The 72089-nt window shown below is 41.8% G+C and overlaps 2 protein-coding genes across 9 annotated transcripts in view; one reads left to right on the top strand and one right to left on the bottom strand.

The window, feature by feature from the left end:
• The window catches only part of LOC125711309 (protein IWS1 homolog A), a 9774-nt gene extending 6939 nt beyond the window's left edge, over positions 1 to 2835 (bottom strand). For 3 of the 4 annotated variants that reach the window (XM_048980099.1, XM_048980101.1, XM_048980100.1), the window contains exons 1-6: positions 2452 to 2835; positions 2092 to 2180; positions 1405 to 1894; positions 869 to 928; positions 548 to 749; positions 273 to 330 (exon numbers count right to left, since the gene is read on the bottom strand). In XM_048980099.1, coding sequence (XP_048836056.1) covers positions 273 to 330; positions 548 to 749; positions 869 to 928; positions 1405 to 1894; positions 2092 to 2180; positions 2452 to 2491 — 939 coding nt within the window. In that variant the 5' untranslated portion in view covers positions 2492 to 2835. Of the gene's footprint in view, positions 1 to 272; positions 331 to 547; positions 750 to 868; positions 929 to 1404; positions 1895 to 2091; positions 2181 to 2451 lie in introns of those variants that run through there. The other variant, XM_048980102.1, reaches the window with a different exon arrangement.
• A 45916-nt stretch (positions 2836 to 48751) lies between these two features.
• LOC125711315 (integrin-linked kinase-associated serine/threonine phosphatase) lies at positions 48752 to 71555 on the top strand. 5 transcript variants are annotated; one of them, XM_048980115.1, is made up of 10 exons: positions 48752 to 49067; positions 49463 to 49524; positions 49665 to 49782; positions 57502 to 57608; positions 57853 to 57946; positions 58163 to 58250; positions 59133 to 59266; positions 70321 to 70440; positions 70736 to 70817; positions 71193 to 71555. In XM_048980115.1, exons 3-10 carry the CDS (start codon positions 49718 to 49720, stop codon positions 71331 to 71333), a joined length of 831 nt encoding a protein of 276 aa, XP_048836072.1. In that variant the 5' UTR covers positions 48752 to 49067; positions 49463 to 49524; positions 49665 to 49717; the 3' UTR covers positions 71334 to 71555. The 5 variants fall into 5 exon arrangements, with proteins under 5 accessions (XP_048836072.1, XP_048836069.1, XP_048836070.1 ...); XM_048980112.1 differs by having other exon boundaries at positions 49463 to 49570; XM_048980113.1 differs by having other exon boundaries at positions 49463 to 49576; positions 70770 to 70817.
• Positions 71556 to 72089: the final 534 nt, after the last annotated feature.

The raw sequence follows: 72089 nt of genomic DNA, 5'->3' as shown, positions 1-72089 counted from the left end.
GTGCCACCATAAGGTTGGATTTACCACCAGACAGACATATTCGGGTTGTGGCTTTCATCCTTGTCCCTTAATTAGTATGCACACATTCTCCCTTTTATTTTGTGTACTTCACCAACTGACATACAGTCATTTGCTTGCTCAGAGTGTGCACTGTGCAATGGACCAGTATTGCATCCAGGGTGGACAATGCCCGTAACTGTACCTAATTACAACCTGCCCTGGATGAGTGGCTCTAAAAGATTGATGGATATAAAACAAATGAGCACAAATACCGTAAACTCTTCTTCCTCCTCATCCCCCGACTCTCCAAAGATATCTGCAATCATCTTCCTGTGAAAATGCAAAATCCAATGTGTGGACTTGATAGTAAAATGCATGGTTTATACACAAGTAAACCCATCCGTATTTGCTAAACAACAACTGAAAGACCACAATTCTGTGAAATCTGTTTTAGTATATATTTTTTTCCTTTTAAACATTATCCAATTACAAAATTATACATTTTAATTGCTATAAAATGAATAACACAGGACAAACACTGACTTACTCTTCCTCATCAACCGAGTCACTGTCAGAGCCAAACAAGTTTTTCTGGTCTTTTTTTCCAAATTCAGTTCTCTTTCCATCCTCATCTTCCTCACTATCAGATCCCAGCTCCTGCAGTTTGGCTGCCATAGATTTTTCAGATGACTGCAAACCTCCATCACTGGCTGAGATTTCACCATCCAACAGTAGGCTTTCCTTCTCCACTAAAACATGAAAAAAACCCAAAGAGCAAGGATTTAGACCAAATCTTGTGAGGAAAAGAACACTAATCTTTGTAGGTGGAAAACAAAATGTGCTATTCCATGCATGCCAACAAACTCACTTGGCTTTTTCTCATGCTCTTCATCCTCGCTGTCAGAAAGAATAGCTTTCTTTCTTTTCACTAAAAAGAAAATATGGCATTCAATGTGACCCAGCACATGGATATTTAGATTGTAAGATTTGTGTGTTACATTTACAGACAGTGATTTTTAAAGCACCTCGCAGGACACTAATATTGAAGATCGGAATGACTATCACATACCAAGGTAAAACTAAGGTGTGCTACTGTGTAAAGTGCATAACTATGGCTGGCAAGAGAACTATTTAATACATCTAGATGAGATCAACAAGATTTTGTTGTTTGTGTTTTTTTTATACTTTTAATTTGTTGCTGACTAAAATACCTTTAATACCCATGTTGCTTTATAATTTTAAGTCTTGTACAAGCAAAAAAATTAACAAAAAAGGGATATACTTACATCCACGAGTAACAAATGTCTAATTTAACACAAAATGCTTAAAATGGATGTATTTATATTAAGTTAACCATAAGCACAGACAGACTACAGACACTAAGTTTGTACAGAGTCTAACTACCTGGTTTTTCTTTCCTGTCATCACTTTCTTCCAACTGCTCCAGCTCGTTATTCTCCTTTTGGTTCCTCCCTGTAGGCTGCTTCAGAATTTCATCGTCCTCACTATCGGACTCTATGATGGCCTTACGTTTACCTTTGCCTCTCCCAACCATCCTGTCATCAGATCCAATCTCAATATTCTGTTTTCTAGCCTCAGTTTCAGAGTCAGTGTCCCCAGACTGGCCTCTCTGGACTGACATTTGCTCCTCGGCATCATTGTCATTAACATGCTGCTTTGACTCATTGTGTTCAGAGCTCCCCCTTGTTTTCAGGAGGTCCACCTCATTTCTGTCACTGGCAGTAGGTCTGGAAACACCCTGTTCCAAGTGACTGTCATGTAGACCATTCTCAGAGTCGCTGTCGCCCTGCCCGAGATCATATTCATTTTGCATAATGTGCTCATCATTAAATTGGTTATCATGGGCTTCTTCTTCTGCCTCACAATCTTCATCCTATTGAAGGGGTAAAAGTTTACATTGTTTAACATTAAAGGCATATACCGACTAAGGTATTTCTAAGCTAATTCAGGATCTTAAAATTGTCAATCGATTCCAATTAATAACACTTTATCGGAACACAAACTGGGAAAATTCGCATAATGTATATACGTGTAATAATATATTACAATCCATAAGGAGAAAGACACCACCTCGAAACGACGTACGACACTGTTCACGTCATCTTCGTCGAGGGATTCGGGCGCGAGCTCGTCCTGTACAGGGGTGCCGCCGCCATCATCTGCAAACACATGGCGGTGACGAACATGCGCTCTGCTAGAATAATACTGTTACGATCACCATTATCACCATGCTAGATAGCCACACTTGCTAAGCACTATACTTTTGATTTCTGGTTGTCAAAGCAACACACATCGTGAACAAATACTAATACTAATACTAAATAATACGTACATAATCATTTATCCAACTACCCAATGCAGTTATTTTGTTTTACGTAAAACCACGTTATTTTTAATAATAAAATTAGCCTGAAACACCCATTATACTACCTGAACGGGCTCCGGAAAAGAATTCCTCTTCTCCATCCATCCGGTCTTTCAGCTTTGTGAAGCTTTGTGAAGTTTAAGGTACCCGCGTTGCTGGAACGTGGCTGAATAATATTACAATATAGGTTGTAATCTCTAACAACCCTGAAAACCACAAAACAACGACCAGCTGATTCACTGGTAACCAAAACAATGCAGAGGTCGTGAGAGCCAGGCCTCTTAAGGCTAGAGAAGAAAAAAGTTCAAACCGTTAAAATTAAAAACTAAAATAAAAAACGGTGTGTAAAATAAATAAGCTCGAATATTTTAAATTATAAGCGAATTGCACGACAACATCATTATTTCCGATGTAATGTCCGCATTCACAAAATGGCAACTAAGTTCCTTCTACGCATGTGTGACTTTTACGCGCTTTCCTATGACGTGATACTCATCGTGTCGCGCATCAGCAACGCAACACTTTTTTAAATTTATGTAAAATGAGTATTATATTTTCTACCAAAAGTTTCTGGAATAAATATTTCAAAGGAAAAACGGTAACCTTCGTCTTAAAAACATGAACAAAAACTTGGAATATGCATCCACGCCACTTCGTATGAAATCCTACACTAGTTGCTAAAATAATAGAAACACTTCCAGTTTCCAGTTTGTTATCACGTATTACAAATTATAATTTGGTACATTCATGTGGGTTTGGGAGTTATTATATTTTGGCACTTAAGGAATGTAAGTGAGAACCCCCACCTCAAATCCTTGTCCAGATACTTGGCAGCAGTGTTTCCAACTTAGTAATTTTTTGCTAAATTTAGCAATTTTTCAGACTATCCTGGCAACTTTTCTTTCAAAAATAATTCACTCAAATGCTCAAAAATAAATGCATTTTGTACTGTGGTTCGTAAGGACAAACGCGCTCATAAAGAAAGCCGCGCTGAAAATACGCAACGCTACACACGAAAGGGAAATACGCTGCGAAAGTGTGGCCCACTGCAAGTACAAATCGCTTTGGACATTCTAAAAGGCACACAAATGCGAAAAAAAACCATAGGAAGTGATAGAAAACAAAACGAGCGTGAAGACAAGAAGTGGAGGGAAAGGTAACAGAATTCACAGCAGATGGACTTGACGGTGGACAGGATACTTCGAGTTTGGGATTATTTTAATTTTTTTACAGATGTATTGTCCTTTCTGTGGACATGTCCTGCCGGACTGACCTTCATTTTGTAGTTTGTGTGGCAGGGATGTCAGATTTGTAACTTTTTATAATAATCAATTTTTTTGTAAATAGATTTTACATTGTCTGGTGCAATTAATGACAGTGATGGAGCTAGACTTTTATTTAAATGGTGGCCAAAGGGTGAGCAAGGGTTTCTCAGAGGGGTCTATATAAATATGCTAAATGAAGGAAAAAAATATTTTTCTCGTACACACTCATAATAAACAATGAGTTTGTAAATGTTTGTTGAACAAACATTTACAAACTCATAAATACCAAGCCTAATCTAATCTCGGACCGAACATAAACTCAAACTGGATTAACCCCAGACTAAATCATGACCAAACAAGAACTGGATTAACCCCATACAATTGCACCAATGACCAAACAAGAGCAGTGTACGTGTAAATTTAAAGCTCAGAACCCAGATAGGACTAAAAACAAATTCTAAAAAAATAAATAAGTGAATAAAACTGCATCTAAATTGTAAACAGCAAGATTTATGAATGCCAGCAGAACTGACCTGCATTCCCCTGGTGGTATTTGCAAAAGTTTTCTTTTTATTTCATGTAGCTAGCTATTACTAAATTAAAACAGATTAATTAAATTAATGAATCCAGGCAGCTAATTAAGCCCTCACATTGCAGTATAGTGAAGTTTATTCAAAGCTTTAATGTGACATGCATAGTCTGCTTACATGCAGTAGAAAACTAATTATTGGTTCTCCACATATACACTTGCCACACAGACTTCAAGCAAGGGGTAGCTTTGGTAAAATAATAAAACAACACTATAATTCAGCATGTGCACTAAAACACATACGGGACCTCGATAAATGTAAAAAAAATAATCAGACACAGCTGGGCTAGATCGGGGAAGCACACGTGGATAATCAGGGGGCGTGGAACACACGAGGATCGGACGAGCCGGGCATGACAGGTATATTTTGTCACTCAGCAATTACAATATATGTCATACACTTGTAATGTAATAGGATTCATTCAGTTTACCTTTTCCAAAATATTTCAGAAAAATTTTTAAATGTGTTGGACTGTGCACTTCCAGTTAGCATGGGGGAGCTGAGGCAGTTTGAGATGCATTTAACTTCAAAGTCATGTGAGAACAGTCCTCTGCAGGCTCTCTTCCAGGAACTATAGAGGGGTTTCACACAAACAAAGACATGGGAATCATGTGTGGAGACCTATATCAGACTGAAGACAATGGCTGATTTGTAGCAACTTTTATTGCCAATGACCACAACCTTCAACATTCTATTGCTGCTTATTATATCACTTCTCTGTATCTACATCAAGTTAAATTGAATAAAATAAAGTCTAATGTAATCCAGAAATTACAATTTTGCTTTTATTTACTCAAACATTACAAACAACAAACAAACAAATTTATTTTTGTATAGCGAGTTTTCACATTACATTGTCTCAAAGTGCTTTACAGCATCCCTGCCCAAAGCCCGCAGTGAGTAAGCCAGAGGCAACAGTGGCAAGGAAAAACTCCCTAGAAGGAAGAAACCTTGGGATGTACCAGACTCAAAGGGGGAGCCCATTCTCCTGAGACCGGCAAGGAAAGTAAAATCGGAGAGATGGCTAAGTGGCAAGGCACACAGGCTAAGTCATAAAATATGAGTCACACCTGGGGAGCAGAGAGGTGATGACAAGCCGGTGTTGGCGCTCCTTCAGATCGCCGGGCAAACAATAGTAAGCCAGCCGGGCATACATGGAGGATGATACAGGCAGAAGGACGAGCTGGACAGAAGGACGTCATGCATAGTAGAGATGTCACATGTTACAGGGTGTGCAGGATATCTTAATAAATTGTGGTCTCCAATTAAGATAGCATACCCCAGGAGGGGTAGGGGAAAAATGCAATTAGTCAAAGTAGAGGAGACAATAGGCAGTGTTAGCAGTTAGGTGAGTGCAATACGTAAGTGCAATGTATAAGCTCCAGAAGATATAGCTATGGCAGCATACGTAGGAGGGAGTGACAAGTAGGAATGCAGGTATGGGGAGTCCCTGAAATGTCAGCACTCCAATTCCACAAGGGATTGTGAAGCTAGAGTAACAGTTTATCCAAAGCCAGTGGCACCGATCCCCACCCAGCTCTACACCTCACACTACAGATCTAACTGGGGATGAACAATTAGCTAAAGCTAAGACTAGAGTCCCTATAGGCTAGACTGAATAAGTGTGTTAGTAGAGTCGAAAGTCAGGTGAGTTCAGGATTCCAAAATCCATATCTGCTTTAAACTTGAAAACATAAATATGATCAATTAATTGTCAATGGATTGTGTTTGTACAAGTTTTCCTAACTGGGAAACAGGAAGTGTGTTCAAAAAGTAGAGTGGGTGGTGGTTCAAATCTAGATGGTGGCAGTGTATTTAAACCAGTAGCAAACATCAGGATGTCTTGAAGAGACAACCCAGTTCTTTGACATGAAATATAGAAGAGAATACATATAGAGACAAAAGTCTTTCATATATTGAAAGGCAAGCTATGATCAATAACATAAAAAATATCTATTACCATTTATTCAAATAAACCTTCAGTGTCTATCAGGTAGTCTCTCCTAATACCCAGAACTCTACTTTCCTCTCGGCATCTTGAAGTGCCTTCTTCACTGAGGATCACTGCTAAGCTATTTTCCAGTATTTCTAATCTGAGTTTTTCAGCAGTCGAGCACATAAAGGACGTAAATCAAGAAGATTGCTGCTCCAGTGCGTGAATGACGTCCAGTGTTGTTAGTCCATCTCTGAATAAAAAAGAAAGTTCAGGCCAATGAGCCTGAGAAATTAAATTACATTTACATTTGAGAGTCAGTTTTGAATATCAAATGATGAATAGGTAATGAATTGTGATGCATTTTCGTATCAGTATTAAAATATTTCTAAAACATTATGTCATCTCATAGTATGCCTACTAAGCATTTTTTATTTTATTTTGAAAAAATTGTTCAGGGTTATATTTGGCACCATGTGGCACAGTAAATTTTGAAGTATAAGGTTTCACTCATTTCTTATGTACACAGTCTATGAAAACACCAGAATCTAATCATAAAAGTATAAATAATGCATGCCGTTAGTTTTCAGTCCTCACTCAAGACAAATGTTAAATGAATGCATGATTTCCACTTCTACTTATGAGTAGGCACTAGTGAGAAAAATATTAAGAGGTAAACAGGAAAGAAGTGTTGTCTCAAGTTTCAAAGAAACAAAGTTTCAAAAAAGCTGTTATGAGAATTTTGTGTAAAGAGATTTGTAAATAAACCTACTTCAAGGAGGAATGTTCTTATGGTCTCACCAATTACATCTTCCATAGTGACTTCAATATCAGTCAGCCTGATATTGCTGATACAGGGTCTTGGAGAGGAAATGAGGCCCTGGAAAACTGAATTATGAAAGATGCAATTGTCCTCCCAGCTATAAAATACTCGTCACTGTGTGAGGCTGGTTACAGTTTTGCTCAATTACTAATGCTTTTATCAGCTTGAAATTCTTACATAATTACATACAAGTGTCTAATTACCACAGTGGAGGGGTAGGTGCACAGGCAATGTCAATGCTTTTCAATGCATTCACACTCAATTAACTATATAAAGTTACAAAGTTAAATAGTGTGGAAATTACTCTTATGTAGATTCAGTACCCACACTGTTGAATGTGATGAACTTGCTTTCCTGTGGACAATCAAAGATTCTCTGGGTTCTGAGGCAGTTCATTAAAAGTGTCATGAAGTCTCATTTTGGACCAGCTTCACGTGAGCCACCAGTGGATTGTTGCCTTTTTTCCCTCCAGCGCTAAGCTGTGCTGCAAAAATATCTTCACGTTTTTCTGGTCATTCTCACCCTGATGTTTCTTTGAAAAAAATCATTAAAAAAACTAGACAACAGAGCTCTCTGATAAAAATATAAAAATACCTGTCATGCCCTGCTCAGCTGATCCTTCCATGTGCCACGCCCCCTCACTACCTCGTGTTGTTAATTAGTCCTGTGTATTCAAGTCCGCATTAAAGTATGTTTCCCCAGTCCGGTCATTAACGTGGTGTGACATCTGTCCTTTGTGTGTGCCTAATGCTCCTGATTTGTCTGCTTTATAATAAACCCCATGCTCACCCGATTGCTTTGGATCCTGTGCTGCTTCCCTGCTTCGTGTGCATGGCAATACCAGTCAAGTGATTTTTAATGTAAAAAAATACATATTAAACATTGAATTAATTATTTTATAAAGTATGCAACTGTGGTGCTGGCCGACAAACGGGAGCAGAGATCCAGGTATGCGTGCAAAACTGTGCTTTAATGGGAGCACGAGAGTGAAGGTACAAACAGGGAGTAGCAAGTGGGATAGTCGATAGTCAAGAGCAGGGATCTGAAGCCAGGAGACCTGTCCGACGGGCAAACACAGGACATGAATACACGGGGGAATGGGAACAGGACTTACCGGTCTCAGCGGGGAAGACTGGTCAGGTTTGGGAGCAGTTCTGGGGAAAGGAGAGGGAACGGGTAAGGTGTACACACAAGGTAGACAGATATGGTAAGGGAGAGCGGGCAGACAAAGGACAAAAGAATGCTTGGTACGGCTCAAATGCATTGGCTCAATACTTCGCGATGTTCTCTAGTTATTTGGTGCCTTAAGACTGTTCGCCCATAGCTTGTGATGCGGAGCACCTGGTGGGCTCCGCCTGTATGGGCGTGACAGCAACTTACTTGAATAAATTTCCATTCTGGAATTTTATAACCTACTCATAGGGAGCCTGAGAAACCAGGAAAGAGAAAAGAAGAGGATTGAATTTGATTAGATTTGATTAGATTTTTTTAAAATCCTGCCTCTGCCCACTCCCACCCCCTTGCTCCCGCTGAATTTCTGATCATTACCGCCGGCTCCCGCTGTCTGTCTCTGTCACTCCCGCAATATTTGTATCCAACCCCGCCCCCACCCGCAGAACCATTAAGAGGCAGTTTATCATTTGAAAGTGTTGTGTTTAGTAACTGTTAACTTGGAAGGAAGGTGTTATATTATTCAGTACAGCAGTGATACTGGAGTTTGTTCACTGTGAAATGCAGTTATTGCTGACCAGCAAAATAAAGATATAATTTTGGGAGAAAAAACATTGTTCTCTTTGCGCACAAAACATGTACCGAAACCGAACCAAAACCGTGGCCCAAAAACCGAGGTACAGACCGTACAATGGGATACCTGTACCATTGCACCGCTAATATACACACACACTTTGAATCACCTAGTTGTTGTTAGTACCTTCTGTCTCCCAATAGTCAGCAGTAACTTATTCATTAATATCTCAAGTTATTTATCTATGTAAAAGTTGTTTTAAATGACTACATATCAGCATGAAATGAAAAAGTCTTTGACCTGTGACACATCAGAGATAGGCTCATGTGATGAAGATGAGGCACCAGTTGGTCGTGCTAAGAGAAAACGTACACCCATGTAAGAGAAAATCATGTTTATATTATTTGTTTCATTGAAGTGGATGTAATGTGAACATACTGTGAAGTGTCTCTCTCGCTCTCTTAGCCACCATTATGGAGATAAAGATAACAGTGACAGTGAGCCTGTTTCAAAGAAAATGACCAGAATCCCTGAATGTTCAACTCCATCACTACACCCTTATCAGTTGTCTGCATCCCCGTTATCATCACAATGGTAAATGTATTGACATATCATTTAAAGTTATTCTTGATCTCTGATTGTGCAAATCAGTTGTTCAGCTATTAAGCTGGTGATTTTTAATAAAATTCTTAAGTACCAAATGTCACTGATATAATAGTTGGAAAGATGTATGTCACACATACCTTGTGTTTTATGCTTTATGCTTTGTTTAGCAACCAACCCCTTGCAGGGCTATCCTCCTTTGCGGAGTTTTTGTAATAAATTAAAAAATGTTATGTGTTCTCTGGATAAGATTGAGATTCATAAATATAAAAAAATAAACTGTTTTGAAGACGAGAAATGTGTGGGGATTTATTTGGGCCATGTTAAGCTCAAATGTAGCTGAAAAAAATAATCAACAATCACAGACCAGGGCCAGAAGAGTCCCAGATGTAAAGTTTGAGTCACAGATCTGGGCCAGATCCACTCCACATGTCATAGCATTAATAACTGTATTGGGCCAGTTTTGGCCAAGGTCTGTTCCTGATCCCCAATCCAAACTCGTGCTGGTATTAGGCCGTTGGAAAGAAAGACCCTGGCGCATACTTGTTTAGTGGATCTGCACAAAATTCTATCCAATATCTGGCCCAGATTTCGCACAGTTACCTTATTTCCATTATGCCACAAGTTAATATGGAGTCCCTGAAGTGACCTGTGCAAAATATTTAAATTACCTTACTTTCACCTGCGCACAAGATAATTTCGTTTGCACACGTGAAAGTAAGATCATTTTAAATCATTTACCTTCAGGGGCTCCGTATTAACTTGTGCGCACCTGATTTAAAAAAATCACCTTATGGGACTTTAGGGGCTCCGTAAGTTAATTATCTTCTTTATACAAGTTAATTATTTTGTAGGAACAAGATATCTTTGTGCACACAAGTTAATTTACTGTATATGTATATGTGTCTCTAAGGACTTAAGATACCCAGAGACACCATATAATGGACAGAATTCAACTAATCGATTTTATTTTCATATTGGAATGTCATGCAATGAAATTCTTGCTGCTCTTGTAGGGGGCGCCAAGTGTCAAGCACTCATTTTCATGCACAAAATACATTCTGTGCGATAAAAAAGCATGATAAAATCAATCATTTTGTGCATAAAATGCATTTCGTGGTGCCTTTTGTGACTCAGCAAAAGATGAAATGTACATTCCACAAAAGCATTGCGTGATTCCACAAAATGAATTTTGTCCAGGAAATGTATCATTCATGATGTAGCATGTCGAGAGGAGCCCCTCCTGATCCTTAATCCGTCTGTGTTTATGCTCGATGTGTCCGCCACCGTTTTGCACGAGCATGCGCCCAATGTCTCCACCGTTTTCCTGGGTACACGCTTGGCACTGAAAGGAATTTTTTGGTTTACCTAATTAAAAAACTTTAATATTTCTGACAATGGACATCTTGAAAAGAAGACAGATTACGGATTTAGTCAGCATTTTTTCATGTTTCTACAATAAGATTTCAGCAAGTTATGAACTGAAATACACGAGAAAGATACACAGCATCGTCGACGATGCCGTCGACTCCAGAGGGCCTACTTGGGCCCATTGAATTATTACAATAGATTTTTATGGAATCTGACAATGCAGTAGGCATTCAGTCCTCTGATGTGGTAGAGCATTGTGATGACAAAAAGAGCCTCATATTGTCTTGTGACACTTCACCTTATGGGATTGGGGCAGTGCTGTCCCATAGGATGCCAAGTGGACAAGAAAGACCCCTCAGTTTTATGTCAAAATTACTCATAGCTGGGCAAGAAGGGCTTATCTGCTATTTTTAGCATACAGCAGGAAATTTACTATTTGTACAGATCATAAATGTCATGCCCGGCTCGTCCGTTCCTCGTGTGTGCCATGCCCCCTGATTATCCATGTGTGTTTCCCTGATCTTGCCCAGCTATGTCCGATTATTTTCACCCAGTCTTGTCTATTTCAGTCCATGTCTTGCCTTAGTTTTGGTAAGGACCATGGGAGTGCTGATGCCCTGAGCTGCTTGCCCCTGCCACTTGTTCCATGTCATGACCTGCTCGTTCGAAACCTCTTGTGGCCACTCCCCCCTCGTTAATATCATGTGAATTCCCCGTAATTTACCAGCTGTTTCGAATTGCCTTCATTAGTTCTATGTATTTAAGTCCACGTCAGAGTATGTTTGCCTAGTTCTGTCATTGTATTGTTCTGGTAATTTTGTCTCGTATGCCTCTTCGTGTCCCAATCAAAACCCTTTTTCCCTTCAAAGCCCTAATCTCCTTCTCCTGCTTCCCCGGTCCATGCCCGACAAGTTATAACATTCCATCTTCCCCAGAGGCCGAAGAGACAGTGTTTATGGTGGAGACAGTGCCATTGGTGTCCACAGAGGGGATACATGCAGGTGAGAGAGAGCAGATCATGAAAGGGTGGTCATTGGAACGGGAAAATTCCACTGAAATAAGAAATAAAATGAGTATGCAGGACGGTTATGTTTTCCTGGGGGTGTAATCACCCCTCCTGAAGGGTGCTTTTTAGCTATGGGATTAACCCACAGTACACTACAGGTCTTTCACCTGCTGAAATGCTTCAGGGTAGTAAATTGAGGTCTATACTGGATATTGTACTACTCAGCTTGCAGAGGAAAGTGCTGTGCAAACAGAAACAACATCACGACAATCAGTGGCGGGGGAGGAGTTTCACTGAAAGTGATAGGGTGATGACTAGGAATTTCAGTCATGGTCCAAATTGGCTTCCTTGTGACATTTCAGAAACGACTGGGTCATTGTCATACAAGGTCAGGCTGGGAAATGGTCAATCGGTGTGCCGCATGTGGACCAAAGTGTCGGGAGACAAGAGGTTGCATCAGTCAAAGACCTTGCAGGGAGTGTATCAATGGGGATCTCTGAACTAGCCATGACTGAGTTGGGTGTCCCAAAAATGAGGGACGCTGTAGAGGAGACAAGATTGAAGAACCCAGAGATTTTGTTGAAGGGCCAAAGCAATGAAGCGGTGACAGAGGTGCCTGGTGTTCAGTGTTCCCATAGGACGGTTAAATCGCCTTGCCCAGTTGATGGGGCCCTTCGGCCCTGGACCTGCTTTCCTCGGTGGGGGGGTTGCAGGCGGGGCTGGGGGTTCGCTGCCTGTCCCCCCTCTGCAGGCCTCCTTGTACGGGGGTTGGTGCCCCCTTAGTCCCTCGCGGGGTCCCTATCGGGTTGGGCGGGTGGTTGTCTCGGGGACGTATGGCCATGGGACTTTGTGCCTTGGGGGCCGCGGAGTGGCCTCGGTTGCCTGGTTCCCCCTGCCTTTGCCTTGGGCTCTGGGGGGGGGGCACTTTCACGTTCCCCGATGACATCAAATGCCAGCACATCCAATGACAAATCAGTTCACATCTACACTTGCACATACAAGAATGGGCGCATAAGAAGTTGAGCGATCAGTATCATTATTATTTGTAGGGTCACAGGTTTGTGTCTGCTACATATACACTCACCGGCCACTTTATTAGGTACACCTTGCTAGTACTGGGTTGGACCCCCTTTTGCCTTCAGAACTGCCTTAATCCTTCATGGCATAGATTCAACAATGTACTGGGAACATTCCTCAGAGATATTGGTCCATATTGACATGATAGCATCACGCCGTTCCTGCAAATTTGTTGGTTGCACATCCATGATGCGAATCTGCCGTTCCACCACATCCCAAAGATGCTCTATTGGATTGAGATCTGGTGACTGTGGAGGCCATTTGAGTACAGTGAACTCATTGTCATGTTCAAGAAACCAGTATGAGATGATTCAAGCTTTATGACATGGTGCATTATCCTGCTGGAAGTAGCCATCAAAAGATGGGTACAATGTGGTCATAAAGAGATGGACATGGTCAGCAACAATACTCAGGTAGGCTGTGGCATTGCAACGATGATCAATTAGTACTAAGAGGCCCAAAGTGTGCCAAGAAACTGTCCCCCACACCATTACAACACCACCAGCAGCCTGAACCGTTGATACAAGGCAGGATGGATCCATGCTTTCATGTTGTTGACACCAAATTCTGACCCTACCATCCGAATGTCAAAGCAGAAATCGAGACTCATCAGACCAGGCAACATTTTCCCAATCTTCTATTGTCCAATTTCGGTGAGCCTGTGCGAATTGTAACCTCTGTTTCCTGTTCTTTGCTGACAGGAGTGGCACCCGGTGTGGTCTTCTGCTGCTGTAGCCCATCTGCCTCAAGGTTCGACGTGTTGTGTGTTTGGAGATGCTCTTCTGCATACCTTGGTTGTAACGAGTGGTTATTTGAGTTACTGTTGCCTTTCTATCAGCGCTATCAGGCCATTCTCCTCTGACTTCTGGCATCAACAAGGCATTTTCGCCCACAAAACTGCCATTCACTGGATGTTTTCCCTTTTTTGGACCATTCTCTGTAAACCCTAGAGATGGTTGTGTGTGACAATCCCAGAAGATCATCAGTTTCTGCAATACTCAGACCAGCCCGTTTGGCATCAACAACCATGCCATGTTCAAAGACACTTAAATCACCTTTCTTCCCCATTCTGAAGCTCGGTTTGAACTGCAGCAGTTTGTCTTGACCATGTCAACATGCCTAAATGCATTGAGTTGCCACCATGTGATTGGCTGATCAGTAATTTGCGTCAACGAGCAGTTGGACAGGTGTGCCTAATAAAATGGCCGGTGCGTGTATATAATACCTATTTGTAACATTATTATTATTAGTGTTGTTGTTGATATTGTTGCTGTTATAATTTTTGTTGTTTGATATCCTTGTAATGAGTGTTATGTTTTTTATGGTTGTTTGTATTCTGTATTCCCCTACAATTTCTTTTCTCCATCCCATCTTTATTACTATTCTTATTATTATTGTTTATATTTATTTTTTTTTCACCACCATGGTGATTAATGTCTGTTATTGTTATGATTGTTGTGTCAGTGTCCCCCTCTCCCCCCTGCCTTTTATTTATTTATTTTTCAAATCATGGTACTAGGACGAGTGAGTATGGAGCGGCCACACTCTTTACAATGTGCCTTACATTTAATGTAAAACAAAGTTGTCCTCCGAAGACTTCGAATTAGGTTAACTAGCTCATGTGTGGGCACATGGGTGTAAACAATTAATTTTTGGAAAAGAGCACTACATCAGCAGGGGGCGCTAATGTGTATTTTAAGTGTTGTAAGCTGCTGGCCTTTTTCCTGTGCTATCGTTGGGAATTATTTGCCTTAGTTGTCTGTCCTAGGTAATGGTGATACAATAAAAGAGTTGTTGTTCAAGAGTAGTTGTGCATTTGGTTTCCTTACCTCCAGTTATTACACAACATACATTTCATCCAGGAGATTTCCTATCACTCATGAAATACATTTTGTGAACGAAATGACTTTTCTGTCCACAAAATGCAAAGTGCTGATATAAATTATGTGCACAAAATTAAACATTCCTTTTAATTTCTATGCACAAAAGAAAGTGAAGTCTTTATGCTTTGATGGACAAAATATAACTGGTATTTGTCTCTCTATGGATAAAACACAGCAAGGCATTACTTGATTTCATTATTAAATAATGCTATTTGTGGCACAGGATGTATTTTGTGCATGAAAATGGCTCCCCTCTGGTCATGTAAGAACAGGCATTATTTTCTTTTAACAAGACAATACAATAAAGCCAATTTGGTTCAATAATATCAAAAGCAGACAAAATACAGAACTCATCCCTCACATACATCAATTGGAACTCTTACAAAACATATGAAGCATAACCATGTATATGCATATGTAAGCTTACATAAATATCCATACATTATTATAATACATTTGTAATTAAAACACATTTAAGAATTATATATGTAATTAACCCCGCGACCCAGTAGGATAAGCAGTTTGGAAAATGGATGGATGGATGGATGGATGGATATGTAATTAATACATACTTCACTTCAATATGAACAATATACAAATCCACAATTCAGCTTTAATTCTGTAAGGAAAAGTAGTAAAAATGCCCCAAGGTTCTTGGTTGATCATTTGAATACAGACAATGTTAGGAATTTATGAGCATGGGGGAAGCCAGGGAGAGAATGGGGGTTCCAGTTGGCACCACTAGGGTGATAAGGAAGGCAGTTGAATTACAATGATCATAAAAGTCTCCACCCTGTCCTGTCCCGTCCCTGTCTCAGGATCCTCACACTCTTTATACAGTCATTGACAAAAGTCTTGTCACATAAGGACATAGTAACATAAAAAAGCATATAACTTTATACCTAATCAATCAATTGTTACAATAAATGGATCAATTTAATGCCAAGGGCTTTCAGATTAATAACAAAATGAAACAGTCAGAAAAATTCCTGATGTTCACAGCATGTTAAAGTCTATAACATCTGTTTTTGCAAGGACGAAAGTCTTGTTGTGTCTTTTAATGATTCAACCAATCACAGATTAGAAGTTCACTTGTGACAAATACTGTAATGAACATAATCCCAGGTGTGTATAAAAAGAACCCCAGCACACCAGACCGTCATTTGAAGTGCAACCTGACTTCTGACAACATGCCAAAGATTCAACCCCAGACCAAAGTGCTGATCATCAAACACTTGAAGACCAAGTCTGTGGCTGAGGTGGCAGACATCATTAATGTATCCAAACATCTAGTGTCGAGGATAAAAAAAGCATGAAGAAACTGGTGATGTTCATGACAAGCCCAGGTCAGGCAGACCCCGTAAGTCAGTCCAGGGCCAACCCTTTTTCAACTGCAGCAGAGCTACATCAGAACTGGTCACCAGAAACCGCTGTGTCTACAAGAACAGTTTCTCGAATTCTCGCATGCAGTGGTCTCCATGGCCGAATTAGTGCTCAGAAACCAGCATTAACAAGGACACAACAAAAAAAGCATGTTGAATTTGCCAAGGCCCACAGCTTGCAGCAAGTATGGACAGTGGCGAAGTGGCAGAAGGTTGATTCTGATGAATCATCCATTGAACTGCATACTAAATGTTGCAAATACTGTTGGAACCTGCATGAACCCACGATTCACCCAGAAAATAGTCAATTTTGGTGGAGGAAAAATCATGTTTTGGGGCTACATCTAGTATGGTGGTGTAAGGAAAAGTAGTAAAGATGCCCCAAGGTTCTTGGTTGATCATTTGAATACAGACAATAATAGGAATTTATGATCATGGGGGAAGCCAGGGAGAGAATGGGGGTTCCAGTTGGCACCACTAGGGTGATAAGGATAAGATAAGGTGATAAGAATTTCATTACAATGATCATAAAAGTCTCCACCCTGTCCTGTCCCGTCCCTGTCTCAGGATCCTCACACTCCAGGGGGTCACTCTTTATATGTAAATTCACTCACAACACCTACACACAACACCTTGGTGGGGAGGGCTTTTTGGGGTATAAAGGGGGGTGAAGAACTGTCTTCAATTCGTATCTGAGCTGCCTTTCAGTACCCGGTGTGTCTCTCTACACTGTATTACATTGTATTATTTTTACTGTTCAATAAACCATCATTTTGCTGAAACTGCGGAGACTCTGCAAGTGGATTTCCTACATCTTATTGGCGAGCCAGCCAGGAGAAGGGGCTAACAACTGGAAGTCATCTGGGAACTTTTTTTTGGCTGATATCTTCCTCAAGAAGAGAGAAGATTTCTTCACCTAAGAGAGAAGACTGACCAGAAAACATTCCAGACGTGCCACCTTCTTCTGCGAACCGAAGGACCCAGAAAGAATCACGCTTGTGAGTATAACTGGTTGGCGATATCAGGCGTCCGCTGAGACGAACAGTAAAGTAATATAGGAAATAGGGAGTAATTCAAGACTTAGGCATGAGAATTCTCCTGGTTTGACCTGTTTATTAGTAATAGAGGGTAAACAGGAGGTGTGTTTGTAGAGGAACTGGGCTTTGGTAAGGAAGCACCAGCAGGGTTCCCCACATTGTAACCCTGTGTCCTTGAGGTAAACCACCGCTGTAGGTATATTGTGTGAGTTTATACTGTGAGAGTTTAAATTTATACTCAGAACCTACAATTATGGAGTGGGCCATCGAATATGTTGCAAAGCATTGCAAGGAGGGATCATATGGATCTCTCACAAATAAGTTAGACCCTCTAGAGTGGCTAGAGGAGGCATGCAGGGAGAGGAACATGAAATGTTCCAAGAAAAAGCAGAGGCATGCTAACGTGTTACAGGCCTTGCTGGAAGGACAGCAAGAAATTAAGGGCAGACTGGCAAGTTCGCAGTCTGAGTGTACTCAGCATAGGAGTACAATCGGTGAATTGAGGGACAGAATAGTGAGTCTCGAACAGGAGAACTCTGCTAGTCGAGCAGAGCGTCGGTTAGCTGCAGAAAATAGCATTGAGCTGAGGCAACTGGTAGCCTCTCTTAGGCAGGGCCTGGAAGCAGCTAAGGAAGCTAATGCATTCCTCCAAAAGGAACTGGAGAAGTGTCAGAATGCTTATGAGGCACTTTGGTCCAGAAGCATTAAAAACCCAGAAGTGCATAAAAAGCGTGCTGGGGATGAGGATACTGTTCTAAAGAGCAAGTTAGAACGGGTCAAGGAACATGTTGCAGCCTTGGGCATTAGTCTGCCGGTGGATTCTGATAGTGATAGTGACACTTCAGATGAGGGGGCTAATGTGAGCCCAGTTAAAGTCGCACCATTTCGTGTGAGAGAGCGCAGGACACGCAGAAGGGCAGCTGCTGAGGTTGACGGGCAGCCTGCCACTGCACAGTATGAATACCAGGAGATCCATGAGCATATTCCACTATCTACATCTGAGCTGGGTAATTTATGCAGAAATGTAGGTAAATGGGATGGTGCGTCTGATCCTCGCCCATATTTGTCTGAATTAGAGAGACAAGCCAGGGCAAATGGTCTAGACAATCAAGACTGCTGCCAAATAATACAGTTAACTATACCAGCAGACCTAGTGGAGTCACTCCCAGATAATCTCAGAATGGCTGTTGATGGTGAATGGGCAACTGTTCAGCAGAGAGAGACAGCACTGCTGAACCTGATTGGCAATCCACAGCCTAATTGGGGGCGGATCCAGGACACTAAGCCAGAGAAGGGTGAAAACCCTATGGCCTATATGAATCGTCTGTTTAATTGTTATGCTAGAAATTCTGGAATTCCACAACCACAGCGGAATGATCCCGCATTCCTGGCATTAGTAATGCAGCAGTATTTTTCTATAATAAATGATGCCACAAAGCTAGCGTTGAATCAGAAACAGAAAGAAGGTAACTTGACCTTTGCAGATATTGGAAGTCTGCTTAGCAGCTGGTATGAGACAACGCATAGCAGTCCAAGTCATAAGAGAAAGGTATCAGCTGTAGTCACCAATGAGGGTAGGCGTAAGACCACTAGTAAGGATGCTTGCCACCACTGTGGTAAGGTAGGACATTTCAAGAGAGGTTGTTGGTCAAAGGGTGGCGCCTCAGCAGGATATGGGCCTAAACCAAGAGTGCAGGGAGCAGAGAGATCCAGGGATAAGCTGGAATCAACCCCATCAGCACCGACTATGACATATGAGGATATGAATAGACTGCTAAATGACATTAAACAACTGATGGCTCAGGGTGATGCTCAGACTGACTCAAGTGTCAAGTCCAAGGAGAATGTGTATTTGAAACAATAGGGGTGTCTGGCCTCTATTAGAAAGGTGGGTGATTTGAAATCTGATAGATTTGGCAGACCTAGTGTTGAAGTTGCAGTTAGAGGCCACTGTGACAAATGGTTAGTAGACACAGGAGCTGCAATCACCCTCACTCATTTGGATTTTCCCACCACTGGTAAAACAACAGAATTAATTGGGGTTGGTAGTGGAGTGCTGATAGTAAAACAGTCTGTTCCCATACAAGCACAGATTGGTAGTGATCCAATTGTAATGAAAGTTTGGATGTCAAAGACGCACGAGGAATCCATTCTTGGGGCCGATGTGATGAAAGACAACAATTACATTGTTGATCTGGCTAACGAAACACTTTGGAAAGGTGAGGGAGATACAGATTATGTTGTCATCCCAGACAGGCACGCAGTTGCTACTGTAAAGGGTGTTTTGACATATGACTTGCCAGACCTTTTGAGAACAGACAACCAGAAACTAGCAGAGATATTGCAGCAACACGAAGGTGTGTGGGCCAGACATAAACATGACTGTGGGAGAGTCAAAAACATGGAAGTGCACGTTCAAGGGGATGACCCCCCAGCGCAAAGACAGTATAAATATCCTAGAGATGCAGAAACAGACATCGCTCGTGTTATTGATTCGCTGCTCGAACAAGGTGTCCTAAGGACATGTGTATCCACAGTCAACTCACCTGTGTGGCCTGTAAGGAAGCCTGATGGTTCATGGAGGCTGACTATTGATTACAGACAGATAAATGCTTCAACACCTTCCGCGGCTGCGGTGGTGGCAAGGACCCCAAACATAATGGCTAGTTTACAAAGCACATCAAAAATATACTCCACTCTGGATGTGTCCAATGGATTCTGGTCAATTCCAGTGCATCCTGACAGCCAGTATAAATTTGCTTTTACCTTTCGAGAAAAGCAGTACACATGGGTTGTTTTACCACAGGGTTTCCACAACTCACCAACACTGTTTCACCAGTGTATGGCTGACATATTAAAGGATGTGAGAAAACCGGAGCAGGTTGTTCAATATGTAGATGACTTGTTGATCCAGACAGAAACTGAGGTGGAGCATTTTGAGCTTCTGGAGGAAGTATTAGACATCGTGAAAAAAGCAGGGCTGAAACTGAACCCAAAAAAGGCCCAGTTATTTGTGTCGGAAGTGAAATTCTTTGGTGTCCAAATAACTGAGGGGGGTCGAACACCAGACCCACAGAAGGTAGCAGTGGTGCAGAAGTTGCCAAGGCCACACACGGTAACAGCATTAAGGTCATTCCTGGGCATTGTACGTTTTTGCAGAGACTTCATAGAGGGTTTTGCAGAAATAGCCGCCCCATTATATGACCATCTAAAAGGAAAGAGAAGTAAGACAGAGGACCTAGAATGGACCCCAAAAGACCAAGAGTCTTTTGAAACACTGAAAAAGGCCTTAATGACAGCCCCCGCCCTTAGAAACCCAGACAGTGAGAAGCCTTTTGCAATTCAGGTGGCAGCTACTGAACAGGCGTTATCAGCCGTTCTGCTCCAGGAAGTACACTACCAACAGAGGCCAGTTGGGTACTTTTCCAGAATGCTGACACCAGTGGAGAGAGGGTTTGACAGGTGTACCAAACATTTATTAGGAGTACACTGGGCATTAGAGGTCACAGAGCACATAGTGGGATTCAATGAGTTAGAACTCCAAACCCCACACACACCAATCAAGCTACTGCTCCAAGGCCAGATCAAAGGGGTATCATCACAAAGGGTTGGTAGATGGTTAACTGAGATTAACAGCCGGCCCATCAGAGTGAAATATTCACATTCCCATCTACCAAACTCACTCATGTACGATGGAGAGCCACATGACTGTGGGGAAGTAAGAAACACAAATCCAAAGGGAATTTTTAGACTTTCTGGAAAAACTGATGACATACAGTTGTATGTTGATGGTTCCAGGTACTGGGAGGATGGCCAGTACTGGACAGGCTGTGCCATTTGGGCACCTGAACTAGGGGAGGAGACATTAATTAAATGCCCTCCAAGTGATTCAGCGCAGAAGGCTGAGGTCACGGCTGTACTAACAGCAGTTGAAAAGTATCGGGGGCCAATACATGTCCATTCAGACAGTGCTTTTGTAGTGCATGCTCTAACTGAGTATCTTGCATTATGGCAACAGAGAGGGTTCTGCACTGCAGATGGAAAGCCAATAGTGCATCACAATAGCCTGCAACAGATCTGGGAGATAGCTGCTCAGGAACCAGATAGAATTTGCATTACAAAGGTGAAGGCCCATCAGGCTCCAGGGAAAACTCCCCAGGGAGACAACAACAATTATGTTGATCAATTAGCAAAGAAGGCTGCTAAACATGGGGACCCCTGTGCAGAGGAGCCACTTACTAAGATGGCTGGGGTTGCTAAGCCAGGGACTCCTGTAGACTTAGTCACATTGCAGAAAAAGCACCTTGAAATTGAAGTAGTGCAAAAAGCATTGATTGAAGGAACTGTTTTGCCTCCAGCCTATGAAAAAGAACGAGAGTGCCTAGCCAATAGAGAGGGGCTTCTCATCCACAGCAAGCCGACTGAACGATGGGTTACCCCCAGTTCCCTGAGAAAGCAGATTGTGGAATATATGCATAAGGTCAGTGGGCACGCAGCTGCAAGGAAAGTGTTAGAAATGGTGCAGGGTTCCCACTGGTGGCCAGGGATCAGGCAAACTATAGAGGAAGTTTGTGATCGATGCATAATCTGTGCACAGATGGACCCCAGCCCATATAAGCGTAAGGCCTTGTTGGGACAGCCCTTGGTAGTCGAAGGACCATGGGTAAACCTTCAAATTGATTATATGGGACCGTTGCCACCTGCCAAAGGGGGGTACCACTACCTGCTAGTTATTGTAGATACTTTTAGCAAATGGATTGAGGCATTCCCAATCAAGAAATGCACAGCTGCAGCCACGGCCCGAGTATTATGGGAACAGGTATTTTCAAGATGGGGATTTCCACACAGATTGGAAAGTGACCGAGGCACACACTTCACAGGCCAAATTATAAAAGATCTTTGTGAAATTCTGGGAATCATACAAAAGTGGCACATACCCTACCACCCTCAGTCATCTGGACTGGTGGAGAGAATGAACAGGACTCTGAAGACAGTCTTGAAAAAGGCTGTCCTAGATGCTGGGCAGGACTGGTGTCGTCAGTTACCAGGAATCCTAATGGCCATAAGGGCCACCAGCAGTAAGAGTACTGGCATTAGCCCTCATGAACTGATGACAGGCAGGAAGATGCCCTTGTTGCATCCCAACATGGGAGATGTGCCGAAACCAATTCTAGATCGAGTGCAACATGACCAGTTTCTGAAAAATGTCCAGAGGACTCTGGAAGACAAACTACTGTTTGCAGCGCACAATATGGGAGTAGCCCACCAGGGAAATAAGAAACGATGGGATGATGCTGTAAAACCCAGCATCCACAAATTTGAAATAGGGGAGCAGGTATTGGTCAAAAATTACCTCCAGAAAGGGCCTTGGGATGCAAATTGGACAGGACCACATGAAATTGTGGACACCTGTGGGGAGGGCAATCTCAAGCTTAGACTGAAAGGGAGGAAAGAACCAGTATACAGATGGTTCCATGCTGACCAATGCAAATTGTATAAAAATCCAAGATGTTAACCCGACATAAGAATAAATGCTGCACTTGATGTTTTTCAGGTTTCCATCGCATCAAGCCATGACACAGCGGAGAAACGATCAAGGGAGGCTCATCCGGTCCTTCCTACTCATGGTATGCTTTGCACTTGCGGACTGCAGCGACACAGCAAGCAGATGTATGGTGCATGACAATGGAACAGCATACCTCCACTACAATGACTACAACGTGACATGCCATGTAAACTCCACATGTTCAAAGACTTCCCTTGGACAAGAACAATGCCACTGCTCTGCAGGACTCATGGGAAACGGAGTTAGTAGTTGTGAGGACATTGATGAGTGCAGAGGAAGTACGCCACCTTGTGGTCTTAGCCAAATCTGCATCAATACAATTGGGAACTTTAAGTGTAATTGTAAGCTGGGGTGGGGAATGAATCGGGAACAAAGGTGCGAGGAACGGTGTCCCAGGATGTGGCCCATGCCAGTCAACGGAATAATCACTGTTCCTACACCCTACACATATATAAACAATGTACAATGGGAATTTGTAACGGTTGTAATGGATCTGAACGATTTGAACACACAACTAATTGACGCCTGCAAAGACGAGCCTAGCATTAGCAAACCATTTGATGACATAATGCAGAAAGAATGGGAGGAATTAGGACTCAGAGGGATGGCTGAGAAGCGAAAAAAACTTGGGGATCTGGGAGGTATGTTCGGATTAGGGAATTCCTTGTACAACAGTCATCAGGTGGGATTGCTGAAAAGCTATATTACAGACGTAAAAACAAAGTTAGGAGGGTTTCTTCAGGACCATATTCATTTTGCTAGTGAAACAGATGAAATCATGGTAAAGTATATGCAAGCACATATATCACTGAATGCTGAGGTTGTGGCAGAACTCCTTAAGCTGTCTCAACGGCAATTCTGTTTGGCAGCAGCCAGCCATATGCGAACAATGGTACAGGATTTTGTTACTGATTTAATTGCCAACAGGTTTCCAAGACACTTCATCAAGGAGGGAGACATGCAAAACGCATGGAGGAATTGTGAGTCAGGCAGAAGGGAAGGTTTCGGGACAAATCTCACCATGTGTGCTGAAACTGATGTTAATTGGTATAACTCCAAACTAGCCCGAGACATTCTGAGTGAGCTACGTGATACAGAATGCCATCAACATAAATTCCAAAAGGAAATGTTCTTCTTGAGCAACTGGGAGAGTTTATGTATATATAACTACAAAAACGGTACCCACTTCACTTCTAGGATAAACTGTGCGCATGACAGGAGGGTACAAGTATCAATTGACAACAAAACCATTTGTGGTAATTGTGTAGAGAACAATATTAAGGAGGGTATTTGCGTATGTAAAAGATACAAAGAGGAATGCGAACTACCTGTAAAATTTGAGCACATAGTCAAGAATGCTATTTCAGAAGTATTATCGTACAACCACACAACCCAGACGATAGCATTTGCTATGGCTATACCCATCTACCATGATAAGGATGTGTACCGTAAAACTTATAACATGATCAACATGGGGAAACTACACGACAACACTTTGACTAAAGTACATAGAGACCATGGTATGACAGTACAGGATGGAATAACAATGTTAGCAATAGAAAGTTTAGAGGGTTGCAGTATTGGTAATGTGTTCAGGTGATAGGTTAAATCCAAGTCTTGGTTGTGGGTGGATGAACAGCAGTGATGCACACTGTGTGATCTCCACAGAAGTGGTGAAGCCACAGTATGTGGACATCAGGTTCATTGGTAACAACACCTATTGCATTAATGCAATTAACAATAGTTTAACCACAACCAATCTACAGTGCAGAGCACCAAGCAATGCTTTCTGCATTCAGGTGATCTACCCAATGAACATTGGAGGCAGAAAATTGTACTATACCAAGAACAGGATTGACCTTTACTTAGACGACCCTTATGCAGAATTCCTCCAGCCTGAACCTTTGCCTGAAACAAACAGGATTCAAGACCTCCAAGAGGTTGAGCAGCAACTGGAGGTTCAGCTGCTTAAAATGCATGAGCGTGAGAAGGAACTGACAGAGCAGGTCAGTAACTATATCAGTGGAATGTCGACGCTGAATGAGAACTACCAGGACATGTACTGGGATGTACTGTTCAAAGCAGTGATCACTGCAGGTGTCGTGGTGCTGCTGGTGGGTGTGGCCTTGATGGGCTATCTCAGATTCCTAAGGGAACAGCGGAAAAGGGACCTTGGATATGTGGAGAGGAAAGTGTGCATGACACAAAGTAGGGTGTAGGTTATGGAGACAGACAACCACACCGCTACGACCTCCCCTATCCACCCCTTGTATGTTGACCACTGATCAGTATGATGCTCGTACTGTGCTCTGGGTAAACCTCTCACTGCTCTTGCACTGAGGCTCAAGGTTTAAGGGGGGATTATGTAAGGAAAAGTAGTAAAGATGCCCCAAGGTTCTTGGTTGATCATTTGAATATAGACAATAATAGGAATTTATGATCATGGGGGAAGCCAGGGAGAGAATGGGGGTTCCAGTTGGCACCACTAGGGTGATAAGGATAAGATAAGGTGATAAGAATTTCATTACAATGATCATAAAAGTCTCCACCCTGTCCTGTCCCGTCCCTGTCTCAGGATCCTCACACTCCAGGGGGTCACTCTTCAACTCTTCACTCACAACACCTACACACAACACCTTGGTGGGGAGGGCTTTTTGGGGTATAAAGGGGGGTGAAGAACTGTCTTCAATTCGTATCTGAGCTGCCTTTCAGTACCCGGTGTGTCTCTCTACACTGTATTACATTGTATTATTTTTACTGTTCAATAAACCATCATTTTGCTGAAACTGCGGAGACTCTGCAAGTGGATTCCCTACAGTGGTGTTCGCGAGATCTGCAAAGTGAATGGCAACATCAACAGCCTGAAGTTTCAAGACATTCTTGCTGCCCATTACATTCCAAACCATAAGAGAGGGCAAATTCTGCAGCAGGATGGCGCTCATTCTCATACTTCAGCCTCCACATTGAAATTCCTGAAACTGAAGAGGATCAAGGTGCTGCAGGATTGGCCAGCCCAGTCACCAGACATGAACATTATTGAGCATGTCTGGGATAAGATGAAGGAGGAGGCTTAGAAGACGAAACCAAAGAATCTCAACGAACTTTGGGAGTCCTGCAAGACTGCTTTCTTTGCCATTCCAGATGACTTCATCAACAAGTTATTTCAGTCATTGCCAAGATGTATGGATGCAGTCCTCCAAGCTCATAGAAGTCATACATGTTATTAATTCTTTTTTCCAAGGCACCATGACTTTATGTTCTGATGTTATCGTAGCATGTTTGTGTATTCTACACAAGTATATGTATAATTTCTACATTATTTTTTGTATATGACAAGACTTTTTAATGCTCAGTCTCTCACTACCAAATCTTTCCTTATACAGGATCATATCATGGACAAGTGTATGGATCTGATGTGCCTTACTGAAACCTGACATTAACCAGATGCTTTTTCCCTGTTAAATGAGTCTTGTCCACCGGGCTATTGTTACCTCCAGAAAGCCCGCTGCAGGGGTTGTGGTGGTGGTCTGGCTGTCATCTATCGCTGTGACCTGGATCTGTCCCCTTTGCCTTTGCCTGAGCTGTCATCCTTCGAATGCCTGGCATTTAAACGTAAATCCCTTTCTTCAATGAAAATACTTCTGATTTATCGTCTACCTAAACAAAATCCACTTTCATCACGGAGATGTCTGATCTTCTTTCAACTTTTAGTACAACCTCTGCAAATACTGTAATACTTGGGGATCTGAATATTCATGTAGATTTACCTTCCTGTCATCTTACTGCTGACTTTCTTAAGATATTGGACTGCTTTAATTTCAGGCAACTTGTTGATATCCCCACGCATTCTAGGGAGCACAGGCTTGATTTGGTCATCACCAACTCTGCGCTCGTCAGCAATTTATTGATATATGATCAGGGTGTGTCTGACCGCAAGGTTGTCTCCATGAAATTGCTATTTCCGTCCCCTCTCATCAAGACCAAACGCCAAATATGTTTTAGAAACTTGAAAAATATCAACCCAATAACTATGACAGCTGACTTACAGAGTCTTCTTCATGTAAATTTCTCATCAGTTGATACCGCAGTGGACTTTTATAATGAAACCCTGAGCAGCACATTGGATCTCCATGTCCCTGTCAAATCCAGAGCAGTCACCTTCTCACACTCAGCACCCTGGTTTACGAATGAGCTATGAAAAATTAAGGCAGCTGGGCATGCCCTAGAGCGGCGTTACAATGCTACTGGTCTCACTGTTCACAAGTTGGCCTATAGCAGTGGTTCTCAAACTCGGTCCTCAGGCCCCACTGTCCTGCTTGTTTTCCCTGCTATCCCTGCTCAACACACTGCTGATTCCCTGGATCATATGTGTTCAGTCTATCAGAAGCTGAAAGACAGCTGGGACTTGTGTGTGTGGGGCAGGGATAGCAGGAAAACAAGCAGGGCAGTGGGGCATGAGGACCGACTTTGAGAACCACTAGCCTATAGGGAACATCAAAAGGCATACCCAAAGTCCGTTAAATAGGCACAGTCTCAGTTTTATTCGAATGTCATTAAACATTTACAGCCATGGAAATTCTAAGCAGCTGTTCTCCACTCCAACCAGAAACTATAGCTATTGAAAATACAGAAGAGTGCTGTACTGATTTTGTGACCTTCTTCAAAGCAAAAATCAACTCAATTTGATCTGCGTTTTCCGGACCCCCAGATCTATCTGCTCTGACCATCTATCCACGGTGTGAGATTGCCCAGCCTCTCGACTGCTTGCTAGAAGTTTCACGACAAGAGGTTGAAGAAATTATTAGGAAGATGAAACACTCCACCTGTGCTCTGGATCCCTTTCCTACAGCCTTAGTGAAAGCAAATCTATCTGCCATCGCTCCTTTGATCACCACAGTCATTAACCAATCTCTTCATTCTGGCTATATTCCATCTGCTTTAAAAACTGCTATAATCCAACCATTTCTCAAAAAACCCACTCTTGACCCACTCTATCTCCAACCTTCCATTCCTCTCTAAAGTGCTGGAGATGGTAGTTGCCATCTATATTCAGGATCACCTCAAATACAACACCCTCTTTGAAAAATTTCAACCTGGTTTTCATTCTGCCCATAGCACAGAAACAGCTCTGATTTGAGACTTGCTGATGTCAGCTGATGCTAGCTCACCTTCTCTGCTCGTCCTCCTTCATTTGTCTACTGCGTTCAACACTATTGACCATGATATACTCCTCAGTTGGTTACATCACACCATTGGACTAACTGAGACTGCCTGGTCTAGGTTTCAATCTTATCTTACAGACAGAACAGAGTACATTTCCCTTGGAAAAGCAAGGTCCTGGACACACATTGTGACCTGTGGAGTCCCCCAGGGGTCAGTTCTTGGCCCCATCCTTTTCACTTTATACATGCTCCCTCTTGGCCAAATCATTAGCCGCTATGGAATTTCATTTCACTGTTATGCTCATGATACACAGCTTTACATGAAAACTGATAAATCCTACTACAGCATCATCATCACCGTCATCGATACTCAGCATCAATCTTGAGGAGATCAGATTGTGGATGAAACAAAATTTTATCCAGTTAAACTGCTCTAAAACTGAAGTGATCTTCGTTGGTACCCCGCATCAGCTTCAGTCAGCCTCCATACCCAGCATTACAGTCTCCGGTCATGAAATTACCCTCACCTCATCAGCCATCAACTTTGTTGTAAGATTTTATCCTAAACTCACTTTTGAAGCTCTCCGTTTCACCACCTCAGAAATATTGCAAAACTCCATCCTACTCTAACCTTGCCAGATGCTGAAAAACTGATTCACGCCGTTATCTCCTCCAGACTTGACTATTGCAATGCACTTTTCATTGGAATACCCAACAAAAATCTTCAAAGACTCCAATATATACAAAACAGTGCAGCAAGGATTCTGATGAGAGTTCAAAAATATGAACATATTGCACCCATTCTTCAGTCACTTCACTGGCTTCCTATTTCTGCAAGGATCGAATACAAGGTTTCCCTTATCACTCATCAGTGCATCTGTGGAAATGCCCCCCTTTACCTAAAAGAACTACTTACCCCCCTAAACTCAACACGGTCTCTACGATCTACAAATACAAATGATCTCCTACTTCCCAGGACCAAACTCCATGCACCATGGGTGATCGGGCCTTCTGTGCTACCTCCCCTTGACTATGGAACACCCTCCCAGACCATTTGAGGGCAACACAGACTATAGATCCAATATGCTGCGCAAAAGACATTTATTTTTAACAGAACTTATGGATTTTAATTAATTTTGCAGTTTAAGGTTTCTTTTAATTCCTTTAATTGTTGCTTTAATAGGTGTTTATTCACTTTTTTAGGATGACTTACTTTTGTGGCACTTTTATTTTAAATGTAAAGTGTGTTACAAATAAAATCTATCCAGCCATCCATTTTCCAAACCGCTTATCCTACTGGGTCGCGGGGGGTCCAGAGCCTATCCTGGAAGCAATGGGCACGAGGCAGGGAACAACCCAGGATGGGGGTCCAGCCCATCGCAGAGCACACTCACACACCAATCACTCACACATACACTACTACGGGGAATGTAGCAAGTCCAATTAGCCTATGCATGTAAATAAAATCTATTATTATTATTATTATTATTATTATTATTATAACATCTTATATATTTAAACAAATAGGCTTCTCCATACCTGCAAATACACTGCCCGGCCAAAAAGAAGTTGCCATTTGAATTTTTCATTGGACCGCTTTTAGCTTTGATAATGACACACATTTGTCATGAGATTGTTTCCACAGGCTTATAAGAACATAAGAACATAAGAACTATACAAATGAGAGGAGGCCATTCGGCCCATCAAGTTCGCTTGGGGAGAACTAAACTAATAGCTCAGAGTCGTTAAAATCTTATCTAGCTCTGATTTAAAGGAACCCAAGGATTCAGCTTGCACTACATTATCAGGAAGGCTATTCCATACTCTGACTACACGCTGTGTAAAGAAGTGCTTCCTTAAATCCAGCTTGAAATGTTCTCCCGCTAATTTCCACCTATGGCCACGAGTTTGTGTATTTAAACTAATGCTGAAGTAACTATTTGGTTGAACAGCATCCAAACCTGTTAGAATCTTATATACCTGGATCATGTCCCCCCTCAGTCTCCTTTGCTTGAGACTGAACAGATTTAGCTCAAGTAACCGTTCCTCGTATGACATTCCTCTAAGACCAGGAATCATTTTTGTGGCCCTACGCTGCACCTTTTCTAAGGCCACAATGTCCTTTTTAAGATATGGTGACCAAACCTGCACACAATATTCTAGGTGAGGTCTCACCAAGGAATTGTATAATCTTAGCATTACCTCCCTTGACTTAAACTCCACACACCTGGAGATATACCCCAACATCCTATTGGCCTTTTTTATTGCTTCCCCACACTGGCGAGAATGGGACATGGAAGCATCAACATACACACCAAGGTCTTTCTCATGATCAGCTACCTTTATTTCAGTGACACCCATGAAATACCTGTACTTTATATTTCTGCTCCCTAGATGGAGTACCTTACATTTATCGACGTTAAATTTCATCTGCCAGGTATCGGCCCAGTCACTAATTAAATCAAGATCCCGCTGTAGCTGCTGAGCCACTAATTCAGTATCTGCTACACCACCCACCTTGGTGTCATCTGCAAATTTCACCAGTTTACTGTATATATTGGTATCCATATCATTTATGTAAATTAGGAACAATAGTGGTCCTAAAATCGAACCCTGCGGTACCCCACTATGAACGCAAGCCCACTGTGACATTGTGCCTCTTATAACTACTCGCTGTTTCCTATCTGTTAACCAGTTATCAATCCAGGTCGCTACGGTACCTAAAATACCTGTCGCTTTGAGTTTAAGTAGGAGCCTCTTGTGGGGGACAACATCAAAAACCTTTTGGAAATCTAAGTAGATGACATCATAGGCCTTCTTATCATCAACTTCCTGAGTAGCTTCCTCAAAAAACTCCAACAGATTTGTTAAACAGGATCTACCTCTCCTAAATCCATGCTGGCTATCCAGCAAAATGTTATTGGAGTCCAGGTAATCTACCATTTTCTCTTTGATTATAGCCTCCATAACTTTACCAGTTATACAAGTTAGACTGATTGGCCTATAGTTAGACAAATTACTTCTATCCCCTTTTTTGAAAATAGGTGTTATGAAGGCGTGCTTCCAATCAGAAGGTACCACACCTTCAGATAAGGATTATGCAACATCTCATCCTTCATTTTCATCCAGATTTGCATTCATTTATCACTGAGATCCATATTGACAAGTGACTTGAATTACTCCATAAAGCCTCCTTCAGCACACCCCAAAGACTCTGTGGTGACCAAGTCATACATGAAAATGATTCTTCATGCTCCCTGAACCACTCTTTGACAATTTAAACCCAATGAATCTTGGCATTCTTGTCCTGGAATATGCCTACACCAACAGGGAACAAAAAAATTCATTCATGATGAATGGAGGTCCTCTCCTGGAGCTGACACCTTATTGTGGTGGAGGGGTTTGCGTGTTCCAATGATCTCAGGAGCTATGTTGTCTGGGGCTTTATGCCCCTGGTAGGGTCACCCAAGGCAAACAGGTCCTGGGTGAGGAACCAGACGAAGTGTGGCTCAGAAGACTCCTATGAAGAAGAAGATTTTGGACACACGATTTCCCTTGCCCGGACGCGGGTCACCGGGTTCCCCCTTGGAGCCAGGCCTGGGGGTGGGGCTCGAGGGCGAGCGCCAGGTGGCCAGGCCTACACTCATGGGGCCTGGTCGGGCACAGCCCGAACAAAGCACGTGGGTCCCCCCTCCAATGGGCTCACCACCCATGGGAGGGGCCATAGGGGTCGGGTGCGATGCAAGCTGGGCGGCGGCCAAAGGCGGGGGCCTTGGCGGTCCGATCCTTGGCTGCAGAAGCTAGCTCTAGGGACATGGAATGTCACCTCTCTGATGGGGAAGGAACCTGAGCTGGTGCGCGAGGTTGCGAAGTTCCGGCTAGATATAGTCGGACTCACCTCGACGCACGGCTTGGGCTCTGGAACCAGTCTCCTTGAGGGGGGTTGGACCCTTTTCCACTCTGGAGTTGCCCGCGGGGAGAGGCTCCGAGCGGGGGTGGGCATACTTATTGCCCCCTGGCTGGGTGCCTGTACGTTGGGGTTTACCGCGGTGGATGAGAGGGTAGCCTCCCTTCGCCTTCGGGTGGGGGGACGGGTCCTGACTGTTGTTTGCGTTTATGCGCCAAACGGCAGTTCAGTATACCCACCTTTTTGGAGTCCTTGGAAGGGGTGTTGGAAAGCGCTTCTCCTGGGGACTCTTTTGTTCTGCTGGGGGACTTCAATGCTCATGTGGGCAATGACAGTGAGACCTGGAGGGGCGTGATTGGGAGGAACGGCCCCCCCGATCTGAACCCGAGCGGTGCTTTGTTGTTGGACTTCTGTGCTCGTCATGGATTGTCCATAATGAACACTATGTTCAAACATAAGGGTGTCCACATGTGCACTTGGCACCAGGACACCCTAGGCCGCAGTTCGATGATCGACTTTGTAGTCGTGTCGTCGGACTTGCGGCCGCATGTCTTGGACACTCGGGTGAAGAGAGGGACGGAGCTGTCAACTGATCACTACCTGGTGGTGGGTTGGCTCCGCTGGTGGGGGAGGAAGCCGGCCAGGCCTGGCAGGCCCAAGCGTATAGTGAGGGTCTGCTGGGAACGTCTGGCGGAATCCCCTATCAGGAGGAGTTTCAACTCCTACCTCCGGCAGAACTTCTCCCATATCCCGGGGGAGGCGGGGGACATTGAGTCTGAATGGGCCATGTTCCGCGCCTCCATTGTGGAGGCGGCTGACCGGAGCTGCGGCCGTAAGGTGGTCGGTGCCTGTCGCGGTGGCAATCCTCGAACCCGCTGGTGGACACCAGTGGTGAGGGATGCCGTCAAGCTGAAGAAGGATTCCTATCGGGCCTTCTTGGCCTGTGTAACTCCAGACGCAGCTGACGGCTACCGGCAGACTAAGCGGGATGCGGCTTTGGCGGTTGCCGAGGCAAAAACTCGGGTGTGGGAGGAGTTTGGTGAGGCCATGGAAAACGACTTCCGGACAGCTTCGAGGAGGTTCTGGTCCACCATCCGGCGGCTCAGGGCGGGAAAGCAGTGCAACATCAACACTGTTTATGGTGGGGATGGTGCGCTGCTGACCTCAACTCGGGACGTTCTGGGTCGGTGGAGGGAATACTTCGAAGACCTTCTCAATCCCACCGACACGCCTTCCGTAATGGAAGCAGAGTGTGGGGACTTGGGGGTGGACTCGCCTATCTCTGGGGCGGAGGTCGCTGAGGTGGTTAAAAAGCTCCTCGGTGGCCGGGCCCCGGGGGTGGATGAGATCTGCCCGGAGTTCCTCAAGGCTCTGGATGTTACGGGGCTGTCCTGGTTGACACGCATCTGCGGCATCGCGTGGACATTGGGGGCAGTGCCTCTGGATTGGCAGACCGGGGTGGTGGTCCCCCTCTTTAAGAAGGGGGACCGGAGGGTGTGCTCCAACTATAGGGGGATCACACTCCTCAGCCTCCCTGGTAAGATCTATTCGGGGGTCCTGGAGAGGAGGGTCCGCCGGATTGTGGAACCTTGGATTCAGGAGGAGCAGTGTGGTTTTCGCCCTGGCCGTGGAACAGTGGACCCGCTCTATACTCTCAGCAGGGTTTTGGAGGGCTCATGGGAGTTTGCTCGACCAGTCTACATGTGTTTTGTGGACTTGGAGAAGGCATTCGACTGTGTCCCTCGGGGAGTCCTGTGGGGGGTGCTCCGGGAGTATGGGGTACCGGGCTTCCTTTTAAGGGCGGTTCGGTCCCTGTATGACTGGTACCAGAGCCTGGTCCGCATGGGCGGCAATAAGTCGGACTCGTTTCCGGTGAGGGTTGGACTCCGTCAGGGCTGCCCTTTGTCACCGATTCTGTTTATAGTTTTTATGGACAGAATTTCTAGGTGCAGCCAGGGCGTTGAGGGTGTCCGGTTTGGTGACCTCAGGATTAGGTCTCTGCTTTTTGCAGATGATGTAGTTCTGTTGGCCTCATTGGACCGTGACCTTCAACTCTCACTGGGACGGTTCATAGCCGAGTGTGAAGCGGCTGGGATGAGGATCAGCACCTCCAAATCCGAGACCATGGCTCTCAGCCGGAAAAGGATAGAATGCTCTCTCTGGGTTGGGCGGGTTGGGCGGGTCCTCTGGAGGTAGATAAACGCTTTTGCTGTGTGGGACACATGTTGGTTTTATGTTTATTATGAGGAATGGAGTGTGGGTTTTATAATTTCTGTTTTGGTATTTGCAGGAAACCGCAACTTTTGGGGAAAGTTGTAGCCACTGTTTCTCCTCCCCTCTTTTATGGCGCAATGTATATACTGCCTTTGTAAAATTATTTGCGAACGTTACACATGTATGACTCCGCTGATACCCTGGACTATCTCGGGAGACTCTGTCTGTACCCTCTACCAGGCTGTCCCTAGGCTTATAAGGTGGGGCCTGGGACCAGTGCTCTGACGACCCCAGGGTGTGTATTGGAGTGGATTTGCTGTGCGCTCTCGGTATGTTTTTTTGGTTTTTATTTTGTTTTGTAGTGAGGACTATTTTGTTGTTTTGAGTATATGGTATTTTGATTTGTTTAAACCTGGGGTGCTAAACGAGCAATAGGGTCCCAGCCTGCTGTAAGGATATCTCTGGCCGCCCAGTGGTGCGGGCCGTGGTTTTGAACTACCTACTGACGGATATACAGGTCCTTTTCAAAAAATTAGCATATTGTGAAAAAGTTCATTATTTTCTGTAATGTACTGATAAACATTAGACTTTCATATATTTTAGATTCATTACACACAACTGAAGTAGTTCAAGCCTTTTATTGTTTTAATATTGATGATTTTGGCATACAGTTCATGAAAAACCCAAAATTCCTGTCTCAAAAAATTTGCATATTTCATCCGACCAATAAAAGAAAAGTGTTTTTAATACCAAAAAAGTCAACCTTCAAATAATTATGTTCAGTTATGCACTCAATACTTGGTCGGGAATCCTTTTGCAGAAATGACTGCTTCAATGCGGCGTGGCATGGAGGCAATCAGCCTGTGGCACTGCTGAGGTGTTATGGAGGTCCAGGATGCTTCGATAGCGGCCTTAAGCTCATCCAGAGTGTTGGGTCTTGCGTCTCTCAACTTTCTCTTCACAATATCCCACAGATTCTCTATGGGGTTCAGGTCAGGAGAGTTGTCAGGCCAATTGAGCACTGTAATACCATGGTCAGTAAACCATTTACCAGTGGTTTTGGCACTGTGAGTAGGTGCCAAGTTGTGCTGAAAAATTAAATCTTCATCTCCATAAAGCTTTTCAGCAGATGGAAGCATGAAGTGCTCCAAAATCTCCTGATAGCTAGCTACATTGACCCTGCCCTTGATAAAACACAGTAGACCAACACCAGCAGCTGACATGGCACCCCAGACCATCACTGACTGTGGGTACTTGACACTGGACTTCAGGCATTTTGGCATTTCCCTCTCCCCAGTCTTCCTCCAGACTCTGGCACCTTGATTTCCGAATGACATGCAAAATTTGCTTTCATCCGAAAAAAGTACTTTGGACCACTGAGCAACAGTCCAGTGCTGCTTCTCTGTAGCCCAGGTCAGGCGCTTCTGTCATTCGGAAATCAGAATTTTGGAGCACTTCATGCTTCCATCATCTGCAAAATCAATATTAAAACAATAAAAGGCTTGAACTACTTCAGTTGTGTGTAATGAATCTAAAATATATGAAAGTCTAATGTTTATCAGTACATTACAGAAAATAATGAACTTTTTCACAATATGCTAATTTTTTGAAAAGAACCTGTACTTCACCAGTGGAAACATCAACCAGGTCATCGGGAGTTATTGAACCCGCCCCTCTTTGTTGTGATTGTTAATAAAACTAATAAATACTTTTACGATTCAGCCCTAATCCCTCCTGTGTGCTCCTTTTGGATACCGCTTGATTAGGGGGGTACTCGCTCAAGGTCACATTTCGTAAGCATAAGACTAGCAGGAGGCTGGCAGCCATAAGTAGGTAAGGGTGTGCACTGGATAGTCTGTCTAATCTTAGTTATTTTACCATTAAAAAATGTAAGAAAGTCATCACTCTTAAGAGCTTGCAGGACTTGCGAGTTTAATGAGGAATTCTGTGTTAACCTAGCCACAGATTCAAATAGGAATTTAGGATTGGTTTTGTTCATGTCTATTAATCTGGAGAGATACACAGACCGAGCAGTCACTTGTGCTTGTCTGTATTTAGAGAATACAGCATGGTGATTCCAGGCAGATTTGAAAACTTCTAGTTTAGTTGAGCGCCATTTTCGCTCTAGCTTGCGTGATGCCTGTTTGAGTTCACGTGTATTATCAGAGTACCAGGGGGCAGATTTGTTATTGCTATGCTTTATCCTCTTAAATGGAGCTACAAGATTTAGAGTGCTACGAAGGGATTTTTCCATGTTTGAAGTTGCCTGTTCAAGTTCATCTACACATGATGCTTCAGATGTAAGGCTGAAGGACTGTGGAAGTTGTTCCATAAATGTTGTTGTAGTTAGTGCGTTAATAGAACGTCTGATTCTATACTTTGGAGTGATGGTCAACGGGAAGCTATACTGGATTCCAAATGTTAACAAGTAATGATCTGAGAGCAGAGGACTCTGTGGCATAATAGACACATGTTCCATCAGGATGCCATGACTAATGATCAAATCAAGGGTATGGTTATAGACATGAGTAGGCCCGACTACATTCTGACATACAGAGTCAAGAATAGCTGCAAACGCTATTTTTAAAGGATCACTATCCTTCTCTATATGAATATTAAATTCACCCACAATAACGGCTTTGTCAGTACTGACCACCAGGTTTGTTAAAAAATCAGCAAATTCCTTAATAAAATCACTGTATGGCCCAGGCGGTCTATACATAATAACAATGGTGATTTGGGGTGAAGAACTACAAAGAGATGAGCCAGCAAGGCTAAGAACAAGAGTTTCAAATGTGGTGAAACTCACACCACATTTCTCAGACTCTCCTAAGTTGGACTGAAAAATTGCAGCAACACCACCACCTTTGCGATTTGGTCGAGGGTTATGCTTATAACTGTATTCCGCTGGAGTAGATTCATTTAGTGCCATGAATTCATCCGGTTTAAGCCAGGTCTCAGTAAGGCATAGGGCACCAAGAGTAAAATCAGTAATTATTTCATTTATTAATAGTGCTTTAGGAGCCAGTGATCTTATATTCAGAAGTCCAAGTTTAAGTTTAAATATTGCATCAAAACTGTTTTCTAGTGATGGATTCATTGTGATTTTAATTAAAGTTATTATGGCACACTCCACAGTGGAATAGTCCTCCATGATTAAAGACGCGGGGAACAGACACAGTCTCAATGAAAGGAACCCTAGGTGATGACTCTAAGCGACTAGCAGGTGGTCGGTTATGCCGGTTTGCCTGCCGCCTGGACTTGGCTCTAGTTAGTCAGCGATTAGCCTGTAGACTATGAGCTATGCTTTTAGACAGGAGGTCGGCACCAGCCCGCGAGGGGTGAAAACCGTCCCTCTTCAAAAGCCCAGGCCTACCCCAGAACACCCGCCAGTTGTGTATATATAACCCACACCATGTATCGGGCACCATTCCGACAGCCAGTGATGTAGCGACGATAGTCTGCTGTACATTTCATCGCCACGCCTAGCAGGGATGGGGCCAGAGCACGTTACTGACACACACATCTTCTTCACAAGGTTGCATACCTCTTTAAAATTTGCCTTAGTGATCTCCGATTGCCTCAATCGGACATCATTAGTGCCGACGTGGATAACAATCTAAGAGTATTTACTTTTACCTTTAGCCAGCACTTTTAAATTTGCCACGATGTCAGTCGCTCTGGCACCAGGGAGACAATTTACTATGGTCGCTGGAGTCGCTACTTTCACGTTTCTTAGAATAGAATCGCCAATTACTAGAGCACTTTCAACAGGTGTCTCAGTGGGAGTTTCACTGAGTGGGGAGAACCTGTTGGAAACGCGAATAGGTGAATGGCGCCGGTGTGAGTTTGGTTTGGATTTACGGCTATGCCGCCGGGTCGTCACCCACTCGCCTTGCTGCGAAGGCTCTGCTGCCGGAGCAGGGGAAGACTGACTGGCTATCGCGGACATATACGGAGCTGCTAACACTGAGTCGATAAAACTCTCATTCTCCTGAATCTTATGTAACGTCCGGATACGTCCCTCTAACACTACAATCTTCTCCGTCAGCCTAGCGACTAACTGACACTTCTCACATGTATAAATGCCGCTAATGACTGGAGAAGAATAGCTAAACATAATTGCACTCAGAACACGGAACAGGAGACATGGTTGTACTTACAGTAAACTGAGGCTCAAAGGCTGGAAGCACCTTCTTAATTGAACGGAGATCGTGGGTCGGTACTTGCGTAGGTGATTAATCCGTCAGGGTTTGGGAATTTTTGGAGGATTATTAATCTTGCAAAGCTTTTCCGATGACTTACTCGAATTATTATTTAGGTGATATCTATAGTTTTAAAGTTCGCGCGCTAGCAACCAGTATTCCTCTCGCAGGAAACAGCGGAAATGACGCCACATTAATCAGTACGCCAGTCTACTATGGTCAATGGTAAAGCAAGGAGCTATGGGAATCAGGGGGCCATGGGATCATGTAAAATTGGTGATTATGAGTTTGTGAAACTCGCCCAGAGAAGAAGCCACCTGGATTTCAGATCAAGATGCTCATACTGCAAACACACAGTAAAAAACACACAATTACAAAGAACTCCCTCATGAGAGGAGGCACATCAGTGGTGACTGCTAGAACTCCTATCCATATCAAACAAATTCATTCGCCAGGCACAATGTTACCCTATCCAGCACGGCAGCTGCAACTGACCTGGGCAAGTACCTGATGAGATGTGAGCTGCTGAGTTCAGGTCTGCTGACGTTTGATGACAACCTGGAGAATTACTGGACCTGGAAGGCACCTTTCCTCAGCTCTATTGATGACTTAAAACTCTCAGCTAGAGAGGAGCCTGCTATGCAAATAGATTGGACCATCGTCGACTGAGCAAGCTAAAAGAATCAGAATAATACACATTTGTGCTCAATGAAGTAAAAAATCACTTGGCAAATACGGCTTTTTTTGAGCATTTTGGAATCAAAGGATCAGCATTAGTTACACCTTAAAGACATACTCAGACATGCTTGAAGACAGGTGTGAAATACCTTTACCAGAGATAGCCAGACTCTATCTTCATCTCAAGCACTTAACCGAAAAAATCCCATCCAGATCCAGATGCATCCATCCTACTTCTTCTCCGGAGAGATGTAATATGAGTGCATATAGTATGAGAACAATGCAATGGGCCTCAAAATGCGCCATTTTGGATTGGATTGGATTGGAAAAGCCCTTTATTGCTGATGCAATATACCATGGCACCAGTCACAAGTACCGGTAAAGAGCAGGCCATCAACCGACCTTACATATACACAGACATCACAGTAGGGGGACATCACGGCCGGGAGACAGGGGAAGTGAGAAGAATAGAAACAGGATAACATGGTGGGAGAGGAGGAGAATAAAAAAACACCCCCCAGATTGCACTCCAGTAGGGAGTACATTGTGGGAACCGAAAAAAACACCTCAGCAACATAAGCACATGGGCACTACACCTTACATAAAAATGACACGACTTGCAACGGGTAGGGGAAAGGGGGTGTGGAGGTGACCCAGCAGAGACAGACAGCCATCCGGTCCTGCTGCCATAGAGGCGCTGGTCACAGACCCGCCTGTTCACGCTGGGGGTATGAAGCGGCGAAGGCGTGGGATGGGGGGAGGGTAAGTCCTTGGGATTGGGGGAGAGGAATGCAAGAGAGTCTCACTGCCTTGTTCTTCTGGGGGAGTTGTTAGTTCCAGCAGCAGCCTTGGCCAAGGCCAGTGCTGATATGGGGGAGCCAAATACTTGATAGAATAAGGTTGTTTGGGTTTCCATGCGAGGAGCTGAAATTTCCAGCTCCTCTAATGTCCACGCTGATCTCCGCCATCCAATAATTTTTGCAAAGCTGTTAGCTTCTCCATGATGTTATCCAGTTTGCGATCCATTTGCACAGTCTGCACAGTCTGAGTGCTAACAGCTCTGCCCACTCCATCAATCATTCCGGCCAGCCTAGTGGGGCTTTGAGAGGCTGTCACCGTCTTCTTCAATCTTTGATAAACCAGGGCAATGCCTAAGCCAATCAGCATAATACCTGTAATCATGGTTCCGAATAGGTAGATGTCTTCAATGTCCTCCACGGAAAGAGCTGCCAGGCACACGACCCTCCACCGCTCCCATCCGTCCATCGTGTAGCCAGCTGCGTACGTACCTGCAGGACAGTCAGGTTCCCCCGACCCTAGGCTTCTCGTCGAGAAGATGGTGTCAATTGCGTTGAGAGACCAGCTGATCAAATCCATAATTTTTCGTGGTTTGCTCAGCAACTAGACCTAAGATGGGTAATAATTGGAGATATGTGTCTGGCAAGAATGCACAAAACAACCACTGTTAATGTCGTCAACCATCTTGCAGCTCTATGACGCTTGCTATAAAAGAAACAAGACATGAAAGAACACTTCTTAAAGTCCATGCAAATGATATTTGACTCAGATTAAGCAGAACTTGCTCCAGCACTGACTGCACAACAGGAATGCTGCTACTTCCCAATATTTAGCGTTGTTATGTTATGTTTGATTGATTGATATTTTATGTCCTGTACGGATTGAGACGAAATTGGGGATGTTGTAGGCTCTTTTCATGTGTGTGTTTTTTTTTTTATCCTTGAACAGGTGGATGCGTCGGGACCGAATTGGAAGATTGTTGAGTCCGCCTGTTATCCTGGTTGTCGTTCTGGTTGGCCATCTAACTGGTGCGTTGTTTTTAAAGCGAAGCCTGGCTAACTAAGTGGCGACTTCTGGGGTACAGCAGCGTTTTTCCCACATGATATTGCCTGGGATCGTCCAGCAATTATCATGACCACTATTGCTGGCTTAGGGTCTGGGTTACTTTCTCTGTAAATGAATTCTCAGGGTAAATAAATAATTGGAAAGATTAGACATATATAAACAAGGGAGATTGGGTTTTTTTGCTGTTTATTAGTGCAGCAAAACCCTTTTGTCATTTATCCTGTCCCTAGACAGGTACGTGACAAAAATGGAGGCTTGTCCGGGATACGTGTGTTCAGGTGAACTGCAGAGTGTTCCAGATGGGTTGTGCTTCGGCGTAACTCATCCATCAGTACACTGATTTATTGTTTTCTGGTTTATTGTTTTTTTTTGTTTGGGGGTAATCCTGGGTGGGTGTACACATTTGGGCAAGGGATTGCTTGTCACAAGCTTTGCGTTTAAAGTTGCCTCGAGCTCGGTGAGCCCTCGAAGACTAGTTAGGGTTGAGTTCGTTTATGGGGATAGAATAGGATCTGGAGTTCCCTTCTAGCTAGTTCCCATATGATGTGTGCCCTCCCTTAATGGGTTAAAGTTGGGACAGTAGTCATATTTGGGTAGTGTTTCAAATAAACGTGTATTGCTGTGTGAAAATGGTTTCTATTTTAGATGAATTTGTGGTTGATTCCTCAAAGGAATTTTTGGGATGGTGTACAAAAGATCAGCTAGTATAGATTGCTGAGTGCTATGAGGCCCCTGTGTCTACTCAGGCAAAAAAGCTTATGGAGACTTTGTTGCAGAGCTGGGTTAGTGGAGAATGGAGTTTTGTTGCCTGGTCTGGCAATGTCAGGTTCTTCATAGGTTTTGGGGATGACTGGTGAAGTAAAAATAAAAGAGATAACATTGCCAGAGTGGCAAATGCAGTTGGAGGTAGCTAAATTGTGGGCAGATAGGGAAGCCAGAGTACTCAGAGAGTGAGTTGGATAAAGAGCTGGCGTTAAAATTATTGGAGCATGAACGAGAAATGAGAAAATTTGACTTTGAAGAGCGGGAGTTTGAGTGCGCAAGGGAGTATGGTGAACGACAGTTTACGTTGAAGAAATTGGATCTGGAAGATGCTAGGGCAACCCAAATCGCTCAGAATCTTGTTCAAGTATCCTCTGTCCCTGAAAACCTTGGTAGAACCTGTTTTTGATGTTGGTTGAAATATTCGTATGGCGCCACCTCTGTCTAAGAAAGAGATGGAAAAATATTTTTTGCACTTTGAGCGTGTCACTCTTACACTGATATGGCCTAGAGAGGTCTACACGCTGTTGCTGCAGTGTGTACTAACAGGGAAAGCTCAGGAGGTATACTCTGCCCTCACTGTGAAGCAGAGGTCATACTACAATACCTCTGGAGTCGGAGACAGAAATTTCGGCAAACCGTTTAAATAACTCTGCAAGTTTATATATAGGTCAAAACTAAATATATTTTTACAGCCTTGTGATATGAATAAATAGAACAAGGGTGACTGACTTAAGCGTCAGTGTCTCGAAGCAGCTCTGATCGCCCTCCCACTTGCAAATAGCGCTATTCGCATGATAATAGCATGATAATCTGCTAGCTGGAACTGGGTAAAGAAATATGTGAATACGCCCATTGTGACTGAAATAAACAAGAGCACATGTCTGGGTGGTGTTTACACTGCTACAGCTACAATATGGCACACGGATGTGCTGCTGAAGCTTTGTGCTAATGTTGCCACTTTCCACAGCGAGTGTCATACCAGTGTACATTGTAGCACTGTTCAGTCGCGTGCGAATGTGGGTTGAATACGCGTTAATGCGGCTATTTAGAATGTGAATAGCGATCTTATGGTGAAAGCGGCACTACACACCCCTCATGCAGGTAAAACAAAGAAAGGTGATGTGACGCCCGCTCCGTCCGCTCCTCGTGTGTGCCACGCCCCCTAATTACCCACGTGTGATTTCCTGATCGTGCCCAGTCGTGTCTTGTTTCCTGCTGCCTTGTTTCATGTATTTAAGTTCCTGATTTGTACTAACCCGTGTCCGTCATTGATGTTTCCTGATGTCTGTTGCCGTCCAGTGTTCCCTGACCCGCTTATCCTGATTAAAACCCCGTTTTCCCCGTATCCCGCTTGCCTGCCTGCTCCTTACCCGCACGATCGCCGCTCTGCTCGCGATCGCTCACCTCGTCCTGTGACAGGTGACATGGTTTACTTTTTGCCGATTAAACCTAATTTTAAACACGTTAATTGTTCCGACAATGGACGTTTTGAAAAGAAGACAGATTACGGATTTAGTCAGTCTTTTTTCACGATTCTACATAAAGATTTCAGTGAGATATAAAATGAAATACACGAGAAAGATACATGGTCAACGATGCCCTAGTCGCCAGAGCGTTAATAATAGTGAATTTTATTTCTGTTAACTCTGCATAGGCACTGCATCATATTTATGTCTTTCTATAACAGTTTTTCATTTTTCATTCTATCTACAAAAAAATGTGAAAATGATTTTATTGTTGCTACTTTTATTGCATTTCAAACTGCCTTTCCAAAGTTATGGGTGGGGGTGCAGTGACATTCCAGTCTGATGGGCCATTGACAGTATGCAAACACCTACTTGTGGGGACACCTATCTTATCAATATTCATTTTGAAGGCCACTGACTTTCAGAAAAAGAGTGTCACTCCAAAGTTCTAACACTTTAGTGATCAAACCACATAAAATTTCAGAATGTCTCATTCACCTATGTGTAGCCAACCCCTGTGTCTATAAGCTTCAGAGCTCAAACGTTTTGGCTAAAAATGTTTATAATGTGATTTTTACAATTTCTCAGCATGTCTGAAAATAGGTTTTTGAAAAGTATATGTTTAAAGTTGATTTTAACTAAAAATAGAATAATAACATTCTAAGTGGCCTCAGATTATTGTGATGCGTTGGCTGAAGAGATGACGCTGCTTTCTAGAGGTGATTGTGTCCCAAAGTAAAGTCCTATGAGGAAATTTCAACCTATTTTTGATGTAGATGGCCTGCTAAGAGTTGGAGGTCACATTTCCTTGGCTGCTGTACCCTGGGAAGAAAGACACTCGATCATTGTTCCTAAAAAGCAACATATAGCTACCATACTAGTGAGGCACTACCATGAGCAGGTCACACATCAGGGCAGACATCTCACAGAGGGTTTTGTCTGCCCTGCTGGACTGTGGCTGATTGGAGGCAAGAGGCTGGTGTCAAGTGTCATACATAACTATGATCTGTAACAAACTGAGAGGAAGAATGGAAGACCAAAAATGTCAGACTTACCTTCTGAACGACTCAGGTCCTCCATTCATAAATGTAGGTGTGGATGTGTTTGGTCCATGAACCATAAGCTAATGACAAATCTGAGGTGGCTTAGCAGAGAATAAACACTGGGTAACTTCACTTGTATGGTTACAAGAGCTGCGCATATTGAAGTGATTGAGTCTCTGTCGGCTTCAAGCTTTGTAAATGCATTAAGAAGATTCACAGCCCTGTCCGCCTCTTCTGTTCTTACCAGGGAACGAACTCTCACGGGGAGTGCAAGGAACTCACGATCAAATCTGAAGACCCGGAGCTGACTACTTATCTTCAAGAACAGGAAAGCACTTGGAAGTTCAATCCTCCCCACTTCTCACACATGGGTGGGAGATGGGAGCAGATGATAGGTGTTGCTCACAGGATGCTGGATTCATTGCTGTTAAAGACAAACACCTCTCAACTGTCTCATAAAGTTCTGGTCATACTTATGTTTGGAAGTCATGGCCATTATGAACGTCAACTGTGTTGTCCAATGCAGACATGCCCACTTTCCTGATACTTGCTATGTTGCTAACACATAACATTGAACCAGTGTTGTCGCCATCAGGAGAGTACGACCTTAAAGACCTCTACAGCAGGCATTAAAAACAGGTCCAGGATCTGGTTGACAAATTCTGGGAATGCTGACATCAAGAATATTTGGTGTCACTCCAAACAAGGAGAAAGTGGCACGCGGACAAACCAAACTTAAGTGAAGTAGATCTTGCGCTTCTCAAAGATGCACAAGTCAAGAGAAAAGAATGGACTGTGGGAGTAGTGCTGAAAGCCATTCCTAGTGAGGACTCTAGATTTCATAAAGTTGATGCGAAGCTGATTAGGGAGGGTACTTGGAATGTGTACTCCAGGCCGGTCTCAGAAGTTCTACTTATGAAAGGGAAATAGTGTCATAATGTATTGTAACAGGTGGGGAGTGTGATGACTTGTTGTCAATGTTAGGGTGGGGGGGGGCCTCTAGTGGATAGGGTGTTGAAATGTTTCCTGTTTGTCCTTTGTCCTTGTTTGAGAGTTTCAATAGTTAGTCAGTCAGCATTGTGAATTCTGGGATGTTTGTGTGTTTATGCTGTTCGCTACATGGTCAGAGAACATTTGTATGTAAGTGTTTTTAAGTTCTACTGTTTAACAGCTGTAAGCAAAAGAAAATGTTGGAGGTAAATCGTTGCTAATGTACAAAACCGTATTTGAATATTGAGTTCGTTTGTATGTGCTAACCGCTAGTGCCTGCACATTGTCTGTGTAACCTGTGCAAGATTAATGCTTGATTTATTAAGTTTAGATGAATGATTGAACACAAATGTAATTAACGTGTTTATTATGTGTTTGGGGGTGGCATGGTGGGGCAGTGGTTAGCACTGTTGCCTCACACCTCTGGGACCCGGGTTTGAGTCTCCGCCTGGGTTACATGTGTGTGGAGTTTGCATGTTCTCCCGATGTTGTCGTGGGGTTTCCTCCGGGTACTCCGGTTTCCCCCCACAGTCCAAAAACATGCTTAGGCTAATTGGAGTAACAGCAGTAGCAGGGCGCTCAGAGTGGTGAAACTGCAGGCAGCACAGGTAGGGCAGGCTGGACGTGCAGGGCAAGCTGATCAGGCATAGGCAGGACAGACAGATCAGGCACGCAGGCTGCAGCAGGCGGATCAGGCACGCGGGCTGCAGATGGGACCGCTACAGGTAGAACCGGCGTGTCAGAGACATCATTTAGAACCATCAGGATCAGCACCTCTAGGGCAGGGGCGGCCCGCTTAAATGTCCCTCACCGCGCTGATCCCTTTATGGACAAGACATGCCTCCAGGACGGGATACACTGCGCGCTTTATGTGGGAGTGAAGTTGTAGTGATGTCCGGGGTGAGCTCAGCAAGGCGATCAGCTGGACCGGGTGATCAGCTGGACCCGCTGCTGGATTATATGCTCCGTCAGCCGACGGACATTTTCACGTACCTTGCCGAGGGGGTACGCGCTACCAGAAGCAGGAGCCTTGGTCAGGAGGGTCCCACTCTGGCTGGGTAGCTCCCGTGTCTCGGTGTCCTCCTGAACCTCGGGCTAGGATAGCCAGTATACCACCTCCTGTAGCAGACCGAGGTGGTCATCCTCGATCCGCGGAGGTGCTTGTTCGAAGTCATTCTGTCGCGTCTGAGAGACAGGTGAATGAACAGGGCGGTGAGAAGCAGAGTCCAGGAGCCTTAAAACCAGAGCAAAGGGATTTATTAGTGGGGCAGACGGACTAACAGGGTACGCTTTTCGACAAACGTCAATGACAGACTTGGGGAAAAAGACTTGAACGCAAACTCATATACATAGGACTACAAGCAGGAAATGACAGGAAACAGCTGGGCACAATCGGGGGAAGTACATGTAGATGATCAGAGGATGTGGCACACACAAGGACTGGATGCACAGGTCATGACAGATTCTGTATTTTTATTTTTATTATTGAGCTCCCTTGCCTGCAAGTTTTCTTTTACGTATACTGCAACACCACCTGCCTTCTTGCTTATCCGGTCTCTATGGAACAATGAGTAACCATCCATATTATATTCTTCTCCATCATTGTCACTCATCCATGTTTCTGTTATTCCTATAATGTCATAAGTGTCTGATGAAATTAAGGCCTCTATCATGAATTTTGCTTCTAATACTCCTAAAGTAAAACCGTAACGGGTAGGCCTTTTACAGTGCCCACTTTTAATAGTAATTGGAGCTTTCCGTCTCCCCCCACTAGTCCTTAGTTTAAACATTCCTCAACTACTCTACATATACGCCTCCCCAATACACTGGTTCCCCTCTGGTTCAGATACAACCCATCTGGCTTGAACAGGTCCCATCACTTGAATAATATTTTTCACACTTTGTTGAATTCATTCTGCTGAAATATTTCTACTATTCATTCATCTTTTAATATAATGTGATTAACTTCATACTTGGCACCGTCACAACTGGAAATGATATGACATTGAACCACACACAAAACTCTCACCACTAACTCTAAACCCTGTTTATATAAAGCTGCACTGCAAGTCATCCAGCCATGATGTTGCTCCACCCCTCATCAACCATCTAAAATGCAGAAACCAACCATACATCATGAGGACTAACAAGTAGTCCGTATTTCTACAGCTGACATTATTTTGAACTGGGCTGTAAGGAAAAAAAAATCTGGACGGGAACATTTTATTGAAGGCCACAGAATGCTCCCCTGCGTAATTCTGGTTGGGAAAATCCTACACGCACCAAACTTGCACCAGTTACTGATATTTGTGTTCTATGTATTCTGCACAAATTATTTTTAAGGAAAAAATTCTAGCTAGGGGGCATGCATGTGACTATTATCTTGGCCTGCAGCTAGGTATTAGGGTGCAACGTCCCCCCATGACGATTCTTGTGGCCCCCATTCATGAAGCCGTTCTAATGAAGTACACATGCCTTCTTCTTCCAACCAGCCCCTCGCCCCAAACTGATGAAAGGGCCCAGTATTTCCAGTGAAAATTTCCCTCCCCCCATATGAAAACGGCAAAAACTTTTAAATAGTTTAAAGTTGTATCAACACAACTGCTTCCCAGTCAAACATACTGATTTTTTTAGTTGCTGCATTAATTGTTCAATGATGGTACAAATGTTGAAACATTGATTTAGACTAATTGCTGCGCATAATGTTTATTACAGAATTGTTGATGTTATTTTTATTGTTATTGATTAAAAACAAAGTTGCTTAGAATTTTTGTTGAAATGTTGAAATGTATTTGGTGGTTGCGTTAACTGTTCAATGACTGTTCAATGACTACATTTTTTTGAAATGTTGATTACTGCACATACTTTTTATTGATTGCTATGTTGTTACCCTTAATTTTGTTTTGGATTAAAAACAGAGTTGTTAAGAAAATTTCTGAAATTCTATATTTTTTCTGTTTTTGAGATAATGGATAATATTCCAGAGTACTTTCCAGTCAGAGTTGAAAACGGCTCCCCTTAATAGCCTATATTTTTTTTCCTTACAGCCCAGCTCAAAATAATGTCAGCTGTAGAAATCATGGCATAGCCGGTCGACTTGAAATACAGCTTGTTAGCTGTACCGTGTAAACGAGGTTTAGAGTGAGTGGTAAGAATTTGGTGACCTTGATTACTTTTGGTGTGTGGCGAGCAGTCGCTTCCGCGGCGGCGTAGAAGCGACTTTTCCTTTAAAATGACCGATAACGTCACGGGAGGCAGGGGGGCACAGCTCGTCCTCGTATCTTTTGCGGAGTGATATGATTGGTGTGTCGAGGAAAATAGTTCCTATATTAAACTACTCACTACGAAGTCTGTAGATTATCTTGAGTTACCGGGTCATGACTTCCTGTAAGAGACATTGCAGTTGAATTTTTCAAATGTGCTTTAGTGCTTTAATCGCCACAGAAATATTGCCATTCACTCCCATTATATTCGAGTGACATTTCTACCACCGATATCTCCAAAACCTGGGAACTCCAAGTAGAACCTAGATGGATAAATAGCAATAAAGCCCCTCTACAACATGTCTTTTTTTAAGTTTTAGGGTGAACTGCACCTTTAAAGAAAACAGTTTTTGGATTATTGTAAATGAGAATACGTGTGTTGGCAAACCATTATGGTTATTTTGGCTTTTGATTCTGTAGTTCATTAATGTTATTTTAATAATATAAAATTACTTAGGGAATAGTGTTACTAGGACTTTTATTTTAAAAAGGGAAGTTCGTAGTGTTGATGACGCCTCCTGGAATAACGTAACCGCGGATTGGTTAGTTTGATTACCTAGCTCCCCATAGACATATGACCTCCTTATCAATATATACATTTTTAATATACAACTTAAATAGTTCTGTTTATTGTGCGTGATAAGTTTACAGTTGTGAAACAAGAATAAAATTATCAGGCAAATGTACTTCACTTTTAAAATCCCGTTGAAATATTTTTGCGGAAGCTTACTAGCCACTTTTGCTTCTTCGTAGATTAAACGAATTTAAGTACAAAGGCATCAAGCAACCATTGTCGCTTGAAAAGATGGATTTGTTTGGCGATCTTCCTGAACCCTCTCAAACTGGTAATATGACACTGTTAACATTCTATATATTTTAACTTGTGATGTTTCGTACTTATATGTGTGTCTAGTCTACAACAACGACAGCAATCGATAACTAAAACGCTACAAAGCCTGTGTAAATCGCCTAATGAGCTAATGGTAGGTATGTACCGTTGCGTACCATTCATTGTAAGCGAATCACTGACGTTGTTTTCGTAAATTATATTTGCATTTGTGGCGGTATTTATTCGTAGGGTTATCCATGTATTTATAGTAGGCCCACGCTTAACCACAAGACATCGATTTGGCGTGAAGTTCTAGTCAGAATGCTCAAAGAAATTTACTACGCCAATTGTCTATTCTAATTGTTGAGCAATTATTAAAGGAATTATACTAATGCATATGTGTGTGTATAGGGGACGTTACTGGGCGACCTCTCCAAGCAATGGATGACAGGTCTGACAAAAGGAAACATGAGGTCTGCCGAGATGGTGAATCTGTGGAAGTGGAGAAAAAGAAATTTTGTAAAGGTTTTCAGAAATTTCATAACTGTGGATAATCTATGCCTGTCTGCAAAATCTGTTCATGATCTGCATTGACTATGTGTTTGTTTTGGAGGTTGGGCCAGGCTCAGAGCGCATGTTGCTGCCCGCCGAGGTGAGAGAGAAGAGATGCAGGACGCGCACGTTATCTTGCCTGATCTCAACACCTCTATGTCTTCACTTCACCAGGAAGTGTAAGTTGACAGTCTTTGAAATTGTAGGATAGAATTTGTTTTTCCATTCTTTTCACTACTCTACACATAGACAGGGTGCTTCTTGGTGTGACAGTCATTCTCACTAATCACAAGCACCGTGCTTCTCGCGTGCCAGTCATGCTCACCAATCAGAAGTGGCCCAAGAAGGCGTATAGGTCCATAAACAGCAAACACTTGAAACTCAAAGAAAATGTTACATTCGCAGTGCGGAAAAAATACTGATTCCGCTACTAAGCTATAAGTGAATTACCTTCCTATTTCATGGTCCAAGATTGTTTCAGAATGGTCCTATTGAATAGAACCGGCGAGCTCCTTTTAAACATCAGCTTCAATATACTTCAGCGTATCATACCTTTTGTTTCTGTTAATAGGCAATAGCATTAGGATCCTACTAACCCATCAAAATAACGAGACAGTCAATAATTCTCACAGCAGCAGAGTCGGTGACCCCCAAAAAAGCCGTAAAACACAGTCGTGTTTATGTCATATGTTTTTAATTTAAGTATTTCCAAAGACCAGTCTTAATCCCACAACAGTAATAAAATAAAAGCCTTGCTTTAACATAAATACTAAAAGAATAGATCGCTTTAATTGCTATTACAGTTGGGTATGAGCACTCGGTCTTATTTAAGATAAAAAAAGAGACGCATATAATGTTTATTGAGTGTTGTTAGCTGCTGTTATTAACACTAAACACACTAGCGCAAACAAAAGGGCTGCATACACCGAAGTAGTTCTTGCTTGTTCGTTGGCGTGGGAAAAGGCGGTTCTAGTTTTATTGGGGGGTAATCAGCGTTACCTGCAAGATCGCTATTTTTCTTTTTGCTGCAATTGTTTTCATTATTACTTTAACTTGACATACCACATCTTTAAATTCTCATCCTTGCTTTAGAATATAGACCTGTTATTATTGATGGTATCTAATGCTGCGTCATATGTTTTAAAATTACTACACACTGAATATTGAAATGGAGGTTAACATAAAAAAAAACTAAATCTCAAATCGTAATCGCAATGTCTGTCAGAAAAATCGCGATTAGATATTTCCACCAAATCGAGCAGCCCTAACTAAGTGTTTGCTGTACGTATCAGCAGTGACAGAGGTCAATGAAGAAAGAGTAGAACAAGAATAATTGTTGTAGGAGGTGCGGAGATATCTACATTTCAAATTTTTAATGTACAGATTAATTATGCAGTCCATACATTATACTGTGCCATGTGGTATTTCCAAAAGCAGCACTATTCTGTGTTTATGAAATCTTGGTGATAACATTTGATGGGGAGGGGTCTTGGGTAATATTGTTAATTAAGGATTGGGATTTGAAAATGCCATGATGTGCCATATTACTTTTATACTGCCCAAGATCTGAATAACTAATTTAAGATGGTTTTAAAATGTTTTACCTGTTTACCTATTTCACAACACTGATTTTATTCCTGTTTCTTGCAATACTTCTGCTCTCTCATAGTCTGGTGGAATATCACTGCTGTATGCATGAACTCAACTATTTGCGTCTACTAACAAATGTGGTATGGTCACAAGCTTCAGTGTGCAAGACCATCTGTGGGTTGAAAGTGCACAGAGAAAAGTGAAATATGAACTAGAAATGGGCCATTCCACATTTTTTCAGTTCTGATAGATTCCGATACACAACTGCCAAAACCGATACAGATTGTGATACAAGAGCTTTTTTTACTTTAATATTTTAATAATAAATTTGTATATACAATAATACATATTAAATGGGAAATATATTTATACTTAATATATAATTAGTAAATAGAAATGAAAAAAGTATGCCAAAAAAATCTTTACTTAGGCTGCTAGAAACATACATAATGTACTGTTCCACCTTGTTTGTGCATCTTGTTTGAAGTGTTTTTTAGACATTTGCAGTTGAATTTGAATATCTTCCAAGACAGTATATGCAAGTACTTTTCTCCCATTTGCAACAGAGTCACTTACACTTCGTTGTGATAGCAACTCCTCATGTACAAGCTATAGCGAGTGCGCAAAACAACCCAAGCTACCGATTCCCAAATCATCCATTGCAGTTTTCATATTGCTCACGTTGTGCACGCAATTGTGTAAGACTTTTAGTGGGATTTTCCACTAAATGCTGCTTCCACCTCACAAAACGTCCTTTTAAAAAATGATTGCAAATCGCTGTACTACTAGTTGTTAAACGTTGTCATTGTAAATAGGAAACTGTTCTTAATACACCCTGTTCCAAATTATTATGCAAATTCTATTTAAGTGTCACTAAAATTAGATTTTTTGGTTTTCAATTAAACTCATGGATGGCATTGTGTTTCCGGGCTCTTTGGATCACTGGAAGAAATTTTAGACACCTGTGACAATTACTTGACCAGGTGTGCCCAATTAAAGGATAAACTACTTAAGAAGGATGTTTCACATTATTAAGCAGACCACAGTTAGCAACCAATATGGGGAAGAAAAAGGATCTCTCTGCTGCTGAAAAGCGTGAAATATGTCAGTGCCTTGGACGAGGTATGAAAACATTAGACATTTCACAAAAACTTAAGTGATCATCGCACTATCAAGAGATTTGTGTCTGATTCAGAGCACAGACGGGTTTGTGCAGATAAAGGCAAATTGAGGAAGATTTCTGCCAGATCCATGCATCGGATCAAAAGAGCAGCTGCTAAAATGCCATTATGTAGCAGCAAACAGATATTTGAAGCTGCTGGTGCCTCTGGAGTCCCATGGACATCAAGGTGTAGAGTCCTCCAGAGTCTTGCAACTGTGCATAAACCTTCTATTCGGCCACCACTAACCAGTGCTCACAAGCAGAAACGGCTGCAGTGGGCAGAGAAATACATGAAGACTAATTTTCAAAGAGTCCTGTTCACTGATGAGTGCCGTGCGACCCTGGATGGTCCAGATGGATGGAGTAGTGGATGGTTGCTGAACGGCCACCGTGTTCCAACAAGGCTGCGACGTCAGCAAGGAGGTGGTGGAGTCATGTTTTGGGCCGGAATCATGGGAAGAGAGCTGGTTGGCCCCTTTAGGGTCCCTGAAGGTGTGAAGATGACCTCGGCAAAGTATGTGGAGTTTCTGACTGACCACTTTCTTCTCTGGTACAGAAGGAAGAAGTATGCCTTCCGTAATAAAATCATCTTTATGCATGACAATGCACCATCTCAAGCTGCAAAGAATACCTCTGCATCAATGGCTGCTATGGGGATAAAAGGAGAGAAAGTCATAGTGTGGCCTCCATCCTCCCCTGACCTCAGTCCTATTGAGGACCTTTGGAGCATCCTCAAGCAAAAGATCTATGAGGGTGGGAGGCAGTTTACATCCAAACAGCAGCTCTGGGAGGCTATTCTGACATCTTGCAAACAAATTCAAGCACAAACTGTCCAAATACTTACAAGTTCAATGGATGCAAGACTTGTGAAGCTGCTATCAAATCAGGGGTTCTATGTCAAAATGTGAAAATGTTTAAAAAGTTAACATGTTTTAAAAGTTTGATTCAAATAGCTTTTGATTTCAGTACATATGCTGCAAACACAACAAATGACAATTTTCAGTTCTTTACAACTTATAAGGTGTTTTGAAGCTTACTGTGCATAATAATTTAGAACAGTTCATTGTGTTTTATTTAACAAAAAAATACTGTAATCATTAGGAGATTTGTTCAATAAAATTTGAATTGCACTCTTAATAGTTGATAACATGAGAATTATTCTGACTGTTGTTTAGATCACTTATTTAGATAAATGAGAAAAATATCATTTGCATAATAATTTGGAACAGGGTGTACTTTTCCTGGTAAAATAAAGGTTAATGAAATGAAAATGCATAAAATACTTTTAGATAATCACCCTCTTCCCTGATGTTCATGCACTCCTCGTACTGCAAAAGGTATATACATGATGTAACAGCAAGTGGAAGTCACTGTGTTTGCACCCAGAGTGGCAAAAAACACTGAGTGGCAGTATTAGCGTTCAGCTTGAATGCCAAAAAAAGCACATATAAAATGGGTAAGAGCTGTCATGTGATTGTACAAATTGATTTAACAAGAAAACTGCCTAAAACAAACTGAGTATCGGATGTGGATTGGTGACATATGACTTGTACTCAGTCCATCTAATAGGTCTGAATTGGTGCCTGCATATCAGATTGCATGTGCAGTATGAATTAAGCTTAATACTCTTAATTATTGTGAAAGTACGAAGGGTATTTTATTTTTCCCATGTGCTTTCTTAATGCTGGCTTACTTTTGGTGTGAAAATGACACCTGAGGTTAGATTTGTTTGTTTGTTGAAGTTTTGGGACCAATCATGCAATTATATAAGTGACAACTAGTAGTTTCTATTAAGGCCTAATTAAATAATTAGCGTCTGGGACCTAACAAAAAAAATCATCACTAGGTGGATGGGTGTCCAGACTTTTACACATGGAACGATTACTGTTTCATTTGTTCCTGTGTTTTGATGTTCATGGAATAAAAAGTAATTGCTTCAATATTTGTAAGTCTGTTGTTTTTTTACTGTGCTGTTTTCCTGCAACAGTTATTATTTTATTAGCATTGAACTTTATGTCCATGCTACTAATAATACTAACATTTACACCAAGGGCATAGATTTGGATATGGACAGTTGGAACATGTCCTTTCCAATATTTTGGTAATACTGTGTGTGTTTAGTGGGGTTGGGGGTGTTGTGGATTATTTGGTCCCTATAAGGGTTGAAGGCATATTTACTTGTTTACAGAATTTGTTCTGAATGAAGAGGGAAAAAGCTAAAGTACATGGATTAGTTCTTAAACGCAATATGGGTCATTCTCACAAACACATTACAGTAATTTCTTCTAACTTAAAATTAGTTTGACAGGCACATTATATTGGCTATTGTTTATAATGTTGATTTTTGTCTTGTTAACAGCAATATAAAACAATTGAAGATATGAATTTACATCTTATACTAATTGGGGAAAATGGTTGAGGGATCATTAAATCAGCTTTAAATTACATCATTTTTATTATAGCTAATAAGGTATTGCCAACTGCACTGCATAAAATTCAAATAATATATTTCACTGTAACATTTCATTTGTTTTTGAAGGATTCTTATGTTTGTAAGAATGACCAAATATAAGTGAAGGAGTTTACCACCATACCTTCATTATGAAAATAAAATGTTTCTGTGGATTTCAGTTAGACTCAAAGAAAATGATCCATATTCCATGTTTTGCTTGTTGCTAAAATCGTTAAGGGCGTGGCTCCCCTTTCTTGTTTGATGAATTCATTATACTTCTTGCATGGCTGTGCCTTCTTTTTCCAATTAAGTGTGGTATACGTGTCCACACTGATGAGGGGAGAATATGCATAATTTTAAGTGTTTGATGGGAGAATCGACCCCTTCAAAGAAAATGTTTTAAAAACGAAATACGCACATTTAACTGTAACACAACAAAAACTAATATCAATTTATTTTCTCCAAAAAGCTACTGGAATCTTCTGCGCTGCCTAGGAGAACTCCATTTCAGTTTCTGAACATCTGAACAGTACTGCAGTGATTCTCCGTGTTTGTTTAATTTCATCACCAGCTCAGTTAATTTAATTTGTTAAATTACTCAATGAGGTATTCATTAGGCAAACATGGTATGCTGGTGGTCGAGTCAAAAAATACTTTGGTGTATTGGATGGGTGCGACAAATACTGAAGTGACTACAGGTGAAGTCTGAAATGGTTAAGCTAACACACTTCAACAGAGATAGTTATCTGAAAAAGAAAGTTTCAGTTCTATGGTTTTGCATACCAGGACAAAAAAATAATTTGGTCCTTACCAGATTCTAAAATTATTTAAATCGAACCTCATGTGTAAGACAGCAGATTCCACCATATCATTATATTTTAATGGAAATGAAGCCTAAATGGAGAAGCCTTGTGTGAAATGCTAAGTACACCCCATGATTCAATAGCTTGAGGAACCACCTTTAGCAGCAATAATGAAGTAATTGTTTGCTGTATGACTGTCAGTCTTTCACTTCGTTGTGGAAGAATTTTGGACCACTTTTTTTTTTTAATCGGTCTGGACTTTAACTGGACCATTGCAGCACCTTGATTACTTTCTTTTTCAGCTATTCTATTGTAGATTTGCTGGTGTGCTTGGGATGATTGTGCTTTTCCATGAACCAAATTTGGCCAAGCTTTAGCTTTGCATTTGACTCTACAATACTTTGATATATAGAAGAGTTCAACTCAATTACTTCAAGTGCCCAGCTCCTTCAGCTGCAAGCTCAAATCATCACCTCTCTACCATTGTGCTTGACAGTTTGTATGAGGTTTTTGTGCTGATTTGCTGTTTGTTTGTTTTGTTTTTTGTATCAGACATGGTGCTGTACATTATGGCAAACATCTCCACTTTTGTCTCATCTATTCCCAAGGACATTGTTCCAGTGGTTTGTTCAGATGCACCTTTGTAAGCCTAAGTCGTTTTACCATTTTTTTTTTTTTTAACAGTAGAGATCTTCTCTTGGCAACCTTCCAAACAAGCCATACTTGTTTAGTCTTTTTCTAATTCTACTGTCATAACATTTAACATGCAAACTGAAGTCTGTTGAGTTTGACTAGCTCTTAGGTGTATGACCTTGGGATGAATTTGCTGGGACATCCACTTCTGGGAAGACTGGCAACCAAAAGTTCACACAAACCTGTCTAGGAGTGAGCAAGGATGAAAATAATTATGATTATCTCAGAGAACGCATGCAGTGCTTAGGCAAAAGGAGTCCATCCATCCATTTTCTAAACCGCTTATCCTACTGGGTCGCGGGGGGTCCGGAGCCTATCCCGGAAGCAATGGGCACGAGGCAGGGAACAACCCAGGACGGGGGGCCAGCCCATCGCAGGGCACACTCACACACCATTCACACCTACGGGCAATTTTTTTTTTTTTAGCAACTCCAATTAGCCTCAGCATGTTTTTGGGCTGTGGGGGGAAACCGGAGTACCCGGAGGAAACCCCACGACGACATGGGGAGAACATGCAAACTCCACACACATGTGACCCCAGCAGAGATTCGAACCCGGGTCCCAGAGGTGTGAGGCAACAGTGCTAACCACTGCACCACCATGCCGCCCATTTTTAAACATATATTAGATAATATTTAAAATTAATAATTAAAACAGCAAAGCTAGCAGGTTTTTTTTCTATGACAGAGTAAAAATGTAGCAAAACTGCTTGCGCTATGTCTGTACAGAATTGAAAGTAAGAAAAAGTCTGATATTAATCTACCTTACTAGTGATGTGAGAATTGCATGTGCATAACATGCAATGTTGGTATTAATATTGCGCATCGTCCAGCCCAATAATATAAAATATCACTTTTTAAGATTCAGTACAAAATACCGTGCATTGTGTTGTGATATTGTTCCAAACAGTTAACAGTTTTTATGCCAGTGGAAAATCAACAAATTGAAGTACCAAAAGTATGGTACCTGATGCAGTGGAAAAGTGCCCATAATAATCTTCATAGTGAATGTTAATAAGCTTATACTAAAACTGCTTTCTGATACTTCTGTGATGCAGTGCTCAGTAATTAGTTGTATATTTCTGGTGATTACCTAAAATGTATAAGTATACTTGCGTAGCTTATCAAAAATGAAGAAAACCAGTAATTTAATCTCTCTCTTTCAGTGGAATCAGTTATTGTTGTTGTTATTATTTCAGCTCCCGCCTAGCATATTTTGCAGTATTTGACGGGCATGGAGGTTCTCGTGCGTCACACTTTGCTGCCGAACATCTTCATCACACATTAGCCTTGAAATTTCCTAAAGGTGAGCCCCCTACCGCTGATGGGAACAAAGGCTAATTAGTTTTTAATTATAATTAGTTTCTCATTAATAATAACAAAAGTGTAAGCATTTATTATTATTTTTTTATTTGTCTCAACAATAGTTATTTAAATATGAATTACAAATTGTAAGAAGTCCTTTTGTGCTCTTTTTTGTATACTAAAATATGTGTGAACTTATTCAAAATTGCTGAATTAAAAAAAAACGAACAACACATACTTTGCAGGTGAGGTACAGAACCTGGACAAGCTGGTGAGGAAGTGTTTGGTGGATGCATTTAGACAAACAGATGAAGACTTCCTGAAAAAGGCCTCTAGCCAGTGAGTTGACGGTTTCTTATTTGCCTTTCCTGCGTAATCAAAATCTGATGCTGTTTCTATTGGCCATGATTTAAAATTATAATAGCAGTTCCACAGAGTAGCCATTCCAAATGTTGCCGAATAAACTAAATCCTTGTTCATCAAAACTGGCTACAAGGCCTGAAATAAAACTATGATTAAGTGTGGGTGACTTGAATTGCTTTGCCACCCCTATAGGAAGCCAGTCTGGAAGGATGGAACCACAGCAACTTGCATGCTAGTGGTGAATGATGATGTCTATGTTGCCAACCTTGGAGATAGCAGGGTGAGTTTGGGGACTTGTGGTTATTTAGGTAACACTCATGGTTTGGTTACTCCTCTGCCCAAGGACTGTAAAGCTCTGCAGAAGGAGGCATGTTCAGCTGAATGCAAAAGCAAGGCTGATCTGCCCTCCCTGCAGGACATATACCTCAGATAATGCAGGAGCAGAGTTGCCAAAATCAGCAGGGACACAATCCACTCAATTATCCATTTACCAGGTTGAGGTCTGGTAAGCATTTCTGCTATCTCTTGTGAAGTGAGAGGCTCAAAGGGAGCTTCTGCTCTCAGTCCATCAGACTACTTACAGTAACACTTAATTGACAGTTGTAATTAAACATAAGCTCCTTACTCATACAGTTTATGGGATTCATGTTGCACATATCTGGTTTACTTTTGTTTTATCTTTATTACCAGTACAGGTCGTTCTCTATCAGTTCTGGCTGACCGGTCTTAAGTTAATTTGGTTATGTCGACCCTTTATTTTATATATAAATATAGAAAAAAAAGTATACTGCATAATAAAATATCATCATCTTTCAGTCATATTGTCATCATTTTCACGTGGGAATAGTTGGGGCAGAAACTGTAATACACTCACTGGGCAACACTTGTGCTGTAAGTTTGTGGTTAAATATTTGAGGTCTTGGAAACAGTTGTGAAGTTGATCAGTCATAAGTTGACGACGAGCCCTATAACCTTACTGTTCCTTATTTATTACATATACTTTTTGTCTATTGCTTTTCACTAATTCTTACTGTAGCACAGTTGACCACTTTGAATTTCACTGCAGGTTATAGATGGAATGTGTATCTTTCATGTGACAAATAAAACCCTTGAGATTTTGCTTTTTGTCTTTATTCAATTGTTATCATTGTGGTTTTCAAAGGCTGTGCTGTGCCGAGAAGAACAGGAAGGGCAGGATGACAACAAAAAAATTGTCACTTTGGCACTTAGCAGGGAGCATAATCCAACCTGTTATGAGGAGCGCATGAGGATCCAGAGGGCAGGTGGCACTGTCAGGTATGGGAGGGCCTCTACTGTTAAATTATCTGAAGGAACCAAAGTTTGTGTGCAGTGTTAATGATCTTGCAAATTGTGGCTCATTTCTATTTTTTTTTCTTTTTTGGGTGGTAACAAATACTTTAAAATGAATTATTAAAGCTGTTTTTCATTATAATACTCTACCAGTCAAAAGTTTGGACACACCTCAGTCAGTGGATTTTCTTTGTTTTTATTGTTTTATTCATAGTAGATTAATATTGAAGACTTCAAAACAGGCGGCATGGTGGTGCAGTGGTTAGCACTGTTGCCTCACACCTCTGGGACCCGGGTTCGAGTCTCCGCCTAGGTCACATGTGTGCGGAGTTTGCATGTTCTCCCCATGTCGTCGTGGGGTTTCCTCCGGGTACTCCGGTTTCCCCCCACAGTCCAAAAAACATGCTGAGGCTAATTGGAGTTGCTAAATTGCCCGTAGGTGTGCATGTGTGAGTGACTGGTGTGTGAGTGTGCCCTGTGATGGGCTGGCCCCCCATCCTGGGTTTGTTACCTGCCTCGTGCCCATTGCTTCCGGGATAGGCTCCGGACTCCCCGCGACCCAGTAGGATAAGCGGTTTGGAAAATGGATGGATGGATGGACTTCAAAACAATGAAGACATGGAATTATGCAGTAATAATAACAAATGTGTTAAACCAGAATATGTTTTATATTTTATATTCTTCAAAGTAGCCACCTTTTGCATCGATGAATGCCTTGCACACACTTGGCATTCTCTCAATAAGATTATTATTATTTTTCAATATACTTTATTGATCCCCATGGGGAAATTGTCTTTACGCCTTCCTCAACTTGCTCTTTGTGGAGTAAGCTGTCCTCAAAGGGCTGCCACCCGTAGCGGTGCCCAGAGAGCTGGGGGTTAAGGGCCTTGCTCAAGGACCCACAGACGTGCTGAGACTGGGTTTGTACTTGTATTGCCCGGGAATTGTTTTCAATGAACAGGTATGTCTTGTCAAGAGTTCATTTGTGGAATTTCTTGCCTTCTTAATGTGTTTGAGACCATCAGTTGTATTGTGCAAAAGTAGAGTTGGTACACAGTTCTACACAGAGAATAGCCCTATTCAACTACTGTTCTACTCCACATTATGGCAAGAACCACTGAACTAAGTAAAGAGAAAAAACAATCCATCCTTATTTTAAGACACGGAGGTCAGTCAATCAGGAAAATTAAAATAACTTTGAATGTATCCTCAAGTGCAGTCGAGTTAACCATCAGACGCAATGATGAAACTGGTTCTCATGAGGACCGCCCCAGGAAAGACCAAGAGTTACTTCTGCTGCAGAGGATAAGTTAGAGTTACCAGCCTCAGAAAATGCACATTAATAGCACCTCATGTTAGAGCCCACATACAGGTCCTTTTCAAAAAATTAGCATATTGTGAAAAAGTTCATTATTTTCTGTAATGTACTGATAAACATTAGACTTTCATATATTTTAGATTCATTACACACAACTGAAGTAGTTCAAGCCTTTTATTGTTTTAATATTGATGATTTTGGCATACAGCTCATGAAAAACCCAAAATTCCTGTCTCAAAAAATTTGCATATTTCATCCGACCAATAAAAGAAAAGTGTTTTTAATACCAAAAAAGTCAACCTTCAAATAATTATGTTCAGTTATGCACTCAATACTTGGTCGGGAATCCTTTTGCAGAAATGACTGCTTCAATGCGGCGTGGCATGGAGGCAATCAGCCTGTGGCACTGCTGAGGTGTTATGGAGGTCCAGGATGCTTCGATAGCGGCCTTAAGCTCATCCAGAGTGTTGGGTCTTGCGTCTCTCAACTTTCTCTTCACAATATCCCACAGATTCTCTATGGGGTTCAGGTCAGGAGAGTTGTCAGGCCAATTGAGCACTGTAATACCATGGTCAGTAAACCATTTACCAGTGGTTTTGGCACTGTGAGTAGGTGCCAAGTTGTGCTGAAAAATTAAATCTTCATCTCCATAAAGCTTTTCAGCAAATGGAAGCATGAAGTGCTCCAAAATTTTGATTTCCGAATGACAGAAGCGCCTGACCTGGGCTACAGAGAAGCAGCACTGGACTGTTGCTCAGTGGTCCAAAGTACTTTTTTCGGATGAAAGCAAATTTTGCATGTCATTCGGAAATCAAGGTGCCAGAGTCTGGAGGAAGACTGGGGAGAGGGAAATGCCAAAATGCCTGAAGTCCAGTGTCAAGTACCCACAGTCAGTGATGGTCTGGGGTGCCATGTCAGCTGCTGGTGTTGGTCTACTGTGTTTTATCAAGGGCAGGGTCAATGTAGCTAGCTATCAGGAGATTTTGGAGCACTTCATGCTTCCATCTGCTGAAAAGCTTTATGGAGATGAAGATTTAATTTTTCAGCACAACTTGGCACCTACTCACAGTGCCAAAACCACTGGTAAATGGTTTACTGACCATGGTATTACAGTGCTCAATTGGCCTGACAACTCTCCTGACCTGAACCCCATAGAGAATCTGTGGGATATTGTGAAGAGAAAGTTGAGAGACGCAAGACCCAACACTCTGGATGAGCTTAAGGCCGCTATCGAAGCATCCTGGACCTCCATAACACCTCAGCAGTGCCACAGGCTGATTGCCTCCATGCCACGCCGCATTGAAGCAGTCATTTCTGCAAAAGGATTCCCGACCAAGTATTGAGTGCATAACTGAACATAATTATTTGAAGGTTGACTTTTTTGGTATTAAAAACACTTTTCTTTTATTGGTCGGATGAAATATGCTAATTTTTTGAGACAGGAATTCTGGGTTTTTCATGAGCTGTATGCCAAAATCATCAATATTAAAACAATAAAAGGCTTGAACTACTTCAGTTGTGTGTAATGAATCTAAAATATATGAAAGTCTAATGTTTATCAGTACATTACAGAAAATAATGAACTTTTTCACAATATGCTAATTTTTTGAAAAGGACCTGTATATGCTTCACAGGGTTCAGAGGAGATTGCGTGAAGTAGACCTTCATAGTTGAACCGCTGCAAAGAAACAACTACTGAGGAAGAACAACAAGATGAAGATACTTTCTTGGGCCAAGACACGCAAGGAATGGATGTTGGGCCAGTGGAACTTTGGTCTAGGTTCAAATTTGAGATTTTTGGATCCACCCATCATATCTTTGAGACGCGGAAAAGGTGAGGGGATGGTTCCTACATATATGATTCCCACCGTGAAGCATGGAGGAGGAGATGTGATGGTGTGGGAGTGCTTTGCTGGTGACACTGTTGGTGATTTATTCAAAATTCAAGGCACATTTAACCAGCATGGCTACCACAGCATTCTGCTGCAACATGCCATCCCATCTGCTTTGCACATAGTGGGACCATCATTTGTTTTTCAACAGAACAATGACCCCAAACACACCTCCAGGCTATGTAGGGACTATCTGACCAAGAAGGAGATTAATAGGGTGCTGCATCGAATGACCTGGCCTCCACCATCATCCAACCTAAACCGAACTGAGATGGTTTGGGATGAGTTGGATTGCAGAGTAAAGGCAAAGCAACTAACAAATTCTCAGCACCTCTGGAAACTTCTTCAAGACTATTGAAAAACCATTCCTGGTCAATACCTCATCAGTCGGATTGAGAGAATGCCAAAAGTGTGCAAGGCTGTCATCAACACAAAAGGTGGCTACTTTGAATAATCAAATATAAAGCATATTCTGGTGTTTAACACTTATTTGTGTACTGCATAATTCTGTATGTTTCTTCATTATTTTGAAGTCTTCAGTATTAATCTATTATGTAGAAAACAATAAAAATACATTTTTAATGTATTGGTAACTACAATTCATAGAGATAAGGTATGGGAGTTTCAGCATAGTGGTTAACGACAGAGATTTGCAGTTAAGTTTTGCTGTCCTACAAGGAATTTTGCTGTAGTACTTTTGAGCAAGTTACTTAACCTAAATTGCTTTGGTAATTCTAAAGGCATGTATGCATGTGTAGGTGGGAGGATGCTTTTCATTGTATTTCCGGATGGGCAAAAAAATTTTTGTTTTGGAACCAGCGTGCTGCCACAGAAGCTTTCTCATTAAGATGATAACTTCAAAATTATTTGACTAGTGTTTTTCAAACTTTGTATTGGCATTGCATGGGTGATGATGAGCTGGAACGGATTCAGTTTTGAGACACATTGCCACAAAATTGAAGCCGCATTGCATAGTGATAGCAAAGAAAATAGCAGTTTTCACACTTGATATTGTTCAAGCAATACCTGAAAGTATTTTAAGAATCTACAAACCTTGTAGAGACATCGTATCGGAGAGCAATAGTGCTGCCCGATAAATCATATTTTCATCGTCATCTTGATATGACTATGTGCAATAAACACATTGCAAAAGATTCCCTGAATTGCAATGAATAAGAAAAATAATTTTATTTAGACTCGCCATGCACAGATCTATCAAGTGAAATCTCTTCCAATCTTCCTCTGTGAGGTTTTGATCAGCAGTTTGGCCAGTGATACAAACAAGTTTCAAGTTCATCCTTACCGTGGCAGCAAGGGCTTTGATCAATAAAATATGTTTATTCAAATAAAACATTTTTAGAATTATTTTAAAAAGGTGTGTTTTTGTTAGTTATAATTAAAATGGTTTGAATTTAGCCTGATAGTATATCCAACATTATATTATAGTTTGCCTGACCGGTTTTATTAGATTATTAATTTTATGTTCAGCTCAATAGTTGAAGGCCTTGATGATAGTACTGGAGGTTAGTTTACAGTTATTTTAAATCACAATTTTATTTATTTATAATTCTTTGTTTCCCCCCAGATATACTGATATTTTTTATTTCAAGAGATGTTTTTGTTGAGTTTAGAAGAACGGGGAAAATAAAACTTTCATTTCTTTATAGTTTTAATGTCTTAATGTTCTGCTTTTATTTATTGCAAGTCGTATCGTCATTGGAATAATGGATAATGTTATCGCACATTGCAGATTTTCCTCACATCACGGAGGCTTAGTGAGGAACTAGGACTAAAATTTTGAAAACTCATCCCAGAATTGAAGCAATGCTGCATAGTGTCAGCAAAAGGAATGGTGAACACAGACATACATTACCAGTCAAATTTTTTTGCAGAAAACAGGTTTTTTTTTTTACCACTTTTCCATTTATTTCATAAAATGTAGATTTTTCTTCTTGGAAAGCATTGGAAAGTTGAGTGAAGAACTCAAAATAAAAATGTAAGTCAAATAAAACAAGTTTCCTTGATAACATGGAAGGGGTATGTAACAGTGCATGTCTGATATCCTGTTAACTGATTACGTGGTGATGACATAGTCAAATTCTAGGTTCCTTATTAACTTTAAATACACTACTTAACTGTTTAATGCCATGAAACACAACAGTATTTAATGTCCCTTGTTGAAAAGCAGGGGTTAATTTGATAATCAAAGATATGAGATTTTCTTGCTAATAAAGTTACTCAAATGGTGAACTTCATGGACATTTATTTGTTAAAGAATATTCAATATATTTCTAGTAAATGGTGAGTAACATTTCACAGGGTGTACAGAAACTTTTGACTGGCAATGTACATGCAAATGACTCCTGCTTAAGCTCAAAGCAGCATGTATATTAGGAACTGTAGCAGATTGGATTGATAGCTGGTTAACTAACAGGAAGTAGAAGGTGATTATTAGAGACACAATGCCACAATTGGCCTGTGTCCATAGTGGGGTACCCCAGGGTTTAATTTTAGGACCATCTTTATTCTTAAGTTATATAAACAATATTGACACTAACATATACAGAAAACTAGCAGGTTCTGAGTTAGCAACAGGACCTCAATCTAATTAAAGACTTCGGTGATAAATGGAATATAGATAAATGTAAGGTAATCCATGCAAGGAGTAGAAATATAGTCAAAGTCAAAGTAAATTTTATTGTCATCTCTGCTATATACTGTACAGGTACATAGAGAGACGAGATGACGTGGCTCCAGTTTTTTTCAGTGCAGACGAGAGAAAATAGACATGTAACAAATCAATAAATATAAGGTATACAAAAAAATATACTATACTTGGAGATAGAGGTAGAGGAGGTTATAATAGGTATGCATGGAAAATGTGCAAATAGGTGGCAGAAGTGCAAAAATGCTTGTAGCAGAGTTTGTGTGTAAAATGCAGATGTGCAGGAGTCAATTTGTTCGCAGTCCGGGTGTGTGTGGGGGGGGTAAGTGTGTTCAGGAGTCTAATGGCTACTGGGAAAAAGCTATCCCGCAGCCTGGAAGAACGAGTCCTGATGCTGCGATAGCGTCTGCCAGATGGGAGGAGTGTGAAGAGTCCGTGTGAAGGATGAGAGGAGTCAAGCACGATGCAGGAGGCCCTCCTGATGCAGCGCTTGTTGAAGATGTCTTGCAGCGATGGTTGAGACGCACCGATGATGTTCCCAGCTGCTTTGATGATCCTTTGAAGCCGTCGATTATCGGAAACCGTGCTGTTTCCAAACCAGACGGAGATGCAGCTGGTCAGGACACTCTCTATGGTGCCCCTGTAGAACATGGTGAGGGTGGGAGGTGGGAGGTTGGCTCGCTTAAGCCGTCTCAGGAAGTGGAGACGTTGCTGCGCCTTTTTGGTGATGGAGGTGGTGTTGGTCGTCCAGGTGAGGTCGTCTGAGATGTGAACTCCCAGGAACTTGGTGTTTTTTACCATCTCAACCGTGGAACCGTGGATGCTGAGTGGTGTGTGGCTGGGGCGAGTTCTCCTGAAGTCGACAACCATTTCCTTGGTTTTGTCCACATTCAGCGACAGGTTGTTCTCACTGCACCACGTGGACAGCTGCTGAACCTCGTCTCTATACGCCGACTCATCGTTGTTGCTGATGAGCCCCACCACCGTCATGTCGTCTGCGAATTTGATGATGTGGTTTGAGCTGTGCAGGGCAGTGCAGTCATGGGTCAGGAGTGTGAACAGAAGTGGACTGAGAACGCAGCCCTGAGGAGCACCTGTGCTCAGTCTGATGGTGCTGGAAACGCTGTTGCCAATTCGAACAGACTGAGGCCTCTCTGAGAGAAAATCCAGAATCCAGTTGCAGAGTGAGGTGCTCAGTCCCAATCCGCTCAGTTTCACACACAATCTTTGTGGAATGATGGTGTTGAAGGCTGAACTAAAGTCTATGAACAGTAGTCGCACGTAAGAGTCTTTATTGTCCAGATGAGAGAGGGAAAGGTGGAGTGCGGTGGATATGGCGTCCTCGGTTGACCTATTTGTGCGATATTTGTTCGAAAGACTCGTCATGTCGCAGGTGAAAAACAACCTCCCCCGATCACTGGACCCGCTACAGTTACATAAAGTACGGATATTTTATGGGTTCAACTGAAATTACGGAAGCTGGCTGTTTATATTGACACTTACATATCTTTCTCTCACTAAATGTGGGGAAGCAGTTAAAAAGTCCAATAGGATGTTGGGTTTCATCTCTAGGTGTGTGGAGTTTAAGTCAAGGGAGGTGATGCTAAGATTATACAATTCCTTGGTAAGACCCCACGTAGAATATTGTGTGCAGGTTTGGTCACCATACCTTAAAAATGACATCGCTGCCTTGGAAAGGGTCAACGTAGGGCTACAAGAATGATTCCTGGCCTTAGAGGAATGTCTTATGAGGAGTGGTTAGTTGAGCTGAATCTGTTCAGCCTTGAGCAAAGGAGAATGAGGGAGGACATGATCCAGGTATATAAGATTCTAACAGGTCTGGATGCTGTTCAGCCAAATGGCTACTTCAATATTAGATTAAATACCAGAGCTTGTGGCCATAGGTGGAAATTAGCGGGAGAACATTTTAAAATGGATTTGAGAAAGCACTTCTTTACAAACAAACAAGCAATTTATTTTGTATAGCGCGTTATCACAACATTACATTGTCTCAAAGCGCTTTACAGCATCTCCACCCAAATACCTCAGTGAGTAAGCCATAGGCGACAGTGGCAAGGAAAATCTCCCTAGAAGGAAGAAACCTTGGGAGGAACCAAACTCAAAGGGGGAGCCCATATTCCTGGGGCCGGCAGAGAAAGTCAAATCGAATACATGGCTAAGTGTCAAGTCACGCTGTCTAAGTCATAAGATTTGAGTCACAACCGGGGAGCAGGGAGGTGATGACAAGCTGGTGTTGGCGCTCCTTCAGAACGCTAGGCAACTAGTAGTAAGGCAGCCTACATGGAGAATGACATAGGCAGAAGGGCCTGTAGTTAGAGTATGGAATAGTCTTCTTGCTAGTGTAGTGCAAGCTAAAATCTTGGGTTCTTTTAAATCAGAGCTAGATAAGATTTTAACAGCTCTGAGCTATTTTGTGAGTTCTCCCCAAACGAGCTTGGTGGGCTGAATGGCCTCCTCTTGTTTGCCAATTTCTTATGTTCTTTGGGATGAATTAGAATGGAGACAGGCCTTCTCGTCAAACATCAGTGCGTGACATTACAAATGCTCTCCTGGAAGGATGGTCACGCACTTCTAAACCTTGTGGACAGCCTTTCAAGAAGAGTTCAAACTGTTATAGCTGCAAAGGGTGGGCCAACTCTATATTAAAACCTATATATTAAGAATGGGATGACATTAAAGTTTGTGTGTGTGTAAAGGCAGGTGTCCCAATACAGTGTATGAAGTCCTCTTGCACTTGCAGGAGTATCTTTTGGAGTTAAAGTATCGTGAGAAACTTTTAATGTCATCCTTAGCCTCCAATGTAGTCCAATCTTCCCTTTGACATTGCTCTTAGAGGGTCTAATGTTATATTTTGCCTCAACCTGCAGACTTAGAAACTCCTGCTTTATTCTGAAATCATTAATTATTTTCCATTTCTGGAGCAGAACACGTTTCCTCTGGACTTTATTCTTAATTCCTATAGTAAACCACCTTGGTTACAGTTTCCTAGATTTAGTTTTGTTGGAAAGAGGTATGAAGTCCTCTTGGACTTGCAATAATATGCTTTTAAAAAATTCCCATACCTCTTCAATAGTTTCATTATTTAACTCCATCCAGTTTCTAGTTTCTAGTTTCAGTCTCATACCATTAAAGTATACCATCCTAACATGGTATATTTTTGTTTTGGACTTTGATCTTCGGACAATAAAATTTACCTCCAATTTAACCACGTTATGATCACTACTGTCAAGTGGGTCTCAAACCTCAAATTTTCCAGTCCTATCCTGGTTATTGCAGAAAACAAGATCAAGAATGTTTTTAACAAACTGAGTAAAAAAAAGCAATCCTATACTAATTCCACCATCTCAATTTCATTTACAGTAGATTCGGAGACTATGTCTCACTGTATCCCAGGTAAATTAAAATCACCCATAACTACCACATCATTTTTATTACTCATAATCCTGATATTGTTGCATAGCATTCTGCAGTCCTCTGAAACTACATTAGGTGCTGTATAACAAACACGAACAATTAGGCCATTTGGGTTTTTAACATCTAGTTTTACCCATATAGCTTCTATACTTTTATTTTTATCAACAAGTTCCCTTGCCTGTAAGTTTTCTTTTACATATAATGCAGCACCACCTCCCTTCTTGCCTATCCAATCCCTACAGAACTTGTACCCATCCATTATATTCTTCTTTATCTTTGTCACTCAGCCATGTTTCTGTTATTCCTGTAATGTCATAAGTGTCTGATGAAATAAACTTCAATTATGAATTTTAAATTCTAATTAAAAATTAGTTTTCAAGTACCCAATATTTAATTTTCCAGGGCAGACAAGTAGCTCCTAAAATGTTTTCCATTTTTGTTTCTCAGTATAGTATGTATCAGCCTAATTCTAATCTTAATTTGAATTCTAATTATTAATAATGTTTCTAGTACTCCTAACTTTTAAGTACAGACAGCAAAGGGAAGGCCTTTTACAGGACTCACTTTCATTACATTTTGGAGCTTTCCATCTCCCCCTACCTATATTCTTAACTAACCTCCCTGCCCCTCCCCTTCCCAGTCCCTAGTTTAAACCCTCCTCAACTACTCTACGCATACGGTTCCCCAATACACTGGTTCTCCTCCGGTTCAGATTTAATCCATCTGGCTTGAACAGTTCCCATCTATTGCAGAAGGCATCTAAGTGCCCCATAATCCAGAACCCTTCTTTCCTACACCAGCCCTTTAGCCACACGTTTAATCTCCTTATCTCAGCTAACTTAACCTAGCTTGTGCATGGCATGGAAAGTATTCACAGAATATTACTGTGGATGTTCTGCTTCTAAGCTTATCTGCGACTTCTATAAATTTTTCCTGCAGAACAGGCCCCTTACCCTTGCATTTGTTATTGGTGCCATTTGTGTCATCGGAATGGTTAAGAGACGTAATCATTCTTGTCCTTGCTGTTGGACTCACTCATACTAAAGGTACCATAGATCATGTGACGCTTTTCTGTAAAATTAAACAAATAAGTGAAGGGAAAAGCAAGCAAAAATTGGTCACTTATTTGAGACTCTGTTGGTAGATGATTCTATTTGACTATATAATTAAATTTCAGCTCCTAAGTATTGCAAAAATTTCAGCCATTCCAATGCGAACTTTTCGTATATATTTTAGCTTTAAAACATAATACATTAACAAAATAATACTACTATTGCTATTACTCTTCATTTAGACCCCGCACCATCTTCCTTCTGCTATATTGTCGAGTAATCAAGAAGGATGTTCTATGTCCAACTCATGACATATATATATATATATATATATATATATATATATATATATGTGTGTGTGTGTGTGTGTGTGTTTATATGTATATATATGTATAGGTTGGTAAGGAGCATGCACTGATTACAGCGCATTGCCGCACCCACCACACCACAAACCACCTCAGGGATGAGAACCTGAGTGCAGCCATGTCAAGTATAATCACATTTCCTGGTTTTCCAGTCGATCCATCCGGTAATTCTTAATGTTAGAAATTGCACAGTTTAGCAGTGTGGAAGGAGAAAGGCTTAGATAGGGAGAGGGGGGTGGCGAGGCTTTCCGTGGAATATGTTGCTGTTGTTCTGACCGAATCCTTTCTATTTTTTATTTTTTTTTGCTGCAGGGATGGGCGTGTTTTCGGTACATTGGAGGTATCCCGGTCAATTGGGGATGGACAATATAAACGATGTGGTGTGATCTGCACACCTGACCTCCGACGCTGTCAGCTCTCTCCTAATGACAAGTAAGATACTGTCTCATGTATTACTTTCTGCTGCCAAAAAAACTAAAGTATATGCTAACAATGTAAAGACCATCTAGAATTTTTTTTTTTTTTAAATTAAGAAATTAAAAAAAATTCTTGAACTTTTAGTGCTTTCTTAGGAATGAAAATCTTTTCCTCAAATAAGAAAGCATTTTTCTACCAAGATTTGACAAATATAAATGATTCTTGAATGTAATCCTGTGTGCATCCTAATATTTAGTTTATAGTGGTACATGTTTAATGAACTAAAATTAATCTAATTTTGGTGTATAAGGTTTTTCATTTTAGCTTGTGATGGCCTCTTCAAGGTGTTTACGCCAGAACAAGCTGTTACTTTTGTCCTCAGTGTCTTACAGGTAGGCTGCTGTTCGAAATATAAATTTGTTAATTACAGAGAATGGAGCTAGAAATTGGAAAAGAGTGATTGTAGGACTGATGTTGGCTAATTTATGCAGTTTTTTTAAATAAACTTGCTTACACAAGAGTATGTCCTGCCAGAAATACCTGTAAATCTCTTACTGCTTTACACACAGTGTTATAAAACATCAGGGTCATTCCAGATTAGTTGGGTTTATGGGCAGCTATGTTTAACACCTTACAAGAACTCAGTACAGTGAATTGGTCAGAGAGGCAGATTAACCCACATAACAGCAATTATAAATGTCATTCTTTCATGTGTTGTGTGTATTCTGTGGTACTTATTGTTGACGTTACCGGTATGTGTTTCTTAGAATGATACAGCAGAGTGGAACAGAGACCAAGCTTGGAAGGAAGCAAGCTTTGAGGCAGCATGCCAGCAACTAGCAAGTGAAGCAGTGCGACGTGGCTGTGCAGACAATGTTACGGTCATCCTGGTCTCTATTGATTTCTAAAAGAGTATAGTTTCCCAGCCTGTCCAGACCTCTGACATTTCCATTGTCCCGTCCCCAATTCTACCAAAACAATAGTGATGCTTTGGTATTATGTGGAAATAAATGTGCTTTTTTATACATCTTAAACTAAATATGTTTACTTGACTTGTTGTCTTGTAAAAACTGTCCACCATCTGTAAAACATAACATTTCTGATTAAAACAAAGTACATAAATCTGTTCACTTATTTGGTTTTTGCTTCATTTTTCTTATTTTTAGTATTTTTCCCTACTTGTTCATAATAAGTAGAGCCAAGTTATAGAAATGACTAGAGCAATATTATATGAACCCAGTCTCATCTGACTGAGAATATGTATTTTATTTATGAAAAGGTTTGGGTCAATTACCTTATGTAATCCGGCTGAAAAATGTAATCAGTAATGTACAGTTGTGGCAAAAAGTATTGGTTTCTACAAAGTTTGCTTCTTCAGAGTTTGTTGATCTTTTTTTCATGTTTCTGTGGTATAATTACAAGCATTTCATGTCAAAGGCTTTTATTGGCAATTACATTAAGTGTATGCAAAAACTCAATGGCCCTTCTTTTGTAAGACTTCTGCAGTTCACCTTACCATTCTGTCAGTCAACTTCTGGGCCAAATCCTGACTGATGGCATACCATTCTTGTATAATCAATGCTTGGAGTTTGTCAGAATTTGTGGCTTTTTGTTTGTCCACCTGCCTCTTAAGGATGGACCACAAGTTCTCAATGGGATTAAGG

This window comes from Brienomyrus brachyistius, chromosome 17, assembly GCF_023856365.1.
Source record: "Brienomyrus brachyistius isolate T26 chromosome 17, BBRACH_0.4, whole genome shotgun sequence".
NCBI classification, from domain to species: Eukaryota; Metazoa; Chordata; class Actinopteri; order Osteoglossiformes; family Mormyridae; genus Brienomyrus; species Brienomyrus brachyistius.
The sequence above is the reverse complement of the archived record's forward strand: the minus strand, read 5'-3'. Positions and strand labels throughout refer to the sequence as shown.

What these genes read in the sequence shown, in the direction of transcription:
- LOC125711315 (XM_048980111.1), top strand. Translation starts at nt 49,028, where the DNA reads ATGGATTTGTTTGGCGATCTTCCTGAACCCTCTCAAACTG. An exon ending in GAAAAAGAAATTTTGTAAAG is followed by an intron (nt 49,577 to 49,664) that starts GTTTTCAGAAAT and finishes TTTGTTTTGGAG; the next exon opens with GTTGGGCCAGGCTCAGAGCG. An exon ending in TTGTCCTCAGTGTCTTACAG is followed by an intron (nt 70,818 to 71,192) that starts GTAGGCTGCTGT and finishes TGTGTTTCTTAG; the next exon opens with AATGATACAGCAGAGTGGAA.